Raw genomic sequence first — 72,089 nt, 5'->3', positions numbered from 1 at the left:
ATATTAAAAGTAGTTTAATGGTTAAATGCCTAAAAGGTGATATTTAGGGGACATCTTTGCACAATATCCTTGCAAGCCTACTCCATCGAATGGCTCGTTCCGTTTTTTAAATAAAATCAAATAAATCCTCCATTTTTCAATTGATGGAGTCCACATAATGCAATTTATATTTCTGTGGTCAGACTGAGGCGCATGAGAGGATATTCATTTTAACCATTAAACAGAAGATGCATTGCAGGAACGATTAGGGAGAGAATGTTTTCACTTCAACATTTGAAGACAAATTCAGCATGAAACCATAACCACGCTGCCAACACGGAAAGTCCGGGTACTTCAGCTTATTCTTCTCAGAGATAATAAGGAGGCACATTCAGTAACGAACGAACTGTGAGCACGAACCAGATCTGTCCGTGGTTTTCTGCAGAATGAAACTAATAAACAGAAACACAAGAGGGATAAACGCCACCAGCTCCGGGACTGATCCGCAGACGGCCGAGGTCCCAGTAGGAGCAACAACACTGACACTTGGCCGTCCTGGCTCCTGTGCGCGCAGGGACCGTCGGGGCGAGCCTGAAATGTAGCTGTGTACATTCTCTGCTTCCTCACATTAATGTTTTGTAAACAATACGGAGATAAGGGCACGTTTGAAAGGCAAGTGTATTCTAAACACGCTTCTAAAAATAATAAATACAAGTGTTTTACAAGGAATCGTGTGTAACCAACCTTTACATAAATGACGGGCAGGGACGGATCTAATGCATTTAAAGACCTTACTTTTAATTTAAAAGTGGTCATAGATTTTTTTTTGACGGAGAAAAAAACACAAAAAACTTTTGATTACGATCTATTAATTATTAAAATTTACCAGAATAACACAGCTGTTATCCTAGGTTGTATCTTGATCGTGGCATTTTTAATTCAACTTACTTTGACGCCTCAGTGTTTGGAGAGTGCGCCGATAGACCATTTATCAACCAACATATTACCTGTGCAGCACAAACAACTCTCTCTCTCTCTCTCTCTCTCTCTCTCTCTCTCTCTCTCTCTCTCACTCAGACGCACGCACGCACACACACACACACACACGCACACACACACGCACACGCACACGCACACACGCACACACACACACTTTTCTGTCAAATTGGTGAACGTATCTGTGCGTCGTGGCAGGTGCGCATTCAGCGCACTGAGGTTGTCAGTTCAGCCGGGAACAATGGGCCTGCATACAGGATGTGACCGGTGTGACAGGGGCTGAGAGAGATAAGGCCAGCCGAGGTTCATGACTCCAACAGGCCCGCCTCACTATATTGCGTGTTTTCTTTTTTTACACTGATTATAATGTCTGCTGATCTGCCTCAGCCTGGATACGCACTTTGTTTTGTTCATGAAACAAATAGGTTTTAGAATATTTACAACTGACAAAATGAATTTACTGATTAGTCGCTTATTATTATTTTTTGCGTAGATATTTAAAAAAGTACTGTAATTAATCTTACCTCTGCCAGGTCGTTTCACTATTATATTATAATATTATATTAAAGTTTCATGGCTGCATGACTCAGCTGGCGCCAATAGGCATTAGTGAGAGTAAGGCTATTCCTCAACAAAAATGAACGCGTAACCACCGAGACTCATTGTGGGCATTTTTTACAATAACAATAATGAATCACATGAAAAATAACTGTAAACACACAAATAGAAAGCCTTTATTACCATTGTATTGTACAACACAGGCACTGTTGGTGCGTAAAAGTTAATTACAAGTTTAAAAAGTGTGACTTTGCTTAAGGATGGATCTGAATGGCCCATGTTCTTACAGCTGCAGGTGATGAATAGATGTTTCTACTAATCCTCTATTATTTCTGCGCGAGGTGATAAGGGTTTGGCGCAATGCGCGCTTTTGTTTCCGTGCGTCTTTTCCGCCCAGCGCGCACTGAATAACTATACGATTGTGCCCCGGCTGTGCTCTCAGAGATGACAGATTATAATCATCAAGACAAACGAGGTCAACTCACTCACTGTAGGAGCAACGCGTTTGACCCTCACACGCACAGAGAAGCGTATATACCTGCAGTGGTTCCGGTGGATGACAGCTTGCACGCTCTACGGGGCACCGGCGTTGCGACCCTGCCGGTCAAGTCACACACAGGTTGCCGGTTTCCCAAATGCCTGCACACAATTGAATTCCTGGCATTCTCGCTCGTGTTTGAGACTTAGCAGCAACAGTTTCCACCAAGAAGCGGCGCACATCACCCCGAGCCCATTGAAAAGGAGAGTGCGGGGTCACCACTGTTTGGTATACATCTGGTCCAAACAGGAAAATATGCAAAGATTTGATTCGCAGAAAATCCGGCAATTGTTCAAATCAGTAGGAGTTTTTTTTTCGTTCTCTCGTTGGAGCAGAACTAGAAGTTGCATTCTGTCCCTCAACATGTATCTGTGTTATTTCTCAATCCAGAGCTGTTTATTTTCTCTGCGCGTCCTCTGGTGAATCTCCAATGTAAGCATCGTGTCACGGTGATCTACGTGATGTTCTCTGCGGCTGCTGATTTCTATCTTAATGACGACCCCGCGAAACAATACATCACATGCAATAATTCCTTAATAAGCCAAAATAATTACAATGGAGTGTGTTGATACGCTGCCACCGTTTATAGATGGGGTTTGTTAACTGGAGCTCCAGGTTCAACAAATGTCTAGAAATACCGCATCTATAAATACAGCCGAATGTCATCATCTATTCAAGGAAAAGACGGACTGTCATCTATTCACAGAGAAAAACCATCAGCCACTGACCTCCTGTTCCCCCCCACACACACCAGAGGGCCACTCAAATGTCACATCACTAACCATCCTGTCCGAATGAGGGGGGTCCACGATCAGAGAAGAGGACGTGGCACTCAGTTGTGTTTGTGGATTGGACATTTTCTAAAATGAAACTATTGATTTAGTTTCTTGCATTTGAATGAAATAATAAATGCCCTATATGACCCTCATCATGTGAAACTGTCCAATAATTACTTTTAATAGTTTTGCTTCGCATCCTATAGGTATGTCAACTCATAACTATCTGAATATTTAAGAGTTGATTTGTAAAGTTTGTATATCGTGGATAGATGACAGTGTTAAGCTGAAGATGGAAAATCATATTGTTGCTTAAACTAGTTTACAGGAAACTGCAGCCTACCTACACTTATATCTTAACTTACACTAGCATGGTGAGTGGGGGGTGACCTTTTTTCAGGTTAGAGCAATGGCCTCTCAAGTGCTTGTCCCTGGATCAGGTTTAAAGCAAATCCAGAAACTCATTCCGAGACATCACTTCCAGTAATATAGCTGGTTATGTTCCAGCTGCCCTGTTTGACTCTGCAGAGAAAAAGAAACACAATTAACCAGCATTTGTCTGATGTGAATTATTTCTGGTGGAACTGGTCGACTCACACTGTATAAGGGAAGTGCGATAAAGTGTTTCCGTCCTCTTAATTATCAGCTGCAAATGGCTTTGTTGGGATTTAAATGGCAACTCTTTTCCCATCGTGCCCTGATGGAGTCTATTTTTAAACCCCTTTCCTCTCTTTGCCCCCTCCCCACCCACCCACCCCTAAACACTTCCGCAGGGTTGGCAACAAGAAGCTATTAGGATAACTCTTCTTCTGTTAACATTCCAATTAATCAAAGACGAAACCAAACTCCCACAGGGATCATTAAGGGCCAGCACCTGTTCTCCTGATACTGTAAGGCTGTGGAATAACCGGTACCGCTCCATGTATGGTTGGACCTCTGGGAGACATATAATCACTGCAAATCACATATACACCAGCCAACTATCAGATAATATAGAAATACAAGCTCATTTGGATGTGCATGCCAAAAACCGAGCTTATTTCACAGGCAAAACAATTGAAAAATACCTTTTCATTTGCACTAGCAGGAGTTCTTTACATTTCATAACATGTGCAGTGCAGCCATATTAAAATACGTGTTAAATGAGAGGTTATTCATAAACATATACTTCTTATATTAAGTGATGAGGCAGACATTTATTAAGCTGTTGTTAAATATGACTTAAAATGATATCATTGTCTTTAAAAGACAAAGCTTTTAAAGTTATTCTCTGCACATTGGCTATAATATACACATCAAAACAGGAAGTTGGCCTTAGGCCTGACCGTCGCCCCGCCTCCTTGTCCACGCCAAACCCAATGCCAGGTCACATTTCACACACTGGGATCCAATTTCAGACATATTTCTTTTCAAGTAATTACATAGCTCTTGGCAAGGCCTCACAATTAAGCAAATGATTATATTTTGATATCCATAATTATACGCATTCACATAAGGTACCCTTTCAAGTGAAATGTGCTTTTTATTACACGGCTATCACCCGTGATGAGATTATGCACAGTGTGGGTTTGGATCAAGTTAGAGTACATTTAATCGAATAAGAGCAGCAGTAATGGAAGCATGCTGGACCCAGGATTACACTGCATGGCCTGCTTCCCTTTGAGCTCAGCTTATGTTTAGCAAATTTCAGACAATGAGAATGTTATGAGGGGGGAAACTCTGCGGCCCTTGACCCCTGCCCACCAGCAGGTCAAGCTTATGACACATTAGATTGCTTCCATATCATGAGGTGCACGGCACATACTTATAGCCTGAGGAGACTGTTTAAATGTACGTATCTCTGACAAAACTGGTTATAATTGATCGTGATCACGGTGTGATTTTGGTCGTCCTGTAGAACTTCTACGGGGCCGGCTGCAAACATGGCAGTGTAACAAGGAAATGTGCAGAGATGACACCGAATACCGTCACTCAGCTTTTATTGAAAACAGTCACATTGGGAATATTGTCTGCAGAAGTCACTTAATGTGTTCAGCCTGACGGAGGAAATGTTGGTTCTGCCTTGAAACATGCTCACAGTTAATAAAGCCTGTGCTGTGTGGGTCTTGGCTGCTCCCATGTGGCATGACAAAGACTAGCAGTTGCAAGTATGTCCTTACTGTCAAAGATAGCCTACCATTAAAACTATTCTACATCACATTAGACTCCAACTTCAAAATAAAATGGGTTCCTTTTTTCATTTTCAAATTATATCTTTTGTGCTGGAAATGATGTGGTATTTTCTAAAAGAAACAGATGAGTTGTGTGTATGTCGTGATAACTACTAACCCTAACCCTAATGTACCAACAATAGATATAGATGCATAACAATAACCAGAATCATTTGTTTCTATGAAGGTTAGAAGGACCATAAACAGTTTATTTTATCATGTGTAGATTTTAATAATAATGAATTCATATTATTATAGAGAAATGACATTGTATCTTGTGTGTCAGGGTGAGTGACTGACATAAAACCGCTCATTTCCAACAACCATACAACCACAAGCTGACTCATAACTTGAAGATATATCTCTTGGTGTATTAATAACCTGCACGGTTTCATCCTAACCATGGCCAAAACAAATACTACAGCAAAAACATAGTGTGTGAATTGGTGTCATTGAAAGAAAAGAGGCCCTTATCAAGGGAAATGCTATGGCACGTCACATTAATAACTTAATTTTATTATAATAATAACTTTATTTATATAGCACTTATCTAAACAAGGTAACGAAGTGCTTCACAAAATCCATGGCAACATTTTTTATTCAATTCAGTTTAATTTTAAGCTCATAATCATAACAAGACTTTAAAATGTATAGAGAAACCCAACAGTTCCCACAATGAGTAAGCACTTTGGCAACTTTGGCTACAATAGGTAAAGCACAGGTGGAAATCATAGTAAAATTAAAATGACTGAATTCCATGTTTCAGGGCTGTTGTTTTGATGACACCTGAATACAACTGAGCCATTGTCATAACACAATGCATTCACTGTGACTGTCATGTACTTTTGTCGATTTTGGTCTCAATACTCTGGGAGAAATGTAGATAATCTTTGTATGGTTATACAAATAAAAAAAATACAAAATACAAAATGTTCCAACCCAGGTCGTCTCACAGGGAACAAGATTTGTGAATTACCTACAATACTATATCAAATAGAAATGCATTTTTAAAGTATTTATTAATTTATTTAGAATGTTACTATTATTATTATTATTATTATTATTATTATTATTATTATTATTATTATTATTATTATTATTAGTAGTAGTAGTAGTAGTAGTAGTAGTAGTAGCAGTTCCTACCACAGCTACGCTGATGACACCCAACTAATCCTCTCTTTTCCCCAATCTGAAACACAGGTAGCAGCACGAATCTCGGCCTGTCTGACTGACATCTCTCAGTGGATGTCCTGAAAATCAACCTTGACAAGACTGATTTACTTTTCCTTCCAGGGAAAGGCTCTCCCACCCATGACCTGACGGTTGCCTTTGAAAACTCTGTGTTAACCCTCACCCAGACTGCTAGGAACCTGGGTGTGACACTCGACAGTCAACTCTCCCTGACTGCCAACATTACTGCAACAACCCGTTCCTGTAGATACATGCTGCACAACATCAGGAGAATACGTCCCCTTCTCACTCAGAAGGCAGCACAGGTTCTGGTCCAGGCTCTGGTCATCTCTCACCTAGACTACTGCAACTCCCTCCTGGCTGGTCTACCTGCTAGTGCCATCCGACCTCTGCAGCTCATCCAGAATGCAGCAGCTCGACTGGTCTTTAACCTAAATTCACTCACACTACTCCCCTCCTCCACTCCCTTCACTGGTTACCAGTGGCTGCCCTCATCCGTTTCAAAACATTAGTACTTGCGTACCGTGCTGTGAACAGATCAGGTCCAGTCTACATCCAGGACATGGTCAAACCTTACACCCCAGCCCGTTCACTCCGCTCTGCATCTGCCAATCAGCTTGTTGCTCCCTCACTGCGAGCTAACCCCTCAACAAAATCACGACTGTTTGCTGTGCTGGCTCCTAAATGGTGGAACGAGCTCCCCATGGACATCAGGACAGCAGAAAGTCTACACATCTTCCACCGCAGACTAAAGACACATCTCTTCTGACTTCACCTTGGATTAAAAAAGATTAAAACATTTAAATTTAAATTAAAAAAACGATATATATTTAGTAGCACTTATATGGCACTTACATATAGCACTTTGTAGTTTGGCTTTCTTGAAGCAAATTTTACTTTCTTGATTCTTGTTGTTCTGGGTTTGTACCCTCATGGTTGATTGCACTTATTGTAAGTCACTTTGGACAAAAGTGTCAGCCAAATGATATGTGGTGTAATGTAATGGTATAGTAGGAGTAGCAGTAGTAGAAGTAGTAGTTGTAGTAGTAGTAGTAGTAGTAGTAGTAGTAGTTGTAGTATTCTTGTATTCATTTAATATAATACAATAATAATAAAATGATTGGACATAGTTTTTAACGGATGTACCAGTGTGTAGTCTACTAGGTGCATAGTGTGATTCCTACACATCGGTATGAGTCAGGAAACGGGCAGGAAACATCAGTGCAGACCCATCACACCCTGGACACAACCAGTTCCAACTCCTCCCCTCTGGTAGGCGCTACAGAGCACTGAAGGCCAAAACTACCAGACACCAGAACAGCTTCTTTCCTCTGGCCGTCACTCTGATGAACACTTAATCAGTCATACAGTGACAGGAACAATCCGTGTGCAATAGTACCTTTATATTCTAAATTAAACAATTTCGTGTTTTCCATGAAAACTCACACTTTTATTTATCAAATGAGTTGCAAAATGAATAGAAAATATAGTCAAGACATTGGCAAGGTTAGAAATAATGATTTTTTTTATTTGAAATATTAATTTTGTTCTTCAAACTTTGCTTTCGTCAAAGAATGCTCCATTTGCAGCAATTACAGCATTGCAGACCTTTGGCATTCTAGCTGTTAATTTGTTGAGGTAATCTGTAGAGATTTCACCCCACGCTTCCTGAAGCACCTCCCACAAGTTGGATTGGCTTGATGGGCACTTCTTGCGTACCCTACGGTCAAGCTGCTCCCACAACAGCTCAATGGGGTTGAGATCTGGTGACTGCGCTGGCCACTCCATTACAGACAGCATACCAGCTGCCTGCTTCTTCCCTAAATAGTTCTTGCATAATTTGGAGGTGTGCTTTGGGTCATTGTCCTGTTGTAGGAGGAAATTGGCTCCAATCAAGCGCTGTCCACAGGGTATGGCATGGCGTTGCAAAATGGAGTGATAGCCTTCCTTATTTAAAATCCCTTTTACCTTGTACAAATCTCCCACTTTACCAGCACCAAAGCAGCCCCAGACCATCACATTACCTCCACCATGCTTGACAGATGGCGTCAGGCACTCTTCCAGCATCTTTTCACCTGTTCTGCGTCTCACAAATGTTCTTCTGTGTGATCCAAACACCTCAAACTTTGATTCGTCTGTCCATAACACTTTTTTCCAATCTTCCTCTGTCCAATGTCTGTGTTCTTTTGCCCATATCAATCTTTTCTTTTTATTGGCCAGTCTCAGATATGGCTTTTTCTTTGCCACTCTGCCTAGAAGGCCAGCATCCCAGAGTCGCCTCTTCACTGTAGACGTTGACACTGGCGTTTTGCGGGTACCATTTAAAGAAGCTGCCAGTTGAGGACCTGTGAGGCGTCTATTTCTCAAACTAGAGACTCTAATATACTTGTCTTCTTGCTGAGTTGTGCACCGGGGCCTCCCACTTCTCTTTCTACTCTGGTTAGAGCCCGTTTGTGCTGTTCTCTGAAGGGAGTAGTATACACCGTTGTAGGAAATTTTCAGTTTCTTCGCAATTTCTCGCATGGAATAGCCTTCATTTCTAAGAACAAGAATAGACTGGCGAGTTTCACATGAAAGTTCTCTTTTTCTGGCCATTTTGAGAGTATAATCGAACCCACAAATGTGATGCTCCAGATACTCAACTAGCTCAAAGGAAGGCCAGTTTTATAGCTTCTCTCACCAGCAAAACAGTTTTCAGCTGTGCTAACATAATTGCACAAGGGTTTTCAAGGGTTTTCTAATCATCCATTAGTCTTCTAAGGCAATTAGCAAACACAATGTACCATTAGCACACTGGAGTGATAGTTGCTGGAAATGGGCCTTTATACACCTACGTAGATATTTCATTAAAAACCAGACGTTTCCACCTAGAATAGTCATTTACCACATTAACAATGTATAGAGTGTATTTCTGATTAATTTAATGTTATCTTCATTGAAAAAAACAGTGCTTTTCTTTGAAAAATAAGGAAATTTCTAAGTGACCCCAAACTTTTGAACGGTAGTGTACACTACCGTTCAAAGGTTTGGGGTCACCCAGACAATTTCGTGTTTTCCATGAAAACTCACACTTTTATTTATCAAATGAGTTGCAAAATGAATAGAAAATATAGTCAAGACATTGGCAAGGTTAGAAATAATGATTTTTATTTGAAATATTAATTTTGTTCTTCAAACTTTGCTTTTGTCAAAGAATGCTCCATTTGCAGCAATTACAGCATTGCAGACCTTTGGCATTCTAGCTGTTAATTTGTTGAGGTAATCTGTAGAAATTTCACCCCACGCTTCCTGAAGCCCCTCCCACAAGTTGGATTGGCTTGATGGGCACTTCTTGCGTACCATACGGTCAAGCTGCTCCCACAACAGCTCAATGAGGTTGAGATCTGGTGACTGCGCTGGCCACTCCATTACAGACAGCATACCAGCTGCCTGCTTCTTCCCTAAATAGTTCTTGCATAATTTGGAGGTGTGCTTTGGGTCATTGTCCTGTTGTAGGAGGAAATTGGCTCCAATCAAGCGCTGTCCACAGGGTATGGCATGGCGTTGCAAAATGGAGTGATAGCCTTCCTCATTTAAAATCCCTTTTACCTTGTACAAATCTCCCACTTTACCAGCACCAAAGCAGCCCCAGACCATCACATTACCTCCACCATGCTTGACAGATGGCGTCAGGCACTCTTCCAGCATCTTTTCACCTGTTCTGCGTCTCACAAATGTTCTTCTGTGTGATCCAAACACCTCAAACTTTGATTCGTCTGTCCATAACACTTTTTTCCAATCTTCCTCTGTCCAATGTCTGTGTTCTTTTGCCCATATCAATCTTTTCTTTTTATTGGCCAGTCTCAGATATGGCTTTTTCTTTGCCACTCTGCCTAGAAGGCCAGCATCCCGGAGTCGCCTCTTCACTGTAGACGTTGACACTGGCGTTTTGCGGGTACCATTTAAAGAAGCTGCCAGTTGAGGACCTGTGAGGCGTCTATTTCTCAAACTAGAGACTCTAATATACTTGTCTTCTTGCTGAGTTGTGCACCGGGGCCTCCCACTTCTCTGTCTACTCTGGTTAGAGCCCGTTTGTGCTGTTCTCTGAAGGGAGTAGTACACACCGTTGTAGGAAATTTTCAGTTTCTCGCATGGAATAGCCTTCATTTCTAAGAACAAGAATAGACTGGCGAGTTTCACATGAAAGTTCTCTTTTTCTGGCCATTTTGAGAGTATAATCGAACCCACAAATGTGATGCTCCAGATACTCAACTAGCTCAAAGGAAGGCCAGTTTTATAGCTTCTCTCACCAGCAAAACAGTTTTCAGCTGTGCTAACATAATTGCACAAGGGTCTTCAAGGGTTTTCTAATCATCCATTAGTCTTCTAAGGCGATTAGCAAACACAATGTACCATTAGGACACTGGAGTGATAGTTGCTGGAAATGGGCCTTTATACACCTATGTAGATATTTCATTAAAAAACAGACGTTTCCACCTAGTAGTTAAATGTTTGCTTAACCTTGTTCTGCTTTGGTGTCCTTGTTTTTTGTTTATTTGTCTATTTATTTACGTTGAGAGCAACGGAAAAACCGGAGTCACATTCCTTGTATGTGTGCGCATACATGGCCAATAAAGCTGATTCTGAAGAATGCATTTGTTTTAGATGAATAAGTAGTAACACTATTTGATCACCAGGGGTCAGCAAAGCTTATCATTTAAAACTAGAGGCCTATTACACAACACTACATTTCATAAAGATAAGACAATCAAAGATGGCTCTGCTTCATAAGGACATCTCATCCTGGTGATTACAGGCTACATAAAGGATTAAAACGGGCTAATGAGACGTATCTATATATATATTCATGTATAAGTCGTCGGTAATTTTAACATGATACTGCAGTATTTCCTTGAGAGGAGGTAGAATAGAATAGAATAGTTTTTGTTCCGGGTGAAGTCATTTCCCAGAGGTTCTGTGATGTTGTTTGAAAACTCGCCTTTAACAACCCGTCAGCTGCAAATTAGCTTCAGAAGAACACCACAGGAAAGGACGTGTAGCCTTCACAATAAAAGCTTCACTCGTTTTCAGTCAAGTGTGGTTACGCAAAATGTTATATATCAGGAGTGATTTGTTTAAACAGCTAAAACGCTCATAAAAGACACAAGAGGCAACACAATACATCATTCAATGCATTCAACATGTTCCTCAAAAATAATTAACCATAGATAACCACCACCCATATACTTTCTGTGAAGTAGGTTATGTATTTATCTTGTACAATCATATACAGTAGGGTTTATGTGGATTGCAGCAGGCATCACTCTTTAGAAATACTCTCAGAAAAAATAAAATATATTGCAGCACGGATGTGTAAAGGCCTTCAACCATGCTATACTGTATTTGTACATAATATTTTGAGATGCTGGTGTCTAGATTATTATTTTGGACCTCAGGACTGCATTTGTTACGACCGCCAAGGAAGTGTTGTTTTTGTTTGTTTGTCTGATTGCATGGATTACACATAAACTACTCCACCAGCTTGTTTGTAGAGGGGGGATCCAAGGAAGAACCATGACATTTTGGTGCAGATCCAGATCAAGGGGCGAATCTAGGATATTTTTTTTCACTTTCTTGATTATTATGTATCACATTTTTCAACATTTCCCTGTCATTTGTCATAGAATATTTCATAGATCTTGATGAAATAACTCAGACATGTTTAGGGAACTGCTATTTATGAGTTTGTGCAAGTTGGTGCAGATTCATTGGAGGTAAATTGTTGGAGCTTGGTGGAGATATGCAACATGCCCATTTTAGCTTCTATGCTTGTTTGTATTTTCTGAACAGCAATGCAATTGGACAATGAGACAGTTACTGAATTTCAAAAAAGTGTGGTGATGACATTATCAATCTAAATCTGTTTGTTCTGACCCCCTAACAGTGTTATCTTGATTGCGTTAATGATTGGACTGGGTCTAAAAGGAGGGAACACATTACAGCCATTCTCGCCTCTCTACACTGGTTGCCTGTCAGCTACAGGATTGATTTTATGTTTGTGCACAAGGCACTAAATGGTCTCACCCCATCCTATATCTCAGAGCTCCTGTACAACACTGTAAGAAGATTGAGATCATCTGACCAGAGACTGCTGTCTGTCCAAAGATCAATGACTATGTGTTTTGGGGACAGGACCTTCTCCATCGCTGCTCTATATGTCTCAAACTCTCTCCCTCCCATCCGATTCCCCCCCTTGATAGAGTTTCTCAAAATACATCTGAAAACACATTTTCATTCATTAGCCTTTCATTTTGCTTAAATTGCTCTATTGTTGTTATTAGTGTTATTGCTGTTATTGATGATGGTAGTAAATATAATAATAATGACTATCTTTGAATCAACAATAAAGTGCTATGTGAATAAAGTTGATTATGCAAGATTAAAAAAAAAGACATATATTTATATGTCAATTCAATGTCATTTAAAATGTTGTCTTTAAACAAAAAAGCTGCAGATTGAATCTCACACAGGCTCGTATGTGATTCTCAGGGGGCTTTTATTTTGGGGAGGCGGATGTTCTGTGGCAGACTTGTCGGTGGTGGCGGAGGGAGAAGCCTGCGGAGGAGCAGCGGCAGCAGCAGCAGCAGCAGCGGTGTCATCGGCGGCGGAGGAGGAGGAGGAGGCTCAGCTCCTGAAACAAACAGGAAGCAGCACCGCTCCTCTCCACCTGTGAGCTGTGTCCTCAGCACACACACCGAGGCAGAGCCCAGCTGAGGCTCCTCACACACACGGGCACACACACGGGCACACACACACACGCACACACCAGAAGACCTGTGACTGTAACTTCCAGCTGCCTCTTCTCCTGGCGCCTCCTTCACCGACCTCCCACCGGAGAGAGACTCAAGGTAAGTCCGCAGTCTTTCAACCTTTCACCTGTCCGGTCCCGCATCAAACTGCGTTTAAAAACATCTTCTTATTTAATGTCGCATCGCTTCGGATGTCCATTAAAAAACACGTAACCTTTCTCCTGAGAAAACATCTTAAAAACTTCAGGGAATCCAAAGCATCCGCGTGTCATTCAACCAGTAAAGTAGTTCCCCAGCCAGCCTCGATTCCGATAAGAAGAAACATGGCTGGATTGTTTTACGGTTTATTGGGTTTAAGCTAAAACAAAGGTTACCTTTGGTGGGTGGCGACAGTGACCGCAGTTGTTACATTTTAATGGCAATTTTCTGAACATCAAGTGTTTGTCCTGGGTTCAAACGTAACCTGAACACACCATGAGGTTCTGTAGTTGTGTTAAAGAGTCAGTGTTTGTTGGATTCAGCCACAAAGCGAGACAACAACAAAGTAATTAGTTTTCTCAACAGAATGTAGCATTCCTCTCTGATTACAGCTCAGCTCCGTTGGGTTTTTTTCTTACGTTTTCTTATCCTGACAACAGGGAGAGAAGCTGATTTAACCCTTTCAACTTGCACTTATTTGTGGTTTTTATTACACAACAATGCAAGATTTTGTAATTTTACATTGTGTGTCTTGTAAAAAGTTGACGCCACATACTCTCTCATGTTGGTATAGAGATCCTCTTGATCTTTTTCACTGACCGTTGATCCCTGGTTCCCACTGGTACACACACACACACACAATCTGTGTCTCTTTTATTGTTGAGAAATAGACAGACAACGGTGCCAGAGAAAAAAAGAGGATGTGAAACTTTGGAGGTGATTCATGTTTTCAGCTTTTCTGTCCTAATCATGGAGAAATGTCAGAGGCTCAGTAGACTGGAGCTGTTTGGTTATATGCTCTCCCTGATGCCGTGGGACCCAACTATATATTGATGAAATCTATATAAATCAACAACTAATCCTAATTTGTTTGGGCACAATATCTGTCAGGATCCATCATGCTGACTGTTAATGTGCTAAGTGAGCTTCAAACCATACATACCTGTATGATGCAGCTTTGAGTACAGGTGTGTATGCAACATTTGGTATCTCATTTCTCCAGAGGACAGTACGTAATCACAGGTTGTATAGCAATGCGCAGCACTGCTTTATGGTCATATTGACAATATTGAAATTATTTTTCATTTATAGAATTTACAAAAAATAGAAATTCCTTCTGGCATTTCAACTATGAGCAGACTCTCAGTTTTATGCGTAGAAGATTTAATCACAGTATCAGATTACATAAGCGGCAGCATTACAGAGGATTTCATCGCATCGCCCACTCCTGTCTTATAGCCCTGGGCACATGTTCCAAATGGTCAAAGGAGTATTTTCTGTCATGTGAGACTCAAGCTGACATTTCTTTTTTTTTTCTATTAAACATTAGATAATTGTTCCGTTTTTGTAATTTCCCAGAGGTTTGTCATTAAAAGAATCTCAATGACGGTGCACACACATTTCTACTGTGCTTCCCCTCACAGTTAATGATTACTTGAATCTTTGCAGTGAATCTTAGAGCCACACATTACTCATGTTACAGAGCCACATGTTACAAATGAGAATAATCATCATCAAGAGAATAAACCAATATTTGCTACTATTTTAGTTTTGCAACGGTCCTGGAAGCCCTGCGTTGGGTGGGGTGTGCTGTCAGCCCTCCTCTGAGGTAAAGTTAGAAAACACTGATAAGGCTGACTGACGTCACTCTGCAGACATCAGCCAACAATACAGCTATTTATTCCAAGCCAGATTTTGTCCCAAAGCCCTGGTCTCTACTGAGAAGCTGAGCACAAATGAAAGCAAGTTCTGACTAAGTGCTGCCCCTAAAACAAAAGGGGAAAAAAAGGTTTTGCAACATTGGTGACGTCCATGTCCTACATCACGAACATGTTGTTTGGTGATGTAATTTTCTGCGCGGGGCTTCCTAGAAGGGTTGTGGTTTAGGATTCAGTTACTCGAATGTTGCAGGGTGTTTGGGGCTGAGGAGGGGGCAGAGAAAGGTGGTCGTCTTCAGCCGGAGTAAAGTATTGCGTGGTGAAACTCTGAGGTTAGGATAAGAGCAAGGAGCCATGTGGCTAACACAGCCAGCTTTACTTTACACGCTGGCAGCATGTTTGGTGTCACATATGAAAAGAATAACACAATTTATTGGTGTAGTATTTTGCAGTGTGCTCAATCATATCAAGTCTTGGAGTAAAACATATCAAAACATCAAGGTGTAACGGCATATTGCAGCGTGGTTAAACCAAACATACAGCACTGTCATTGAGTATTTGGACAATGGTATTTTTTCATTGTTTTGGCTTCGTTCCACCATGTTGGAGTTCAAATCACCAGGAGCAGAAAATGCTGACTTTCAACATAGACAGTGTTTCCATCCATACTGGGTGAAGGGTGTGGGAAAAGCTCTTAGACACGTCCGTTTGCATGTTAACGTTAAATTGAAGTCTGATTATGACATATGTCAACATTTTGTCCTACTACTTATTTAGACTCGAACCCATGTGTGGTCAAGCAGTTGGTAACTGCTGTATGTCAATGTCAGAAAAAGCTGCTAAAACTCCCATTTAAGACGCATAAATACTCCTCATCTCTTAATTTGATTATTGCTTTTTAACTTGCACCCAGTCCGGCTCTCCAATCAGGACCATCAATCGGGACTGCATTCACTGTGTTAAAAGCAGATCAGCACATCACTCAGGGCAGCTGACCTCACCAGCATCCTTGGTGTGTTGATTCAGTGAACCGATTGTTAATCCTTTTGTGATAACTACGTTGAGTGAGCTTTGAAATTGTAGAGAACTTTGAAAAACTACTGGGACAAGTTTAGTTTTAGCAAGTGATTCCACTCTCACACCTTTTAGATCCATTTCTGTATAGACGGCAATGTACGTGTAAAGATTTAAAGAAAAGCAAATGTGCCAAAAGATGAAAAAAAAAAATGAGATGAGATTCATTTTGAAGCTTTACAATGGATAACACTTATTAATCCCCTGTGTTATTGTTTGCCTGACATGTATGTTCTTGCCTCAGAGCTTCTGTCTCACTGATTTCCTGCTGTGCTTGAATACTGGGACTGATACAACTCAAGCGTGGGATAAAAAGCTGTGTTTTTCTAACGTTTTTTTCTCAGAACAACACATTCAAATAAATTTTTTCAAGAGAGCCCCTCTCCTACCAAGATTTTTATTGTCTGAGTACCTGTTTGGACTGAAATACCTGGAGTGTGCTGCTGCTGTCACCATCCCAATTATCTTCCTCCTCTCACTCTCTCTCCCCCCTGTATCTCCCTCCACTCTCACTCATTTCACGCCTCTGCACCGCTCCTCATTATAGGGAAAGGCTTGTGTAACATCCTCTCAAATTGTCTTTTTCTTTCTTTTTCATTTGTGTGTAAGTACAAGCTGGCGTTCACAATGTCTGCTAGCTTGCACAATCATGCTCATCTTTTCCAAGCCCCAGTCTCATCCTCTATGACTGACCAAGCAAAATGGTGTGTTCAGTATTCACTTAAACTAGGTGCAAATTGCACCTTACTACCTTTTGTAACACCAGCATGAAATGCAATTTGCTATGGCAAGAAATGTCTGTGCCTGTGGAAGCAGAGCAGCCTTTTGGAATTCTCCACTTTGCTGCTCAGCATGCCGGGACCTGCCAAGGAATGCAGGGAAGACACAGTGGGGGATACATGAGAGATGGATCTAAAATGACATGTGCTTTACAGAGAGTGATTTAAAGAAGTCTACAAAAGAACATCATGAAATTAAAAAGCTCCCTAAATTCATTTGCGGCACACAATTGGAGCAGGAACACAATGAAATATGTCAAATAGACCCAATACAGATTAGAAAACCTATTTAATCATATTTACTCTAAAGTTTAAATGCCGCAACAAACCTGGGGCTTGACAGCTTCCCTCAGATCACCTTCCATTCCCATGAGTGAATCTTCTTCTTGTACCTGCAAACACACCCTCACCTTCTTAAGTCAGACAAATTGTGTAAACAGAACTGAGAGTTCCCACTGAAACACTATTGATCTGGTTAATGACATCTTTGATGAAACATGTTAGTTACTGGGACTATATTGACATGCAATATTGCTGACAGAAAAGTGAGACTAAAAGAGTAAATGTCCTTTTTTGAATGGCTTCGCTGCACATTTCTTTTCCTGTACTTGAATCGTCTTTCTGGGTGTTCTGCAGACCAGCAGTGCATGAAAAGACTGAAAATGAGTTTGTATATCACTCTGCCTGAGAACACACCTACTGTCATAGCCCTGCTGAGTCAAAAACTATAATAATGTGGGTGGATGGATCACCTGCACCTCACATATCAAACTGTCTTCGGTCGAAATACTGAACCCTGAATTGACCTTGATGGTTGTAACATCAGTCTTAGGGAATGGGTGAATGGCATCTAGTGTAAAGCAGTCAGAGGGGTCTATTGGACTAGAAAAGCACAACATAAACACAGTCCATGTTTACTATCCACTTTCCATTTTTGTGTTGGACACCCTCACCTCGAATGAAAATGAATAACTACAGTATGTTTACCATAGCTGCACATATTTTAACCTAAAGCCGTAGATGATCATTTAAAATTGATGAAGCAGGCCAATTAGTTTCATTCAGCAGACCCACCTGCTGCTCGCTGCAGCTCTCTGTCATCTGGCTGTTCAGGGGGCTTTGTGCAGCTTCTCTTTTACTCCCTGAGCTGGTCTGAATCCTTCTCCATTTACTAAACATTTCATATCTTTGTCAATGAAATTCACCAGCAGATTTGTGATGCGCAGCCATCTTTTTGTTAGGGCAGAGCATTTGGTGAAGTCATGAGCTGACTGCTACAGGATTTGGATCTTTCCTCAGCTACTGAATGCTTCTTCTGAGTGTGTATGGCCTTTGTAATTATGTTTTATTCCAGGATGGAGTTGCACATTTTACAATGGTTTCATGTTTAGTGGAGCCATTATAACTCGCTAGATTCAATAAGCGCTAACAATAATTATTGCTATGTAATTGTATTCAGTAGCGCCATCACAAAAGTTCAGTACATATTGATATAATGCTTGTGTATTTTGTCATGGGCCTGAGTGAAGGTTGTTTATCTTTATGGGCAGAGAATGACAAACACTTGATTAGTGGCAAGAAAAAACTTTAGAATATAATCATCGTTAAAAGCCTCTTCCCGGATACTTCCGTGTTGTCAGTGTCACAATCCTGTGACCGGGGACTTGTCAACATCAAGCTTAAAAGGATAGTTCACCCAAAAATTAAAATTGACTCATCTACTCACCACTATGCCGATGGAGGGGTAGGTGAAGTGTGTCCACAAAACACTTTTGGAGTTTCAGAGGTAAACAGCGTTACAGCCAAATACAATTCAATACAATTAAAGTAAATTGTGAGCATTTCTTCAAATGTCTGAAATGTCCGCTGTGAGTCACGCGCGAACGCGGCTCCGGAGGAGGATAACAGAGGGCATTTAGGCTAATTGGAGTCGAATTTGAATGTCTGGCTTAGGGACACTTGGGCGACGCCACATGAGCAGTATGGAGACATTTTATGTTTTTCCTAGGTTATTTTTCACATTTGAAGAATTGGTCACCATTTACTTCAATTGTATTGGATTTAGCTAGATAATAAGGGAATATTCATTTTTAGGTGAACTATCCCTTTAAAGCGCCATCGCAGGCCAATAAAGTTAGCAAAGTTCAGACTTGTTTGTGCAACCGCCTCTGGCTAATAAATAAACAAAGTTGTAATGACTCATTAATTTAGATTTGTAAAATATCAAATAAATAACAAACATTACATCAAACCAAAGCCTCTGTGGTACGTCACCTGTGGCTGCCATGGTGGTTCAGCGTCTCCTGGCTGGGACAACACTTTGATATGGTAACTGCGGCAGCCTCAGATGCATAGATAGTGTTGGGTTATGCTACATACCCTTGAGGCTCCGGCCTCCACTCTGAAACCTGAGAGGACAAAACCTCAGCTTCATGTCTCTAAGGCAACACTTCCTCCATGTACAGGTCCCTGTCTGCTACTGCTGATGACACACGGACATGTCATGTCACACACATGTCTCTTTATTACTCTCTCTCACCTCTGTTTGCCCTTGCTCATGTGTGCGACATATGACTGATCTCAGCCAGCTTAATCTTTGTGACTGTCTGTGCTGTAATTACTGTGTGACAGTTTAGTCTCGTGGTTGTCCTGGCGCGTATGTGTGTGTGTTTGTCTTCTGAGTGATCAGTGCTATTCCCCGGTCTGAGATGGACCTTTGCTCAGTCAGGCAGCTGGAAGGTAACTCATTTACAGTGTCTGAGGGGAACTTTTGAGAATACACCCACAAACACACTCACACTCCATCCACCCACCTAAGTGCAGCCTCACACTTGTGTCTATAAATAGAGATAGAAACAAGTAGTGAAAGAGAGGGGGAACAAGATGAAGGAGTGTGTAAAGGTCATGGGTTGACACGTACACTACAAACACATACAGTGGTTGAAAGACTTGATATTCTTCATCCACCTCTAAATTTTACAATTTAATGACGGTAGGCACATCTGTGGGTGTGTTTCTCAAGCTCCTCTGTGATGGAGGGTCATAAACATCACACTGTGTTAATGAGCGGGTGTGTATTGTTTTTAGAAGTGGAGGGACAGCGCTCTTTTGTTTACGGTGAGGCACCGATGACGCATGGTCAAATGTAATGGCCCTTCAGACCGCTCTAGGTTTGGGAGTGCGTGGAACGTGTGTTCTGGTGCATTCCTCCCGCATTCCTTTTGCATGGTTTGAGGGCATTAACTAAATCGCCTTTACTGGATGTGATTTTTTTTTTTCCCGACATTTTTCCAGTGCATAGCATAAGGTTTTAAGTTGATTTCTCACTTTTCTTGGCAGCCTATACTTTATACTACTTATTTATGCCAAAATGGTATAAGAATCAATCAGGACATAGTTGAGATAAGTTATTTATCACAGTGAAAGTGTTTCTCATTTGTTTTCAGTGACTTAACTCCAGGGTTTAGTCATTACAGGCCCAGAAAGGAAAAATTGTATTGTTAGTACAGGGAGTGCCCTCCAGGAGATTTGGTTTATTATGCAACGCTCCAGGGCCTGAAAAACTACCTGTTTACAAAAGGAACTTTCACTGGACTTTGAGGCCTGAAGGTCAGAATGAACTTTAGGATATTTGTATTAAGATATTTGAGAACAGTAAGGAAATTAAAGTATATTCTTCCCAGTGACTGACCCATGCAATAAAAACTGTGTGTGTGTGTGTGTGTGTGTGTGTGTGTGTGTGTGTGTGTGTGTGTGTGTGTGTGTGTGTGTGTGTGTGTGTGTGTGTGTGTGTGTGTGTGTGTGTGTGTGTGTGTGTGTGTGTGTGTGTGTGTGTGTGTGTGTGTGTGTGTATTTGCCCCAAGGTAGACGAGAGTGAGAGACTTCGCTGCTGATGAAGCCCACAGTTTTAGGATTGTGCATTCCTCTCATTCTTGTAACGGAGGATGGGTGGAGGAGAGGAAGGGTGTGTGAATGTGTAGAGACAGATATGAAAGTCGAAATATACAATTATAAGATTGTCAGCTATTTTAGCGGAGGATCTGAAGTCGAGAAAATCCCATAACCTGAGTTGTTATGTTTGTTTTTAGGTCTACATACATACTTATAGTGAACACAATACCTCAGGTACAGTTTCTTCAAATTTAACACAAACCTTCACTTTGGGTCAAGGACAAACTGGTTTAAATTTGGTGGTCAAACGTCACTGACCTTTCTGAACATGCTTTTTGCCATAATTTAAAACTTCTAAATAATAAAATCCTACCTTCATACCTGTTCATTAAAATTCTTCAGAGTCATTACTACATAATATTACATTAGTCGGGACAGACATGGATGTAAACTGCAACTTGACTGGTGGCAGAGGCGTATAACCACATGTGTTTGTGTGGTTAGTCCTTTCAGAACAGAACAGCATGTATGTGCAGGTGCCTGATCCCTTTTGTGTCAGAACAATAGAAACACATAACTCTTGAAGCCAACGTCACTAACCACTACTGTGTGCATTATGCTGGAAACTGTTATCCCTCAGAAATGACTTCACTTTAGTGAATGGCTGAAGTTGCTTTAACAACAACTTATGGCAAAGTAACTAAATTCATTAAACTCACAAATGTGGTTTTGTCACAAAATGATTCAAACAGTAGGAGTCATTAACGCCTCCGAACTGTCACTTAATGCCGTGTCAGTAAATTATATTTCATTGTAGATTTACATTTTCATAGTTTTAAAGGTTTTAAAATGCGACTCAGTAAGATCTCTTTCGAATTGTAGCTTTAACTTTTTACTGCTATACTTTTTTTCATTTGTAAACCTACCATATTTATGTCAAAAATAATGGAGCATAACAAACAAGAATCGCACTCAGTAGAGCGCATATACCGCCAAGGCCCAACAGTCCTCTTAAATTCAATCAAGCTGCAGCAAATATCACTCAGATATCAGTCCTCTGAACATGCAAATCTGTGAAACACACCTCTAATTTCTCAATGTTAAAGAAAGTTTAACAATTTTTGGATCAGCCCCTTTGTCCAGATGCACAAAAACAGTTAATGGGTTCTGTTTTTGCCCAGAGGGTATCCTTTCCAAAGTTTCAAGGAAATCTGCCCAGTAGTTTTTGCGTAATCCTGTTTACAGAATAACGGCAGTGAAAACCTTATTGGCCAAGGCAATAAACTGATGATTTAAATTGGTGTCAGCTGGTCAATGCTGAAATGCTTAAGTGTCACGTCTAAAGGCCCGTAGGAATGTTTTTGTATTATACATATTGAAGTCAGCAGTGTCCCCACCAACTTCAGAGGTTTTTGTCATATTGTTTTTGGCATATTTGTCATATTGTCTTTCTTTTCAGTGTTTCTTCTGGGATTTAGAAAAAAAAAAGTATTAATAGTTAAATTAAGTCTGAAAGGGAAGAATTCTTTGAAATGTGGAGAGTCCTGTTCTTGAAAGGCACAAAAGTGATGTTGAGCAATAAGCCTGATTGTCAGGCTTCAGAATCACTAGCAGATCTGTAAAATGTTACTGACTCTGTGGCCATGTTTTTTACGATCTGTGATTAAACAGATTATTTTCAGCATCAACCCAAAAACAAACTGAAAAAGCCATTGACGTTACTCTGGAGTTTTTTTTTCTTTCCAGAGAACTGAGGCAAAGCTAATTTTGGGGTTGGCCCTCGAGCAAAAACGTCATCACTTAACCACTCTATACTGAACCCTCTGTCTGTCTTCCTCTCTCATTTTCTCCTAAAATCACTGTTACACCCACACAAACACACTCTGGTGTGGATCATGTGACGCTTTAAGCTAAATTCAGTCAGGGAGTTTAAACATTGACTGTCTCTGGCCTGTGAGTTTATCATTGTTATCAACAGCTCACTTCCTAGAGCGAGTGTGTGGAGACAACCATAAAATATTTTTCTTTGGAAGCCCAGAGTCTCACCTGTTCCTATGAATGAACCCATGACCCTGCTGAAAATGTAATGTAATGATTGCTTCTGTGCTTTAAGCGTCTCTGACTCAAACCACAGTTGTTTTTTGTGTGTCACACCCTGGTAAACAAGATAGACAATCTTAACCACTGAGGGCAAAAACAGGAAGTGCACTGGCCTCAATCAGAGTTTGTGCGGTGTCATCAGTGTGCATGGTGGCACTGTGTGTTTTTGCCAACAGTATGCTGTATTTTTTTCTGCATAACGCAAAGTCCCCTCGTTGGGTTCCAAAGTTTCAGTTCTTTGAACTGTAGGCAGATGGTCATGGCAGGGAAGCTGCCTTGGGCAATTGATCTGCACATACAGATATGATGCGCTTCCTGTTTATTCTTGATGTTTCGAGCTAGCACACAGTGTTTCTCTTTTATACACTTTCATTGACTCAGGCAGTCACACTTACACTTTGTAATTAATGCCTGCTTTTGATTTTTTTTCTTGGCTTCTTAACACTGACGCTCGAATTTAATTGTACAGACAATAATTTTGATTAAGTATCTATCAGAAAACTTAAGTGATCCCCACAGGCAAATTAGTTATTTAGAATTGCGTAACATACAAAAGAAATACAAATTCAAATTTGTGAAAGGCCTCTTTAAAGTTAGCATACAGCAGGTCCAGGGTCCAGTCCTCTCGGTTGCAGTCCACAAACTCAGCGTGGAGATAGATGGAGATGATACTACCAGAAATGCCGGGTCGGGCATCAGCTAGCATCTGAATCTATGTACCAATCCAATACCACAACTTCAAAGTAGATTAGTTTCACCCAGATAAAAATAACAGTGACAAACATGGCAGATGCACACATACAGTGAGCACAAAGTTCAGTCACTTAGTAAACAACTGTTTAAGACATTTGCCCCTCTGATAATGGTGTTGTACTCTACAGTCCAGTCTATGGGACATCTTTATCATCAGTATCTGCATTGGTAAGATGACTAAAAATGGAAAGGCTGAATCACACACTGAATCAATTGTTTGTTAATCATAGTGTTGTTTTCTGCAGTTTTTTTTTGTTTCCAAAAGTGATTTACAGTTTATTCTTGTTCGGGCAAACTGCCTTGTCAGTGATTTCTAATATTGTCTCTGCTGTGACCTTGAGTGAAAGGGAAGTGATTAGGTATCATAGAAAGGAGAAGTAAGGACAGTCAGAGGGGTCACAGGGGGCACTTGGAACGCTCTGTACTTTCTGTTGTCTTATCTCAAATGCCGGTGAAGCCAGGGCCCCTTTGAGTGTGTGTGTGAGGTTACGTCAGGTGACACAGTATTGCAGAGAAAGGCTCACTTGCAGAGCAAATCACATTTTGTGAATCAATTCACTTTTGCCACATTTTACATGTTTACTTTCTCCCAGACTTAATGTGTAACTTTCTAATCTACTTCTTACATACACTACGAACACTCACACACTTATTTAAACAGCTCCCAGACATCTACTGCTGTGGTTTTTCCCTCCTCCCCTTAACTGTCAGTTTGTTTTGTCCTTTTGTCCATCAGATGCAGTGTCCCAGAAGCAATCCATACACCCCCAGTGAGGAGCAGAGGCACAGGAAATAAGAGACTTTAGGAAAGAGCAGGTAAAACCTCTATGCTTCTGTCTGTGTGCATGCGTATGTGAGTACTTGTTTTTGTATCCTCATTAGGACATTTTCCAGGTGTAAGGTGTAAATTGTGCTTAGGTTAAGGTTAGAGTTGGTATGAATTGGTCATAGTTAAGGTTAGAGATGAGATATTAGTTTGGCTGTTCACAATGAATGGAAGTCAATGCAAAGTCCTAACAAGTATACTGTAGCTGTGCAATGGCGTGTGCGTGTCAACTGTTTTTGTGTTATGTGTGTATGTCCGTCTGTGTATATGCTGGATTTAATTATCGTCATAGTTATCTTGACATACTTTTACCTGTGATGCCGCAGTGCATGTGTGTGTTGCTCTGTGATCGTGGGAGTGGGAGGAATGGATCACTGACTTCACTGGAATCTGAGTAGGCCTCGTCCTGACAGGCGGGGAATGTGTTGAAGTCAGCCAACATGCTTCATTTTCACGTCAGAGCTCATTTGTTGGGTTTGCTTTTTGTGTCAATAGTACAACAGCTCTGTGTTGAAGGGAAAAGCTGCTTCCTTATGTTTCACTTGTAGTTCTATTGGTTCAAGTCTACACTTGTCAGTTGTGCACCCTGTGCCACCTTCAGCTAACTTTGGACTCTTAAGGCAAGAGTTATTGGAGGAAATAATAATATATATTTATCAGCTATATGCACTTATTGGCATGTCACTTCTGTTCATTGTTTTTATCTAATGATATCCAATAGCAAAGCTCATAATCAAGTGGCCACTGAGTATCTGTACAGATGTCTTTTTCCCTCGCTGTGTGATCGCTGATCAGCAACCCCCCTTTTTTTAAGAACAGATAAGCCAAGCACTGAACCGTGGCACTCTCAGTACTACTGACCCAATTTTTCAAAGTGCAGTAAATTAGTCTACAGCTTGTTAAGTGAAGAGAAGCTTGTTCGTTACAGTTTGTCTTTTTTTCCTCTGTCCTGAGTCCTTGTGTTAAACTGAAATAAGCCATTTTTTTTTTAAATAAACTGAATACAATAATAATACTGTTGGACAAAAAAGTTTAATCCTAAATTAATGTGGGTGTTAGGAAACTGATGACAATTTTCCATTATTTTTTGACAGTTTGTTAATCAGTTATGAAGAAAATAATTAAATGATTAATCAATACTGGAAAATAGTGGAGGTGTAATGATTTTCCAATCCATGGTTCGGTTCAGGTCTTAATTTTTGACTCACAGTACAGTTCATACCTTGCTTCTTTTTGTTTTTGTGGCGTTGACAGAGAATAATGAAAATACTCCCACGCTGCTGGTTTGCATGTGCCCAGTGGAGTCTGCAATTTTATAGGTTTATTATACATGCGGAGGTAGTTAAACTTACCAAACTTTTACTGTAGGGGTGATCACTCATCATTGTTGGACCAAAATTATCACATGACACACATGCAGTTGGAAGACAATGCCAATGCTAAACTACCAGAGATAACTACTTCTTTGCATTTCAAAAAACAGTTCTCGCCAGTGGCAGTACGGCACCACTGCTGCTTTGGAACAGCGAAGAAGAAGTGATTTGCAGGAAAAGAAAATTGCAGTTTTCTCTGGGTGAAGTGGTAATCAGATATTGGTGTTGTTAAATCTCGAGCTCACCTTATACTTTGGATCATATATAATGTGGTTCAGGTGGTAGAGCAGGTTGGCTTAAAGGGTTCAGGCTCTGCTTTGCCGCTCCTTTTCACCGTGATGGCATGTACGCCAGCTGCAAAAGCTGGCGGAGTAAACACTGTCTTAACATCCTTCCTCCTCCTCACACTTTCTAAATGTGGTAGAACGAGTGCAGCTTTGACATCCATCAGCATAATAACCATGTTTCCTGCCATCAGTCAGTGCCGGTGGCCAATAAATACCCACCAATAATCAGTGCAGATGCCTTTTCACCTGTGTATACCCTCCTCCGCCCGCCACTCAAACGTGGAAAAATGGAAATGGAAAAATGATCCAATTACTCATGCTACGTTCTGTCTCGATCACGATCTTCCCACAGTCACAGCCGTGATGTTTTCATCATTGGCAAAGTCATCACATAGCTGCTTGTCATAGTCATAGGACAAATGAGTAATGTCTACTTTGTTTTTTTGTTTTCCTCCAGAAATGACCTCCTGATATTTTCTTTCTTGCGTTAACTATCAACACCAAGCACTTTTCTGAAACCCTTTCACTCAAACAATCCTAGGAAGCCCTGCCCTTCAATTCTCAGGAGTAGGTTTGCTTGGGTGGCATTATCCTTATGGCAGTGACCCTGCCACCCAAGGGATCACAGAGGTTGTATATAATTAGACTAGCCAAGCTGGACAATAGCACATGCACTGTTAAAGCTGACTAATTATAGATGGAGGATAATGAAAGGCAGTTTACATGCATGTATTATATTTCCTGCCTGCAAAAACAACAGATGTATTAGTCTGTCTGTATGTGTGGTTTTGATTCTTACAACACTGGCTTGTGTGTGTTTGTGTGTGTGCTATATTAACAGGAAGGGATGTTGTGGCAAGGCAGTGTGCGTAGTCAAGACAGACAGACGGATAGATAGAGGGACATTAGAACCGCAGCTAAGTGTTCCAAGCAACCAAGTCACCTCTATAGCGAGATTACAGCCGGAGCCAAGAAATAACTAATTTCGAGGCTTGTGCGAGTGTTAGTACGTGTCATTCGGTGCCAATGTGTGGCGCCTTTGTTTTTGAGAGAGATAAATGGTGGTGTGGCAAGATACTGGGAGGCAAAAGACAGAAAAATCAGCAGTGTGTGTGGGAGCTGTCCCGGCTATATTCACGACAGCTCTGTGTTATTTCTGTCTGTTTCTTTCCAGTTTTGCAATACTATCAGTGGCTGCACTCCTCTGGATGCCGTGTGTCTGTTTGTATCAGGCTGGGATTATCTATCTATCTAAATCGATTTTCATACTTCCCTCTTATGAAGAATCTCATTGCAGAAAAGAACCGTGCATCTGACAGTGACCTCAAACAACCTCTCAGCTCTGTTCTTGGCTGTAATTGGTTTTTCTATGCACGAGTATTCATAATGGACTCTGTGGTTAAAATAAAGCCAAAGTTGCCATGGTACATCTATTTGTGATGAAAAGAGCAGAAACAATTTGTTGAGGGTTTTTCAAAATGTGAAATATAATTTGAAAGGGGTGTGGGGAGGGAGAGAAGTGAGATTTAAGAAAAGAGCCCGACCTATTTATCACTTGCATATAAAAATCTGCCGATACATATCGGGATCTGTGTCTTTGTATGCCAATATGAATACTGTTATTAACAGAATAAACAACGCAGGAGACATGTTTATGTATTTTAAATGTATAATTAAGTTTAAGTTATAATGATTGTTGTTCTGCCCGTTGATGTACTTTACTCTAAATATCATTGCGGGTTGACCCTCATTTACAAAGGTATCGAGTTGAATTACAGAGACAGAAAAAGATGAGAAAAGAGCAACAACAACATAGGGGCAAACTAATAAACAATTACAACTAAGCTAAATAAATGCCATTAAAAAATATTTGGATTAGAGGAATCAAGATGATCACAATGTAAAGTACATGACTTTTAAAAGTGCCAAATAAAATGCTTGTGAGTCTTCTTCAGAATCAGTAGAGTCCAGTGATGGGTCTCTGCAGTGCTTATCCACAGTACATAGCAATAGCTAATTTAGTTAATGTTAATAGCTAGAGCTTCTAATTGTGCTGCTTTGCTAAACCATGAATAAGTCATACAGCCTACATCAGAGTAAGTCACTGAATCCATAGCAACATCCTCCTAATCATCCTGGTAGCCTACACCCAAATACACACAGAAAAATAAAAGGAATAAAGAATACAATCAATTGATATTAATTTAACACAGAAATGTTTCTTATGCTGTTATTGTTTTTATTTGTGTTACGGCAAATGTTTGATATAGAGAAAATAAAGTGAACGGTTATAAGTAGTCATTAAAAAAGTCAATGTTGTGTTCGGTAGAAAAACATTCACCTTAAGAAAAAAAGAAAGTTGACTGTCTAATGATAGCCGTTTATTGTTTCCTCATAGTCAGAGTTTCCAAGGAGAGCTCCCCCTGTCCTTTTTTTTTTTTTCTTTAAAGAAGCTTTGTCAAATGGAACAAAGGCTAATCCTTATGTCATCCTCATAAAGCAGCTGCTAGTGCGCCATCCTACTATACGTCAAAACAGGAAGAACCATACCGGCCACTTCCACTACTCAGCCTGCGTATCATCTGCTGTCACTGGATGCTGAGGCAAAGGAGGAGGTCGGAAGGAAACAGTCCTTTCAGTATTCAAATTACATCCGATGCATTGTTGTGTTTTTATAGAGGAGAAGAAGGAGATAGAAGAAATTGTCTTGGATTCATTGTCTAGAGTCAGTGAGACAAAGAAGAAGAGTAGTCTGTGGGTGGATATGGAATTTTTTTATTTCCTGTTTCACAGAATCAGATTGGCAATGCAAACTTTGCACATGCGTAGGCTTCCTTGTGTTTGTGGTGTGGGTGTATCGGAGCTTGCTTTGAATAATGATATGTGGTTGTGGTTAGAGTTTGCATATAGCCTCAAGCTTTTCTGCAAAGGTATGTTCAGCTATGTTTGGGTATTGAGGATGTGTCACTGCTCGCATGTGTAGCTGTCGTATATTTGACTATAGTATTGATTTAATGCTGTGGTGCTCAGACTAATGAAAGCAGTGTATTTACATGCTCTTAGCTCCTGAACCTTGTGACCTGTGTGTTGGTGTTTATTTAAATACAGTAAAACATGTGAGTGTTGTTTATGTGGAGGGGGGGTGCTCTGTGTGACTAGCCATGTGACCCTGTTGCCCCCCTCCATCCTCTGTGTTTTTACTGATGCTCGTGTGCTGATTGGGCTGTGTGTGTGTATTAGAGAGAGATGTTTCAGGGAGGGAGGGGCGGGTTTGGTTGTGAGGGTTGATGGGGGCAAGGGCAGCACAAGGGCAGTGTTTGTGCAGGGCACGGGACTGTCCTCACTGGCACGCACACACACACATGCAAGCATAGACGGGCTGGCAAAAACAGAGGCTTATTGTGGCCACTCGGCCCAGTTGTGCCCTCCCACTACAGTCACACATTGTATCACACGTTGCCTTTCCAACTCTGTCTTCCTCTTACCTCTCTCTTTGGCTCTTTGTTTATCACTCGTTACTCTGTTTTCCCTCCTCTTCTGATGTGACCTGACACTCATACCTCACCTGTAGTATTAGCTCATCTGTGTCCCATTTTCTTCCCTTGTTCTCTTTTCTTGAATGCTGTCAACATCTTCCTATCTGTCCTCCACCCCTTCTTCATGACTGATTCCCTCTCCAGTCATTTAACCCCTCCTCCCTTCATCCCCCGCTTTCCTTCTCATCTCTGAGGGAGGTGTGAAAGGTCTGAGAGTTGAGTCATGCATAGAGAACCCCACTACACCAACCCATGTTCTTTTGTTTCTGGCTGTAGCAGCCCCTATGCACAATGTATTTGTTTAGATTGTGTGTTTTATTCACTTTAGTTTAATTCTTTTTTGATTCAACAATTGACAATTTCTTGACTTTTTAGACAGCCTCATTAAAAAAAAACTTTTACCTATGCATAATGTTATTTGGTTTTAGTTTCCATCGTCCTCGCTTAAATTTACGATTTTTGTATATATTGCTGATAATTTGTAAAATATTTGCACAGCCTTTTACTTTAACTTTTACTTATCTTCCATAAATCTTAAGTGCTCTTCTTGCCCTTTATGTGCGTTTTAAACTACTTGATGCCTAAATTTCCTTTGGGATCAATAAAATATCCATTTATCATCTATATCTATCATCTCTATCGGTGCTGCTAATGTTTGTCTCTGTGTGCAGCCTGTGTGCTTTGCCTGACTCGTTCTGTGTCTGTGGTGAATCAGACTCTGTGGAAAAATCACACTTGCACATCTGATTTCCCCCACCACCAACACCACATCCTCCTCCTCACACACAGACAGAGATGAAAGCTAATAAGATGAACTGATAATACATTTCTATAATGCAGACTATCTGCATCACAATTGACAAACATAAATTATATTCCTCTCTCAACAGGGTGCTTATACTTTCCTAATGCGACTCATTTTACCTGCCCGTTGTATCTTACTGTAATTTTTTCATCACTTTACGTCTTCCTCAAGGAAAAGCACATACTTTGTCTCTGATGAATTACTATCCCAGTATGATCTCTTGCAACATTGAGGCACACTTGTTTGCCTGATAACAGTTAAATAATGGCTCACAGGTACATGTTCTTGGATTTGTTTGTGAGTGCTGATGTATAAAGATATAGTTCTGTTATTTCACTTCTCTTCATTGTTGGAATTGAAGTTGACAAAATAACAAAAACATCCGTTAGTTTAGCTCAAACTTCTTTAACGTATCAAAAAGCACTGACTGAATATTATAACAATCATGAAGGGAGGGTTTGTTGTGGGACTGTTTTATTAGACTACATTAGTTTAGCTAGTTGTAATAAATAAATAAACTGACTGTGTATACCATGATTGCAGATTTTATCGATATGACCTGCCTCTAGTGGAGACGATTGTGACACTTCTCTCTTATTACCACCCACACTTGCTCGAGCCGCCATGTGCTCATGCATGACACAGCTCAGTGTGGACAGTGTGTTCTAGGCACGTTCAAACTGATACTGCCTGAAAGTGGAACTTGTGAGATCATGTTTTCGACATGGGAAGATGAGTATGTAATATCCTTGGGTTCAATTGGTTTAACCCCAGAGAAGGGAGTTGCAAGGCAACTGATTTAGTAAAATGAATGCTGTCTTGTTGTCCTTGAAAGTGGTGAATGATGGTGCTTTCTGTATTTCAATGGGCTTTTGAAAGGACTTCTGCAAACATGTTCTGCCCGCACCCCAGTATGTGATTTGACGTTAGTGCAGGTTTTTTCCATTGGCTATTAGAGGCACAAATACCACTGAGACATAACCAGACAGGGTTTCAAGCCATTGAGGTTTGGGAAGATCAACAAATATATGTATTTGTTATTTGTTATATGTATTATATAGGAAGTTACTCAAGCAAATACTATAGAGAACAATTATGTTATACAGTAATTTGTACAAAAAAACCCTTGTGATATATGTAAAACTGTTATTTCTTTAGTGGATTCCCCATCAGGTACCTACAGTAGCACAGTTTTAGGCACCAAAAGTAAAGTGAGGATGGTTTGAAAATAATTTCGTTACTCTGTTTTAAACTAACTTGAAAGCAAATATCATTAAAGAGAAAAAAGAAAACGATCCTGTGAGCATCCTTTTCCCCATCAAATGAATTGTCCTGTGTAATCTTGAACACATACGTTTTTCATGTGGCAGGAAGGTTGTTCCAAGCATCTTGGGGAACATGCTGTAGTTCCTTTGTGGAATTAGTCTGTCTTCTCATTTAATCCTAGACTGATTCTATGATGTTGAGATCAGATCTTCATGGGGACCACACTATATTTTGTCGGACTCTGGGTTAGTAGACTGGAGATAGGCTGGGGACTGAAGTGTTTAAAATGACCAATCGAAGGATGGGAGCATCAGCCACTGTCCCCGCCTCCAAAGCGACCTTTGAGATTGAGAAGTTTCCAGCTTTTCAAACTCAATTTTGTATCTGTTATTAGTACACAATCCAAATACTTGTAGTGCACTGCATGTTTGCCTTGATTTTCATCTTGAACAGACTCATTCACTCAAATCAGCAAGTGTCAGTAGGGAAGGATGTGTATTGAGACACAGTCTGTGTAACATAAGTGAGTATCTTTGGAGGGATTATTCATTTCTCCAATCTAACGTTCTTTTCAATTTCACGTTCTTCTTACTCTCCTTACCCGCTGTGTTGTATTTTCCAGCTCATGATGTAACGATAGGTAATGGATTGGATATGATTAGTGTCACGCTGGATTAATAACCATGAGACATGTTGCTGTGATTGGAGGTGAATTATAGCCTTCACAGTAATGCAGGAAGATGTTTATTCCTGCTCAGCAAAACAAAACACCTCAGCGAAAACACCATTATGTCATAATCCATTACAGAGTATTTCCTGCTGTGACAAGTCAAAATGTCTGTTGGGCAAAATGTTTGTCCACCATGAAGTCTTTATTGTGATGTCACAGCAATGCCGTGGGAACTGACCTCATCTGACATCTACCTAATAAGAGTGAGGTTGATGGAAAGGATGGCTGATTGAGTCATACCTCTGCTGGGACTGGACGTGACTGACATACTAGAGAGATGTGAAGCAGGAGCGACTTGAGCTCAGTCAGGAGAACAAAAAATATTCCTGGAGGAAAAGGACAGGTAGTTCTGAACGTTTATGAAAAGGCACATCGCGCATTTGAAGGTGAAGTGAGCCTCTTGCTCCCCCATTCTTATTGCAAACGCTCACCTTGTGTTATTCATTAAAATGTTTAATGTATTTTAATATTTCCTGTTTATTCATCCAAAACAGATCAGGCCTGTTAACTGACTCTACAGTCATTAGATTAGCAGCCTGCCCATGGACTGTGCTCGGTATAGTACGACTGTTTCTGTGTTTGTGTCTGAGACAGCTAGTACTGACAGGAACAGGAACTGCAGATATCTGTTTTTACCTCTGCTAAGGACGTTATGTTTTTATCTTCATCTACAGACTGCACTGCTGTGTGGCCTCAGCTGTAAGGCTTGTTTTAATTTAAGGGGTCTGTTGGTCCTTGATGAACATATGCATTTTACTGAGTGCAGTTCTAGGTTATCCTACAGTTTATCTGATTTTACTGTTGTCTCTATATTTAATGAAGATGTTTTTAACCTTTTTCTGTTAAATAATCAAAATATGTTACAAAAATCTTTACCACCAGAGATAGTCATGCGCAATGGATTCTGTTTGCTGTCTATAATGTACATAAGCAAAAATTGTCGCATATACGATCCACGCAAAGACATTTTATCTTCCTCTGCTCCAGCTAAGCTGATGTTGATTTGACAAAAGCACAGTAAACCGTTGAATCTCTTCAAGAATAAAAATAGCAGCTCAGCCTCTGATTGGGCGTTCATCAGCTTTTTTTATGAATGACTGGTCAGGACTTTTGCTCCGGTTGTTGTTAGTCACTCACTTCCTGGCTGCTGTCATTGCTTCCTGCCTGAGAAGTGGGTGTTTGCCACCGTGTCAATCGAGGTGGTTTGTGTGATGTAGCACTGTTAGCTGTGCTACGGATGTGGTTGGTTCACGCTTGCTAACCTTACACACACACACACACACACACACACACACACACACACACACACACACACACACACACACACACAGAGGCTCCCACTCAATCGCATTATTCACGTTTCCTCTCAGATGCTGCACGTATGCAGATAATTTTATCTTCAGCGCCTGTGAGAATTTACGGTGAGATTTAACACGGAAATTTGTTTCAAGGCACTTCCTCATTTCTATTTCCAAGAATGATGCTTCAATTTTCTGAAGGATACAGCTTGAAGAGGATGATTACATTCATAACACCCGATGAAACTGATAGCTGTTGAGGAATGGAGTCACTGAAGTAATAAATAGCTGTATGATGCTGGAAAAGATCGAAAACTCCTTGGGAGGACAAACATTCATACAGCTCTTCTACACGGGGTGCTTTCCCCATCACACATTACTTTTACACTGTCAGCACAGTCATCAGGCACAATTTGGGGTTCAGTAACTTGACCACGGGCATTTCAGAAAGTAGACAGGAGGTGCTGGGAATCAAACCACTGAAACTCTTTTTGGTGGATGACCCTCTGTATCTCCTGAGTCACAACCACTGTCACACCTGAATGTGTCTGTCTACATCCACACCTAAATATAGTAAGTGTTAGTCCTGCTCAATTTGTGACTCACACACAGCTGACTGTTTATCCACACACTGGCCAGAAAAACACAAACAGCTTTTCTGTGAACCCACAGGCCAGTACACTGTAATATTTTAACACATGAAGTGTATTGTGCACTAAGCTACAAGAACGTTTCAATATTTACAACATACAGTTTACACTGCTCTGTGGGAGTTACTCGTGCTCATCTACAATACGTGTTTGTTTTTTTTATTTAGTCATCACTGGTTTCAGAGCATGTCGTTTATGAATGGACTGTCTTCTGTTTCTGGGTTCAAGTTCATGGTGTGTTCAGCTTTGGTGTATTATGGCTTGGTAAGCTCTGTGTTTCCGTCTGTGCCCTTTGTGGTTAGAGGCTGAAAGTGAACCAACACTCAAAGATGTTCAATTTCCTCAGTCAGGCAGACTAAGCATCTGCTGTATGTACTTCTACATACTCATTTACAGGAGTACTGTGGTTGTAGTGGAGAGGTAAAGAGGTCTTAGATCCTCTTTGTAAACTTTATTTGTAGAGCAGTGGGGGCGGGAAATGTGTCACAGGACTCTTAATCACCAGACATGGCGATTTACACACACACACACACACACACACACACACACACACACACACACACACACACACACACACACACACACACACACACACACACACACCATTTATGTTAACTGTTCTTTTTCAATCAGTCACACACAGACACGTGGACACACACTCCATTGTGGGGAGCCTCACAGGCTCTTACTGTCAGACAGAGGGAGCTTTAGAAAGAGAGTGCTGAGTAACACTAGTGTTTAAATAACCATCAATGCATCTGGGCATGAAAGCCCTCACAACATGTCACTGTCATCGTTTCAGAGGAACTTCTCCCATTACAAGCAGCTATTTGCTTCATACTGTATTATCTGAGCTAAGATTTGTCATGGCTGGTTTGATTACAGTGGAACTCTAAGTTGGAGGTTGTTATTATTTTCAGTTTCTGACAGTCAATGGCAGTCTCATAAAATCAACCCAGCTTGTCTGTGCGTCCCTCTGATCAGCTCTCCTTTTGATCCAGACACGCCCCTTTTCTGCTACATTTGCACACATTTGATCAGACATCCAGATTAAAAGATTGTAAATAAAGATAGTTCCTCTTTTGATCACAGGCAGCTGTATTTGAGTTTGTGAAAGGAAACAAGCACAAGCACGTTTTAAATAGTGGTGAATCTCCTGCACTGAAATAAGTTGTGTTTGTAACTGTTACATAAATGCAAGATCTGCCTTCGTCAAGGACATTTAAGTTGGATCATAGCTTTGCACCTTAAGCTGTGGGACGGAGGCTGCATAGCTACACATTATTTACTAACTCGACAGATCCCTTCAGGCTCTTCTGTTTGTTGTCACATGAAACTCTCTCTTTCTCCCTGATCTGGCAAACCCTCTCGCTCTCCTCTGATCCTTCCGCTGAAACTCGACCTCACAGCAGACCTCTGGCTGTCTGCCACCACATCCTCAATAACCTTGCTCACCTGTGTGTGTGTGTGTGTGTGTGTGTGTGTGTGTGTGTGTGTGTGTGTGTGTGTGTGTGTGTGTGTGTGTGTGTGTGTGTGTGTGTGTGTGTGTGTGTGTGTGTGTGTGTGTGTGTGTGTGTGTGTGTGTGTGTGTGTGTGTGTGTAAGTGAGACAAAGAGGTAGAGAGGCCCAGTGTGTCGGCATCACAGCAGGGTGAGACCATAGGGGTGAGACACTATCCAACCTTTCCTGTGTGAAAACACGTTCTTGAAGCCTATAATTATTGAGACTAGGGTTTAAATGCATACTTGTGCATACACATGCACTTGTTCATTCATCCCTGACCACCCAGGGTTGTCAGTGCATCAGACAGACATGCCGGGTGTCATGTTACCTTTTCATGTGTGTAACTGTGCACCTTTTGTGATTTTGTGAAAACTCATCGTTGTCTGCACTTTTAACTGTTGATCTGAATGGCTTCTTCTGTGTACTTTCCTGATTCCGCCCAGACATGTGTGTGTCAGTGTCAGTGTTTAAAGCATTGTCCTGTATCTTTTATTGTTTACTTGTTTGTGTATCTGTCAGCAGGATCACACAAAAACTACTGAACTGATTTGCAGTACACTTGTGGGAGGGAAGGAGGGGACTTGTGGGCCAGGGAAGAGCACCTAGATTTTTGTGTGGATCCAGTTACAGGGACAGACCCAGGAATCTTTCAATCATTTCCTGAAACGTTTTTAAACACCAGCATCTTTATCATTAATGCACACATCTCTGACCAAAACAAAGCAACTCTGGCCTCCCTTCTTCTTATCAAGGTGTTGTCTATAGATTGTAGCCCAGTGGCAATGGCCCCTAAAACAACCAGAAGCACATCTAAATAAGTATCATAGCCTCTGTGTGAGATGCTTCACTTTAATTGATCAACTTCTCTTTTGGGGCTGTGCACTGCATATTGAAGCGCTGTAGATTTGTGCGTGATTGGCCTAATGAGACCTACACTCTAAAGCGCTCTGAGTGCTATATAAATACAGTCCATTTACCATTCATTCTCTTGGTGGGCCTGCATGGCAGCTAGTTATCATTGCTAGCATTGTTAGCACAGGTTTAACAGCACGGTCATGGGCAGGTGTCTACAGTGTTTATGGGCTCTGACAGAAAGCGTGTCCATCCAGGTGTTGTATTTACATCCCTGCCAATCAGAGCTGGAGCCATCATAAATTTATGAAGCGCCAAGTGTTTCAAAGGGAGGCATACATTTATGGTTTTGTGATCTGAGTTTGAACAGTCTGGTTCAATGTATCAGATTACTTCCTTTTCCCTTTATTTTTTTCAATTATAAAAGATAGACAGACATGTCTAAGATTTTTTGGGCTCGGTGAAGGTACGTGTGCTGTTTTAGTTTCATATATAAACATTCCTATATAGTATCATATGCGTTTAACTGAGATTTTCACTTTCAGTAACTTCACAGTCCCCTTTAAGAGACGTTCAGACTGTAATCTACAGTTTGAACAACACACGGAAACGCACAGCATTGTTTTCCATTTGCATGGCTGATAATGTTAAGTGACTAAGATTGTGGCTCCAAATGCACCGCAGATGTGCGTCCATCCTCAGGCACGTGGCATAACAGAGGCTCATCTGCTGGTAGCTCGAGCACTTAACTTGGAGAGGAAAGACCATTAGAGGCAATCAGGCCGTCTTTTTTAATGGGCGGATCGGGATGAAATGGAGATGGACATTTGGCCTGGTGGAAGAGTTAATGGTCTAGTCCACTTGAGGACAAGGTAATGAGAAAAAGGCAGGTGGAAGTGGTGTGACTGTGCATCTGTGGTTGAGGAACGGGTCCTAATGGAAACCAGGCTGTGGGCTGTTTTACACCAACCACCACCAGCTGATAAGCCACTTACTGCAGCTCTGTGGAATTCCCTGCACTCAACATGCAGCCTGTATGTGTTTACGTGTGTTTTCTTGTTGTCTGCCTTATATCTTATGTAGTTTGGAATGCATGTTTGCAGTGTGACATTGCAATGTGCTGATATGTATTGATTTGGGGCTTCTGCATTTCTCATTGGCCTTTTCCAGCCTGTGTTTTTGAACACACACAGAGAAACTGCGTGAGTCAGGCAGGTGGCTTGCTTCCCTGGTAGTTTTTTAATCAATGATTTTGGTAGTGCTCTGTGTTTTTGTGTGTGTGTTTTGGGACGACATGGATGGATCATATGTATTTATGTAAACGTTCTTGCATACATATTCATCAAGTGTGATATATATATATATATATATATATATATATATATTTTTTTTTTTCCTTCTCTGTGTGTGTTTTGTGCCAGGGAGGAGCAGATTGTCAGATGAGGGGAGGGCAGGCTGACCTTTTGTTCTGTTTGCTTAGTGGGCATTCTTCTTAGCACTGGCCCTCATCCAAGTAAAAGCCAGTGGCCTTCCACAGTACAGCGCTGCCCCCACAGGGACACAGTGACACTGAATCATCCACGCCTGTCAGCTTGTTCTTAATGAAAAGGATTAGAGAAAAATAGTTTTAAATATAAAATAAGAATTGCTCGTTCATACTACTGGATCATTGGGTGATGTCTGTTGAATTGTCATATGACGATGTGTACAGTGAAACATATAATTTACAAGTTTACTAAGCTCTCATAATAATAAGCGTTAGCAAACATCATTATTCTTAGTAATGCAGTGTAGAGGCCATAGAGCTGTAACTTCAAATTTTTACACAGGGCGGAGAGTTGCTGTGGCCGGTCAGAAAACGTTTAAACGACTTGTTGGTTCGTCACATCATCTAAAGCGAATTAACTTGATAACAGGCCTAAATTAAATTTGTCTGCTGTCAGTTTGTGTCGGTACTCGTCAACGATAGTTTGTGGGAGAAGAACCGCCAATCTGTGCAACCATAAGTGTTTCTTCAGCTCCAACAAATGAGCGTTTTGACACCTTTTGACATATCGTATTGTTAAATTAAGCTCAGGCTTCATATTTCTTTAACCATGACCTTCAGGGTTTAGAACAAGAAACTCATAAATGACAATAATAATAATAATAATTTTATTATATAGTACCTTTCAAAGCAGATTTTACAAAGTGCTTCACAAAGAGGACAAATATAAGCAAGAATACAAAACATAAAAGTCAAGGAATTAACACGTTTAAAATCAGAAACAGCTGATAAATAATACATGGCCTATCAAGAGAGCCCTCTACTAGTAGGGGCTGAGCGAAGAAGAAGAACACAGTAGATGGCGGTAATGCTACTTGACGTTGGTTGCCACCCGCCAATAAACCGAACGAAGAAGAAGAAAATAATACATCATCATTAAAAAGTAATGGCAAAAGAAAAGGATGAAAGAAATTAGTAATAGCAAACAACAATCAAGTTAAAGCCATTAAATAAAAGTGCCTTTTAAAGAGTGCCTTAAAGGGATAGTTCACTGAAAAATGAAAATTCACTCATTATCTATTCACCACTATGCTGATGGAGGGGTGGGGGGAGTGTTCGAGTTCACCAAAAACTTCTGGAGTCTCTGAAGTAGATAATGATTGAATTTTCATTTTTCAGTGAACTATCCCTTTAATCAATGAAATAAATCAATCAAATTTGATTTTATTAACCCATATTCACAAATGTTCTCATACGTCTTAGAAGGGTGCAACATCCGTCCCTTAACCCTCAACAAGAGTAAAGAAAAACTACCCAAAAAAACACTACTGAATAAAGAAGGAGATCAGATTTAGTATCCGCAGATGCACTGTGGTGGTGTGGGAATCACCATCCACAAAGCCAAAGTTTCACATTTCTGTATTTCTTGGAAAGAAGCCATTAAATGCTTTTCAAACTTCTTTCTTCAAGCTACGCATCTCTTCCTCTATGATTTGATCTGGTCTTATGTTTGAAGTCTTGAACTTGTGCATGTGCAGTTGTCTGCCTTGTTTAAACCAGTCTCAAATTATCCTCATGATAGCTGAACGGTGTCTGGAATCCAACACTAAGTTGCAAGGTTTCCAGTAAAGTGATGTCAACATGGGATTGTAACATGCTCACATGAGATGTGTTTGTTTTTATGTTCAGTGAGTTCACTGAATGTGAAGAAGGTGGATGACTCAAAATATAATGTGCTTTCTGTTAGTTCTGTAGTTGTTTGGCCAGCTCTCTAACCTCAGTGATCCTTTCCTGTATCTAAAAATAAAGGATAAAGTTTACTAATACAATCGAGCCTGAAGTTAGTTTGTTGTCTCTCTCTTCTGTCCATCCAGGTCCTTATGGTTGAGGTGGTGTGCTGTGCCCCTTGCCATGCCTCCTGCCATGACAGACCTCCTGGACATATGGGCGGCCCACTCGCCCCTGGCCGGACACCCTCCGGCCCATATCACTGTGGACTTTCTGCTGCCCACTGGTATCTACATCCAAATGGATGTTCCACATGAGGCCACTATTCAGCACATCAAACTGGTGAGTGACATTGGATGTGTTTTAGAGCATGATGGCATTCCTACAATGAGATTTCCAACTACTTAAAGAGATGTGTGTCTGCTGAGAGGTCGACCCAACACATTAATTTAATTTATTTACGCACTGTCCTGAAGCTCCATTATTGTCCTTGCATGCCTCTAGGCCTGTATAGTCGCAGTCTGCAGCCTATACAAATATAAATGATAAGTACACACACACACACACACACACACACACACACACACACACACACACACACAGTCACACAGTTAACCACTTAGACATTATCTAATGCCTGTTTTGACAGAGGTGGCTTTTGAGGTAAGTTAGGTGTTTTTTGTTTGTCAGCATGCAAATACCGTGTGACATCATGCATGACTTCAGCCAATAATGTGAAGTGGATGGCTTTGAGAAGTTATTAAGAGAATAACACTAAAGTGTGTGTTGGTCTGCAGGGATTTTTAAATGATCATATTACCATTGATATGTGTGAATGAGAACCCGGAAAAATGGAGACACCTGTATGATGCCAGGAGATGAAATACAATATCACTGCAGTTACCGTCACCTTACTTGAGGCTGACCTTCATGCTGGTGCTTTTATGCCTCCGTGGCAGAGGCATTATGTTACCGAGTACCCTTCTGTACGTCCCATTATTGTGAACACGATATTTAAAAAATGCCTTTTGGGAATTCCTACACATTTTTTACAAATATTTATTTGGACTCAAGGATGAACTGATTAGGGTTTGGGTCATTGTGACCTCACAAAACACGAGAAGGTGGGCATTGGCACAAATGTTCACTTTCAGCTTTCAACGGTTAGGGTGACCTCATGAGTTTTGAAAAAATGTATGTTGACTGAAACTGTACTGGTTGGCGGAGGCATACAAGCGCAGGGCGGTAATTCTATGTTTTAGACTACACTGTACTGGTGGCTGTTCAGGATATTCATATAGGCAAACCAACACTATACTGCATCATGTCCCAAACAGCCTCACAAATCCTGGATTCTTTCTGAATCTACTCCACCAAGGTAATATTTGTTAGTGTTGTTATTATTATTCTTGTTGCATTGGATTGTACTTTTTTTCTGGTGACTCAGTGTTTGATATTCTTTAATTGTATTTAAAAACGTTGTGTATTTACATGGTGGCTCAAACATGTTCTCCTCAGGCAAACACTGTAAAATAAAGCCAGAGGGGCCTGTTCTGAATGGCTCTGGTGAAAGGTCTGGCATTTCATCAAAATCACTTCTGGCCTGTTCCGCCCTGTAATGTGACCAGAGACACAGACAGATTTCACTTTGTCAGACATGCACAAATATTTGCTATCAACAATAATGTTACTGTTGACTTTTCGTGGAATGATACGATGATGAGTGAGGTTTTCCCAAGTTCACTGGACTATATGTTAACGTGGTCATTCATGCATAGAAGTTGTTGGCATGGACACGTGAGCGATATTCATTGATTCCCTGAGGGAAGCACAAACAGAAGTGAGCAAGCGGGAGGGAAACAGACTCCTTTTGAGCCTTTTCTGTGAAATGAAAGTGAAGACAAATAGGAAGAGTGTTAGTTGAGCCAAAGACTCTTTATCTGTGATCTAACAGTAAAGAAAAAAAAAAGCTGGCTTATGAATGACTCAGATTTCTAAGAAAGCAAACAGTTTAGAAATGTTTTGTGAAAATGACGAGTGAAAACATTTATTTTCCCTTTGTATCTTTTTGGCTTGTAAACCTGTAAAAAAAAATGGAAATTGAATATGTATAAAAATTACACCATGGTAATTAATTTCCGAGAAGATTATGCAGTGAAATTATTAAATCTTCTATGCATTTCTCATGTGGTTTGTGGGGGGATGTTTTCAACATAACATGAAATCACGAGTGCTCCTGGAGAAGAAGGTATTCGTTGTGAGGGTAACTGCATCCTGTTCCAGTATATGCTACAGCACAGCGTCATAGCCTCAGACAACAACACGTACAACTTGACACCCGACCCAGTGATCACGCTGTGGAGGCACAGACGCATGAATCATGCCAGGATTGGCTGCTGGACATATTATTCACATCCTGATCGGCTAACCCAGAAGCTGCGTCATGTTGCTATGAGTCATGTTTGACTGTGACCATTAAGCACACAGTTTTGTTAATATATTGCATTATATGACGTGTTATTCTTGTTTGTTTTAAGTAGGGCTGGGAGATAAAACAATAACAATAAATATTGCAATATAACTTTCATCAAAAGCAAAATAACAAAGTTTAAATATGTACCGATAACTTCCCTCATGAGATCACTCATGTGTCTTAAAACTTAAAATGAATAATAATGTGACATTTATAGAGATAAATATCAATATCAACTCATTTGAAAACTTTTATTTTAGTATAGTTTTTGGTCATATCTCCCAGCCTGGGCATCTACCTTATTCGACATACGTCTGTCTGTGGAACGCATATCTCTAAGTGCTTTACATACAATATAGACAAACATGTAAACATGTTGATAAAGATAAAAAAAATTATAAAAATAAAAACATGTTAAAATATTTCATATAAGAGAACAGATTTTAGGTAACATAAGAACATGTTAAAATGACATTTAAAAGGAAATAAAAAATAAATTGTGGGCCAGTGCAAGATCTAGTTCAAGGCTGAAGTAAAGAGAAATGTTTTAAGTTTTCTTTTAAAGATGTTAACTGAACTAGCTTCTCTGATTTTCTTTTGGTTGTTGTTGGGAACCTCTAATAGACTTGCTGCAGATGATCTCAGTGTTCTAGAGGGGACATAGTTAACGTACATAAGACCGAACCTTTGTTATGTTTCTAAGGTGGAAAAATGTGGTGTTGGTCACCTTTAATATGTGGGCCTTGAAACTCAGATCAGAGTCTAAGATAACTCCTAGACTTTTCACTTTGTATTTAATCCAAGGAGTAAACTGACCGAGATTATTTCCCAGCATTTCCTTTTTTGATTTTGGGCCATCTAAAAGAATTTCTGTTTTATACTCATTAAGCTTTAGAAAACTACAGAGCTTTTATTTGACAACATGGTTCTGAGGATTGTTGAAGATAGCTGTCATAGCATAGCTGACATGCAATGTATGAAGTTTTTTGAACTTCACTTAACAGACTGTTTATAAGAAGCTCTGCACACAACATCTAGCAAACAAACAATAAAAAGTCACAGTATAATGTAGAACTTTTTGAGGAGGACTCACTAGTGACTAGTGACAGAGCATCAACACAGTTCAAACAGGCAGGGTTACAACAGGCACTGCACTAGTCATGATAATTATCAATATTTACAGATTCAAGAATTTTTTTATTTTGCAATAAGAATTTGCTGTTCGCTTTGTTTTATTGAAGCCTGTTAAAAATCATCATATGACTTCATACAGTATGACCATCAAGCCAAAATATGGAGTTATTCCTGGTTGCACATATTATAAGTAGGATTCATTTGATTCGGTCTAATGGAGACCTGAGGTTTTGTGGTACTGCAGTACTTAAGTTCTTCTTTTGACTCTCCAGCTATTATGGAAACAGGCTCAGACGTTGCCGCTCTTCGCCGCCCTGGGCGAGATGGAGAGCCACATGTTCGAGTGCGTCAACCAGGCAGCTGTGCACGAAGAACTGGAGGATGAAACTCGCCGGCTATGCGACGTCCGCCCCTTCCTGCCGGTGCTCAAGCTGGTGACACGCAACTGCGGCCGAGCAGAGCGTCTGCTGGACTCCAAAATCGGCGTGCTCATTAGCAAAGGTGTGGCACCGTACTTTTAAGCTTTTTTCCTCAATTTATAGGTTTCAGATCATCATGCAAGCTCGCACATACATTACTCCCTCTATGACTCATTCATTTACCGTCCCTCTTTGATATTCCTAATAAAGAAAAGCACTCAAGAGTAGGTAAGTGGGAATGTAACTCCTTCCTGCGCACAACGATCCTTAAGCACCTCCTCCAGGACACTAAGTAACTCTCCTACTCAGCATATTCACCCGAGCCATCAGACCTGAGGCCCGTCTGCAGCTGGCTTCAATCAGATGTCCTGCTGTCTGATGAACGAGCAGACATGTTTCTGACATGTCTTCCATCACTTGTCACCTTGAATTATCTCTGGTGAAGATTCTGCCTTTTAGAGGAGCAGAGAAGATCGATCATGACTCTGATTTGAATAAACGTGTTGAAGCTCAGACCCACTGATATTTATTCATGCATAAGAGGAAAGAAAGAGTAACACACTCAAGCTTTTTAGTTAGACTCTAGTAGCTAATAGAGCTGCAACAAGTTCATTAATTGAGTAGTCGATGGATAGATTGATCAGCCATTTTCCCTGCTCTATTAAATATATAATTTTAGTCGTTCATTGAACATTTGCTGACCTCAGCTTCTCAAATGTTTAAGATTTTAATGTTAATATGTATGCTTTTGAACTCCAATCAAATAAATATATTAATTTAAATGATGTTGAACTTTCTACAGACAAAATGATTGGTTAATGGATCAAAAATGATCATTCTGCTGAGTAATCAATAATGGAAATAATGGTTTGTTCTAGTCCTACCAGCTTATGTATATTTGAATGAAGTGTGGTCCATGCGCACTTTATACATTTTTATTGTTTGTAGACAAGCAGATACAAAAACAATTGTAAAGCACTATTTCCTCTTGCTCACTGACACCATGTCTACACAGAAGCAAAATAATTCACTTGTCATTGCAATTATGTGATTGGCTTCTTGTGTTTCTGATTTATAAAGCAGACAATTTGCTTATTGTAGGCGGTGGTGGAATATGTGTGATGCAACCGCCATGTTTGGAGTTACAAACTTTTCTTTTCAAGATTCACAAAGTGGCTTGTGTGTCTTGCAGCACATTAACAGAGCAGCAGCATCACTCTGCAATGGAGGTGTTCACAATATTGAGCTATGGGTCACGCGCATTTTGGAAACATTCAGGGCACATTACACAATCTGTGCCGTTATGCACGTAAAGTACAGGAAATAGAGATGGGGCGGTGGTGGAAACCTCCTCTGACAGACATGCAGAATTCTGGAGGGCCTTTGGTCACAACAGACGTCTTCAGAGGGAGGGAAGGGTCTCTGAGTTTAATTGAAAGCGACTCAGACGATATTGATATGCTCCCCTCCTGGCTCCACTTTGGTCTGACATGATCTTTAAAAAAGCTTTTGTCAGAGGAGAGTGGTGTTTCCAAAGGAACTCCACAAGCACGTCTGAATAGTCCCACACATACACACACATGCACCAACCTTGTGCAGTGCACAGTAACAAACTATTGCACACTCACAAGGCCAATTGGGCCCCCTTCAGAAACAGTTACAAAAACCAACTCACACAATGCTGCTAATGTTGTCCAGAGCATGTGCAGACTATACAGTATCTTCCTACTTGCAGTGCGTTTTGAGCTTTACAAGCTTCATGCTTCATGAGTTCATATAAAAAAACACTGATTAATTAATTGTTTCCTAAGGCACTATTACTGTCATTTTATATTCTCATAGAACATTATTAAAAAGCAAAGATATTGCTGTATTCTCATCTGTCCTCTTTAATTAAATAATGATATATTTTATGAAAGTTATGTAACGATGCCCTTAACTAACCTCTACTAGGTCTCCATGAGCTCGACGCTATCAACGACCAGGAGGTGAAGGACTTTCGCAGTAAGATGTTCCGCATGAGCGAGGAGAGGATGCAGCGAGTCCAGACCATGACGAGCACAGAGTGGCTGCAGGCCTGCTTCTCCCCACAGCTGGAGCCCGCGGCCGGGACGCCCGTCACCGATGGACTCTGTGACCGGTCAGCCGACCTGAAAGTCACTATCCACTTCTCTCAGTCTCAGGTGAGAGTCTGCGACACAAGTCTGAAAGATGATGACAACAGTTGCAGAGCATCTGTGTTAAGTGAAATACAAATACCCAAAACAAAGTCATTAATGTAACAGACCAATGTGTTGTGTCTGCAGCATTAGGTCGAGTAATTGAGTGGTCACCATTTGACAACAGACAAGAAAGATTTGTTATTTTTGATTAAATAACTGCTTTTATTTTTAATTTGTTCTTTGCTGTTATCAAAGGAAGTTACAATAATAATATCACAACAATGTTGTCTTTGTCCTGACTCTTCACAACCAAACCAGTTAGCAATCCTGTACGCATGAAGCTTTATTAGTGAGTTTTATTTCGTACCATGTAATGTATTGAGAAGGTCATCTATAAATACCTGTCTACTGCCAGGTTTGGAGAACTATGACCAAACAAGTCCTTTGGGACGCAGGAGTACATATATTTCATACAGTTACATTTTGTATTAAAGCTTGTTGGTAGTTTGGGGTAGGCTCATTTTTAGAGATGCTGCGATACTGAAACCAGTATTGGAAATGCCTCTGACACTTGTGAAAATGCTGGAACTGAAAATGTCTTTGAACAGATCTGATACCACGTCTTAAAAGTATATTAGTTTCACCCAGATAAAGAAATACTATCTACTTTCCCCAGAAAACACTTCTTCTTTGCAGCTCCAAAACAGTACAGTCCCTGACAAAAGTCTTGTCACTTATCCATTTTGTAGAAACAACAGCTTATAACCTGACTTTTAATTTATCCATTGGTTTTAGAAATGGCTCATATGAAAGCTAAAACCCTCCCAAATTATGTTTAATATACTAAAATAAATTTGCTTCACTGAAGAAAGATTGATCATTTAATGAACACAGAAAGGTCAGATTTTGGCAAGACAAAGGTTTTGTCGCCTACAGAGAGTAATGTGAAAATTGAACAAATAATTTACTTCAAATACAAAAATATGTTGCATAACATCAGTGAATTAAGTAGTGGTGCTGTGAGATCCATATTTAATATCTTGTATGACTTCCATGAGCTTGAAGGACTGCATCCATGCGGTTCGACAATGATTCATACAATTTATTGATGAAGTCATCAGGAATAGCAAAGAAAGCAGTCTTACATGCCTCCCAGAGTTCATCAAGATTCTTTGGTTTCGTCTTCCATGCTTCCTCTTTCATTCTACCCCAGACATGCTCAATGATGTTCATGTCTGGTGACTGGGCTGGCCAGTCCTGGAGTCCTTGATCTTCTTCGCCTTGAGGAACTTTGATCTAGAGATGGAAGTATGCGATGGAGCACCATCCTGCTGCAAAATTTGACCCCTTGTATGGTTGGGAATGTAAGAGGTAGCTAATACTTCTTGATATTTTAGGCTATTGATATTGCCTTCCACCCTGCAAATCTCTCGCACACCCCCATACTGGATGTAACCCCAGACCATGATTTTTCCGCCACCAAACTTAACTGTTTTCTGGGTGAATCTCGGATCCATGCGGGCTCCAGTAGGTCTCCTGCAATATTTGCGGCGGCTGTGATGTAATTCAACCGAAGATTCATCTGAGAAATCCACCTTCTGCCACTTTTCCAGCGTCCATCCTTTTAGCAGGCTATGGGCCTTGGCAAATGCCAAACGTTTTTTTAATTGCCTTTTGTTTAGTGTTGGTTTCTGGGCACTGATTCGACCATGGAGGCCATTTCGAGACAGAATTCTACAAACTGTCCTGGTTGACACGGGGCCTTGAGGTGACCAGGCCTGGTGGAGCTCTGCTGCAGTGGAAAAGGGGCTGGCCTTGGATTTTCGAGCCAACAAACGGTCCTCCCGAGCAGTTGTCTTGCGGGGTCTGCCGGACCTGGGCTTGTCAAAAACATCTCCAGTCTCTTCAAATCTTTTTCTTATTCTTTGTACTTGACGCTGAGACACATTGAAGGTGTCAGCCACCTCAGCAGTAGATCTGGTCTTCAGCCTCTTGATAATCAACGCTTTGGTCTCAGGGTGAATCTTAGGCATGTTGTCAGAGGTCAAGTTGCAGTTGATGTGAAGGTCTGGTGTGCTGGGGTTCTTTTTATACGCACCCACTAATTGATTGATCAATTATTGATCATAGGTGAGGCTGTAATCTAGGATTGGGTGCATCATATGACAAGGCAACAAGACTTTTGTCTTTGCAAAAACTGACTCAGTGGGCTTTACCAAGCTGTGAACGTTAGAATGCTTTTCAGCAGTTTCGTTTGGCACCAAAACATTATTTCAAAAGCTGTTGGGATTGAAATTAGCCATTTCTTGTACAAAAAAATTGATTACAAATATATTTGAGGGGCACTTAAGGTCAACTTGTACCCAAGCAACAAGACTTTTGTCAGGGACTGTAGATGGTCTTGTATTGCCATTGGTAAGTACTGTTTTAGAGCAGTGAAGAAGAAGCGATGTCTGGTAGTGTAGTGTTAGCTAGAGCTAGATAGAATGTCAACAATTTGGCAGTATTTCACACTGGAAAATCCCACAAGTATAACAACTATTGCAACCAGTGTTGCCAGTTGCAACATCATAAGGCTTTTGAAGAAGCATCACATGAAAGAGCATGACGAGTTCATCAAGGCAAGGGGAAGAGAGGATTTGTTTCTGTTCAGAGGTTCTATGGCATTCATTCTCTGTATGTATTTGTTTTTCAAATGCTTTAACCTTAGACAACAATTATAGCAGTCATTACTTCCATGCAGGGCTAGAAGATATAGCTGTTACAATACATGATTTTTAAGTTTTTTAAATGCACTGGAATCAATGGGTACTTGTTATCCACCAATATGCAAAGTCCAGTTATCAGGAAGGGAACATGTTAGATGAACCTCTCTTGGATGAGCTGTGCATTTTGTTAATTGTAAATAATTCACATTCTTTCAACTGCTTATACAAATATATTTGTTTATACATTTAAATGTTACGTACAAACCAATTAATTAAATATAGGCCTTTATTATGTTTGTTATGTTAAATCATCATTATAATTACTCTCTTATTATTAGGTATAACTGTTTAAAGTGCTATGCAGCCATGCTGGTAAGATAACAAACCCATAGATACTGTCTGTACAACATCTGTGCATACGTGATGAGCTCTGTCTAACCATGTGACTGACTGCATCACTGTAGCAAACAAAAGCATCTTGTTAGAGTAACGGACGGTGACCAGGTGACTCCATCAGCGCAGCACTTACACTTCCGTAGCTCATCAGCTTGGGCTGTACTGCTGCTCACAGTTGGCAGCTTCAAAGTTACATGACTGAGCCCGGACAGCTCATCATGTGACTAAAGCAAGTGGGTCAAAACCATCAGTGAAATTATGCCATTCTCCCTGACAAACACACACCCACACACACCCACACACACACACACACACACACACACACACACACAAACACATTAGCATGAGAGCTCAAGGGACCAAAGCACTGATTAAAATGAACCTTTCTTCCTCTTGTCCTCTGGACTCTCTGTCATCTTCTATTTGTTTCTTTGCTTTGTTTGAGAGATAATATTATTTCATCATAAAACAGATGGTCATGTCCCTCCAGACTCTTGTATATCAGTTTTGATGAACATCATGGACACACAAACGCACACAGACAAGAGCGGGCCATCTGTGCCAGTGTGCTCAGGTGGACGTTGCCAGGAAGTCTTGTTTGGGAGGTCAGACACAATGAGGCTCATTACAGACAGGAAGTGTGGTGCTTTGGTTTATTGTTGTAAAGTGAATATGACAGTGTTTCAGTGTGAACCTTCTCACTGACATCATCAGGCCTAATCGGTGGTTTAACTCACTGCATTAGAATCTGAAAATAATTTCCCCCTCAGATCAGAAACATGTTGTAAAATGCTGGGTCTCTGTGTGGATAGCACACAGTTATTGGTTCTGTAGTTCCACCATAACGTAGTCATGGCCTTTTAGATGTTAATTATTAATGGATGACATTTTTATTAGACCTGCAGGAAATTAAAATTCCCCCTCAGGTATCAGGTCAGTGCTGTGCTATAAATATCATAAAGCTGTTAGTATGAGTGTGGCATTCAGAACATTCTGCCTGGTTGTGGTTGTGCGTGAGGGACTCATATTTTACACATTTTGTTCACGCTGAACTTCATTCAGCCAAGAATGTACACATATCCAAATGATTATATTTTTTACTCAGCCCTGTACATTCTCACATTTCTTCCCCGTCTGCTTTTGTGACATATTTTAGTCATGATTTGACTAAACCACATATCTGTTAGCTATTATTTCAAAGGTTACAGTCACATTGTAAACACAAAAATAGAAAAAAAACTCAATCTCTCTCTGTCTCTCTGTTTTTCTTTCTTGTCTTGCAGGACTCAGCCAGTCTGAAGGTGCCATCATCCTGCACCACTACAGAGCTGATGGAGCTCGCAGTGAAGAAGTGGCTGACCACCCATGGCCCTGAGGAGGAGGCATGGAGGAGTCAGTATGTACTGAGGCTCAGCCAGTGTCAGGAGTTCCTCTGTGGAAACCACCCGCTGATTCAGTACAAGGTCAGTGGCTACACAGAAGACTAGTGTCTATATATATATATATGTATGACTATATGTGTGTGTAGTGTTACTTGTTAGATTTCAGTGTCACTTGTGTGTGGCCTAAGAATAATCACACATGGAAAAGCTGATAATCTAAATATATGGACAATTTAATGTTAGCATACAAAAATGTCTTTGTAACAAATGAGAGTTGTAACACCACCAAGGAGGTCATAGTTTCATCTGGATTTGTTTGTTTGTCTTTTATTTAGCAGCATTAAACAAAAACTACTAGATGGATAACCACGAAACTTGGGATGATGTGGTGTGGGTCAGGGAAAATCCAGGACTTGTTTTCATTGTCTTTAACATAGCAAGATTGGTCATAGTTGACATTTAAATCAGGCATAATTCGGGGGCAGATATGTGTGAGAGATTCATTATTTTTTTTGCAGATTGATATGTGCTCTTCTAGTTATTCTGAGGAGAGAAATAATGATAAGGCAGTCAAGTCGTTAACTACACAGTGCATTCTTCTTTAATATGCTCTCACGGTTTGCTTCACTAATACATACTCCTCAAAGTACTTAAGCGGATTCTTCCTCAGAGCACCTCTACTTTTAGTCGTAATACAACAATGCATTTGCACTGTGAATGCTTGTTCTTCACATTTCAGAATCCAACTTTAACATACAGCACGAGTATGAACAACATCCAGCTTTTTGCATTAGCAAAGGCTAAAAGATGCACTTGGCTAAAAAGCACGTCTGTCCTGTCTTGTTCTCAGTATATCCGCACGTGCATGCAGGCCAAGGAGTCTCCCCACCTCACCCTGGTCCACACCAGCACCATCAAAGCCATGTTTGACAAGGAAATCTCCACCATCGGAGCTGTGGTTAGCCGCAAGTCCTCCAACCCACCTTTACCACTACCTCCCAAGAGAAGGGCTCCCACGGTGAGTTCAGAAACGTAAATGAGTGAACTTCTTAATTTTGTCTGTGTAACATTTGATGTTGTTTTGAGAGGATTTACAAGTATGCAGGTCAACTGATGTGACATGTAACTGATTTGTGTCTCATTGGGCTAAATTGGTAATTCTCCTCACATACTATTTTTAGCCTGGTCTAATTATTGTAGGTCACTCTATTGTAGGTCTATTCTTGTGTAACCAAAATAGTAAAAGCTTCACAGTTTGATGCACCTGCCCTGAATGAGGCAGGTGTTGAGGTTTACCAAGTAAACATGTACATGGGCACCTGCCACCTGTCGTTTTATGAGGCAGTGTTCCGAAACCATCTCCTCACTGCTGCTGCCAGGTGCACGGTGACAACACCCCTCGATGTGTGCGTCCACATTTTACATGTCAGGTTGACTTTGTTTGGCCTTCGTTAGCGACTCTCTTGGGGTTTTAATTGGCCGATGCAACGTACCATGGTGATGTGGGGTTTGGCTAGTCTGAAAATATTACAGGTGGGAGCCATCATATGAAACCTAACCTGATGTATAGATTAACTAAGTGTTAATTGTGTTTCATAATCTATTAGGAATTCAGGATTCTTTAAAATGAAAAACAGAGATAAAAAAACATAAATGTAATTTTACAAATCCACACTTTTTAATTTTATATTAGATGGTAACCTACCATCCAAAAGTAGTACCAATGATGTCCTGAATAAATTTAAATATTTTCTAGGTTGATACTGATGATTTTTTATTATTAAGTAATCAGCTAATCATTTTCTTGATTAATCTTTCAGTTTGTCTTTAAAATTGCCCATGGTTATGTCTTAATGTGTCATGATTTGTTAGACCAACAGTCCAAAACTTCTCTATACCAGAAGACTAAGAATCATCAAAAACTGCTGTTCATAGTCCAAATATAAAGATGAACAACGCTTCTGCACTTCCTCCTTCTATCCCGGAATTAAGTCAAAATATCCTTGATATGAACGTTGCCAAGGTTACAAGGTCCCACCGATATAAGTGCTTGACCAATCGTAAGTCAGTCTCAGCTGTCAATCATGACGCTTCACCACGTTTTTAGTAACTAATTAAAACTACACTTACAGAAAAAAATGACCACGAAACCGGTAAAATTTAAGTGTTTGGTTACCGATCGGATCATTTTTAGGATCATAGTTTCACAATGAACCAGAACATTTTACACTTCTCCAAATAACAATATATCTTAAAATTAGTTCTTTAAGCATTTTGCTAGCACTTGTGTTATTGTCCATAAAGTTACCATCCACATAGCGACAGTAAAACTGTATTTTACACTAATATGTAAACTGCAATAAAACCCACGATTCACTTGCATTCAGAACCAAAGGGGTTGATCTGTAGAGATCATGGCTCAACCGGGGTCCATTACACCACTAAGAGCTTTCTAAGATGACAGAAAGACGGATTTGACATGTACATAAACATGTTTAGTTTGGTCCATGTCCCATCAACTAACATGGAGGAGGAAGGGTTTATGAACTATAATTCAGCCAGCCACCAGGGGCGATTGAGATGTTTTGGCTTCACTTTAGGGGAACAGTTCATCTCGTCCATCTATACATTCTCTGCTTACATTTAAGAGGATGGATTCTTGAATTAATATTTGGTACTTTTTATGAAGCAAAATTTTGTTTGGTGTTTTTGCCTTTTATATAAACGTCAGTGTAGAGGGAAGAAGTAAATGTGGGGAGAGAGGGGGAAGTGAGAGGCTACGTGTCTCTGCAGATTGAACCATGGATGTCGTGATCATGTGGTATATGTTGTACCCTGTAGGCAATAACAACATGCCTAACAGTTTTAGTCTTTTCGACTGGAACCATTATCCAAACCATGTGCCCTGCAAACTCAAAGAGTCGTGTTTTCATCAACACAGAAATATCTCATTGCATGTTTTTCCTGTTTTCAGCCTTCGTCTCCTCCTGGCGAGACAAATGTGACACTGTTTTTGCTCTGGTGAATATCGCTCATGTTTACAGCTCGCTCAAAATCAAATCATCAGGGTGTCAAACTGTAAATATGGAACAAGATCATGTTTCACCAATTATAGCATAATTTCAGTGACTTTTCTGGTCTGACTTTTCTAATGGACCTGATTAGAAGAATTTAAAGCCAGGACAGGGCCTCACTGACAACCTCTGTTGGTTTTGTTCCAAGTTTAGTGTTTAGACACGGAGATGAAAGAGCCTCTGTTGTTAGATTCACTCCTTTATAAATAGCACGAGGAGAGCAGGACAACTAATTTGTTTTCCTTTTTTCAAGAAGCTCTTGAAAAAATCTTGTAGTGTATTTTCTTTTTCTTTGCAATTGAAATTTTATTGAATTTTAGGAGAACATAAATACACAAATACACTACAAAACAAGGAAGAAATGACAATACATGTACATACAACTTGAAATAGAGGACTAACACATAAACTAGAAAAGGAAAAAAGAAATAAGAGTACAAAGAGGGTTTTGTGTATTTTGTTTTGCTTTATTGTTTAGACATTTTTTTATGTAACTGAAAAGTGAATCAACTTTTCCAGTTGAGGAAGTGGAAAGAAGCAGACTCTGGTCAGACAGTAAGAAGATTACAGTGTGGTTGACTGTGACAGGAAGAAAGGTTTATTTTCAAGAAAGGAACCTGTTACTGGATGCTGTGTTGGAGGAATGCTGACTGATAGTTGGTCTAAACAAAGCAAGAGAAGGAAAAAGAGGGAAGCAAGTGTTATTGTGATGATGCAGTACATGAAGCTGTTGTGTCTGCGGACACAAATATAGCATTATATCGAGAGGCAAATTACCCACACTCACATGAGGGTTTAAACGCATCAGCGCACACGCACACATCCACCAATAGAGAGAAGTGGGAGAAGTGTGTTAGTTAGTCATGTTCATAGCCTCTAGATGTCATGTGATGCTGTTTGTCCTGCTGACTGCTGACCCTTGCAAATCCACTTGGCTTGACATCAGAATGACCCGCCTGACCTCCCCCACATTGGTGTGTGTGTGTGTGTGTGTGTGTGTGTGTGTGTGTGTGTGTGTGTGTGTGTGTGTGTGTGTGTGTGTGTGTGTGTGTGTGTGTGTGTGTGTGTGTGTGTGTGTGTGTGTGTGTGTGTGTGTGTGTGTGTGTGTGTGTGTGTGTGTGTGTGTGTGTGTGTGTGTCTTTGTGAGGACTATTTGGAGCCGACAACCTACAGAGTGAGAACATTTTGGTCGGTCCTCACTTTCTGGCCCACGTTTAATGGGCTGTTTGAGGGTTAAGACTTGGTGTTAGGGTTAGAATTAGGTTTGGGTTAGGCATTTAGTTTTGATGGTTAAGGTTACAATTAGGGGCTAGGGAATGCATTATGTCAAGGAGTGTCCTCACTAAGATAGATGTACAAACGTGTGTGTGTGTATAGAAGCAGCGTGTTTTTACATGGTGGTTACACTGCATTATGCTCGTACTGCTCACTCACTGCAAGTCTCTCTTTCTCCTCTCACTTTCTCTCTTCAGCAAGTACAGACGTGTGTGTGGGACGTGTCGAGCCCGTTTAAGATAGTCCTTGTGAATGCCTGTAAGGTGAACGCAGAGGAGACGGCCAAGGTAAACCCGCTCTGTCCACCTCCATGAAAGAGTCATTTATGTTCCTGTTAATGGCACTGCACAGTGCAAGCACAGTTCCCACTGACAGTAGTAACCCATGATGTACAGTGAGTTAGGTAGTGTAAAAACTGTCATGAAAGATTTATAATTTTGCAAATTATAGCTGTTTTCAGACATGAACTCTGGAAACTGTCTGGAGAATTTGGTCAAGAAATTTTCCTGTATTTTGCCTTGCAACCTGCAGGAGATAGTCAGCGTCTTCTACATGTAAGACACCTAATCCTGAGATATTTACATCATCAATGCGCCCCTTCACTCACTGTGAATTTTCCTGCTGTATTCTCACATGAGCTCACTCTGACTTTTTCTGGACATTTTACCAGGGGCTTGGCAGGAAAAGATCCAGAGCAACTGACTCGGACATTTACTTTCAGACATACAGCCCCTCTGGAAAATTTGAGGAAATGTACAGACCTAAGTCTGAAAGACTTTTATTACATGCTGCTGTGACTCAAAAATAATTGCTTTAAGGCAAATTCCGAAATGTATGTGTGTGTGTAAATGACTGGTTTCTTGAATTGGTGCAGTAGTGCCTCTGCTGGCTACAATGTAATCCTATGGTGCAACTGACACCCAAATGTATTTCTCAATAAACGCTTCTGTCTGAAAAAGCTGAAACAGGATAGTTGTAAAAGAATATTCACTTTAATACAAGATTTTTAAAAACAATGATGCTATACCCTTGCTGCCCTTCCACACACACACACACACCTACCCCTCCTCTTCACTCAGGTCCAGGTGAGGGCAGGGCTTTTCCACGGCACAGAGCTCCTGTGCAAGCCGGCGGTGAGTGGTGAGAGCAGCGGGCGCTCGGACCACATGTGGAAAGAAAGCACCCTGGAGTTTGAAATCTCCGTCTGCGATCTGCCCCGCATGACCCGCCTCTGCTTCGCCATCTATGCCGTCATGGACAAGGTCAAGAAGCAGAAGTCCACCAAAAACCCTCACATAAACAAGTACCAGACCATCCGCAAGGCAGGGAAAGTGGTAAGAGACAGGCTCACACTCCGACCGACAGTGTGTCATATAGTTTCCACAAATACACCATCTTCACAGGATTATTGATTCATGATATATATATATATATATATATATATAATATCACTGTGTTCTCTCTCTCTGGCATCCAGCACTACCCTATAGCTTGGGTCAATACCATGGTGTTTGACTACAAAGGCCAACTGAAGACTGGAGATATCAACCTGCACTGCTGGTCTTCCTTTCCTGGTATAAACACACACACACACACTTTATGTCATTTTATGTCCACAAATATTATAAAATCTAAATTAGTTTATCCAGTGATTTGCACCCTGCTGTAAAACCGCAACAAACAAGTGTGTGTCTGTTTTGTCTTTGCCTTGCCCAGATGAACTTGAAGAAATGCTGAACCCCATAGGAACCATTCAGACCAACCCGTACGCTGAGAACGCCACAGCCCTGTTCATCCACTTCCCAGACTACTCGTCGCACCCTGTTATCTTCCCTCCCTTCGACAAGGTCAGACAGCCGTTGGTCACAGAGCTTGGTTGAGCTCGTTCTCATAGAGACATTTTTCCAAGTGTTTGGACCAATGAAAAATCCCAGTAAGCTTGAATATTAAGACGCGTGACCAAGTTACTGCTATGTGATTGTACCATACTGACCATAAACAAGTGGATGGGATGTTTGGGACTTGACTGCAGTTGAAATTGCCATCATGGTGGTGTAGTGCTCCTCGTAACGGTACTTAGTGATTATGATAAAGTGGTGGCTGTTTGCATGAGAGGATCAGGACCTCCTCTGCCTACTTAATGCACTCAAGCTTTCAGTGTTGTATCTGTGTGTGTGTGTTTGTACTGATACGGTGTCCCCTTGCTTTATTTTTTTATTTTTTTTACAGATACTGGAAAAAGCTGCAGAGATAGCCCGAGCAAGTGACTGTGCACCCATGGTGAGTGTAAGGGGATAAGCATGTGGGCGTGCCTGAACGTCTTCATGCATTGAGAGCACATACAAGTGCAAACAGGGTGAAAACATAGTGGCATATTTGTCCTGGGACAAATAAGCCTGCACCATCATCAAACCTCCACTGCTCACACTGTGACACACTCATGCAAGTATAGCCTCTCAAACAGACAAACACTGCTAGTTTCTTAAGAAACCCCGTTGTTGTGATTTTTGGCAGGGTGTAGCAGAAAAAACAAGTTCAGTACAAATCAAAACTGGAGGCTCTAATCAGGTTACTTGTATGTTTTCCTGTCTAACCGCCCCTCAACCTTTTAAAAAAACATACTCCTGGGTGTGTTGCAGCCTGTTATGTAATCCTGTTATGTAGAGGGCATGCCTGAACGCAGCACTTTTAATGTGAGGTGTATGTGAGAAACTAGGATTATCAATGACTTCCAGTTAGTGTAAGTGTTTTCTTACTGTATGAACAGATTCACACAGCTCTGCTAATGTTTTTCCTCTCTAAAGAAAGTTTGCATTTAAGGACATGTGAGTTTGTATTCATATTATGTTTACTTCTAATCGATAAACATGAGACTTGTTTTAAACAGAGACATGTCAGTGTCAGTCCTGTTGGTTAAAGATGTGTAGAATTTTATTCAAGATTCATTTGATTAGAAATGTCAGGACACTTTGATACACTCCTGCCATCTTGTGGTTCCTCTCAGTCACTGCTGCTACTCATCTTTGTCCTACCCACCTTTCACGTTCTGTTTCCTCTTCCAATTTATCTTCATCCACCCTCTGTTCACGTCTTCTCTCCTCCACATCTTCATAATCCTCTCCTTCTCAAACCCCACAACCAACCACTCCTCCTCCTCCTCATCCCTCTGCCTCAGGGTCGTGGGGGCAAGAAGTTCCACATAGAACTGAAGGAGATCATGGAGCGTGACCCGCTCTCCCAGCTGTGTGAGAACGAGAAGGATTTAATCTGGACACTACGCCATGACTGCCGAGAGAATTTCCCTCAGTCGCTGCCCAAGCTGCTGCTCTCTGTCAAGTGGAGCAAACACGAGGACATGGCCCAGGTTAGCCAGTGTGTTCACTGTTTGTCCACTTAAGTGAAGCAAATTCAGCTCTTTCCCATCCACACTACGGTGACACCAAGTTTCATAGTTCTTAATATTACTAATTAAAAAGATGAAGTTTATTTCATATATTTTTCCTTAAGATGTGTTGTTATCCTAATGTGAGGCCATAAGAGTTCTTCTTCCTCCATGCAATTATATACACTCTTCAAGTTAAAAGGAAAAGATTACAGGAAAAGAACTCAGAATACAACAGAGTTCAAATTTGATCTTTTATTTCTTTATTTTTAATAATAAAACTACTCCCACTCAAAGTAACTAATATTTTAAAAATGTACATTTAAATTGTCTCCTGGACACAGCCTGGACAGAATATTGCCTGTACCAGTTTCAGTTCTACAAATTATATATTGTGTTGTTTGTCAAACGTTTGTCAAAATTGTTATTTTGTGCCAAATTAACATGAGGATTTTGTCTCCACTGTTGCGAACAGGATGTTTATATTGCATTTAAACTTTTTATATTGATAGAAATTATTATGTAAATCCAACACCATCAATTTTTTATTATCGGCTTTAAAATGAAGAATATCAAATCTGTGTTTCAGCTGCAGGCACTTCTTCAGATTTGGCCCAAACTGAGTCCCAGGGACGCTCTGGAGCTTCTGGACTTTAACTACCCTGACCAGTATGTCAGAGAATATGCTGTTGGCTGTCTGAGTGATATGAGGTAAACATGTGCATCCTCCCGCACACAGATTTTATACAATAGTGTTTTTTTTCTTCCTCTCATAATCAAGCTCCTGCATTCAAATCGTGTGCTGCATATATCCATGAATGACTGTCAGTAGAGTGCTGTGTGTTGTCTCTTCCTGAAGAGCACACAGGCACTTGAAATAGAATAGAAGGTTAAAGCTAGAGAGCTACCTTACACAATCAAACAGCTTCTCTGACCCCTGCTCTCTGTGCCCTCAGTGACGATGAGCTGTCACAGTACCTCCTGCAGTTGGTGCAGGTGTTGCGTTATGAGCCTTACTATGACTGCGCCCTCACCCATTTCCTGCTGCAGCGTGCACAGGGCAACCGCAAGATCGGACACTTCCTCTTCTGGCATCTGCGGTGTGTACAGTCTGCCTGCCTGTCTGTCTGTCTGTCTGTGAGTGAGTGAGTGAGTGACCTTCATGAACAGCAACAGTTGAGTCTTGAGAGGTTTAATTTCTGAGACTGTTGTCTCTCTGCTGCCCTCTACAGGTCAGAGATCCACATGCCAGCTGTTTCAGTCCAGTTTGCCCTCATGCTGGAAGCCTACTGCCGAGGCAGCATCCCTCACATTGAGGTTCTAAAGAAACAGGTACATCTCACACACACATTCTCTTTTAAAGTCCTTCACACATGATCTCACACATTGTTTCTGTATCATATCTCATTCTTTATTTCAATATCTCTGCCTCAGACTTTGACGAAACTTGTAGCCCTTACTGTGAGGTCAGAATAACTGAGGTCTATTGTTATCTGTGGCAGGGCTTTATGTATGGTATTTTTAGCCTGTCACAAGGACACCAACGCCACCCCTCTGACCTCTAACCTTTTAGTTTTGACGGTCACTCCTCTGGACACTTCCTCCTATTTCCTCATCATTTATCTCTCCATTTCCTGTTTTGAAGAGCTTGCACAGGGGGTTGGGATTGCAATGCTAACATAGCTCGTTTAAGGAGAATGAACTCAATAATATGGTATAAACAGGGACAATTAATTACAAAAGTGAACTAGAAGGGCGCTCAGTAGAGTGCAAACCTCCACCAAAGCCCAGCAGTCCCCTTATGGAAAGCACATTTAAATTCACTAGATTGAAGCCAAACAAATTTCACACTCATAAATATGAGTCCCCTAAACATGTCAGAATTTTTAATCAAGATCCATGAATCATTTTCTGAGAAATTAAACAAAATGTAAAAGCAACTGTCTTCCCTGACCCATACCATCTTTCCAACAAGTTTCGTGGTAATCTGTCCAGTAGTTTTTGCATAATCTTGCTAACCAACAGACAAACAAAATGAAAACTTAAAGGGATAGTTTACCCAGAAAGGAAAATTCACTCATTATCTTCTCACCACTATGCCGATGGAGGGGCGGGTGAAGTGTTTGAGTCCACAAAACACTTCTGGAGTTTCAGGGATAAACAGTGTTGCAGCCAAATCCAATACAATTGAAGAAATTAGTGAGCTATCTTCAGACGTGAATAAAACAGAAAAAAAACATAACATGCCTCCATACTGCTTGTGTTGCTGCATTCAAAATCGACTCTAAACGGCGTCATTTACACGTGTTTTAAGCCCAAATGTCGGCTGATATCTTCCGACGAGGTGCATTCAGGGGCCGCCAAAAATGCTAACGTCTGCTAACGTCCGCTAGCTTAGCCACTTCTGGAGGACTTTTAGGCTTAAAACACGGTGGAAATTACCTCGTTTCGAATCGAATTTGAATGTCTGGGCTTGCTGACACTTTGATGACACCACACGAGCAGTATGGAGGCATGTTGTGTTTTTTCTGTGGTTTTATTCCGTCTAAAGATGGGTCACTATGTCTTATGTCTTCAATTGTATTGGATTCGGCTGCTACACTCCAGAAGTGTTTTGTGGACTCAAACACTTCACCCACCCCTCCATCGACATAGGGGTGAGTAGATAATGAGTGAATTTCCATTTCTGGGTGAACTATCCCTTTAACCTCCTTGGTGGAGGAAAATATTGTTCCAACCTTAACATGCTGCATCTTTTGACTCCACCAGGTGGAAGCCCTGAGTAAGCTAAAGTCGGTCAATGAGCTGATAAAGCTGGGAACCACCAAAAATGCCCGGAGTAAGACCAAGGAGGCCATGTTGACCAAGGAGGCCATGATGACTTGTCTAAGGCAGAGTGGCTACTCGGAGACTCTGTCCGACCTGCACTCGCCTCTAAACCCCAGTGTCCTGCTGTCTGGCATCAAGTAAGACAACTCTAATGTTGCAGAGTATGAGAGTTACATGCCCTGACAACAGTAATGCAGATATTTATCTGAACTTTGTCCATTTTGGCCATCATCATTTTAAGTCTCTGAAACTTTTTTACAAACACCTTCCAAATTGCAGATTTTCAAAAGCAGTTTCTGTGTTTACATGTTAAACAGAGCCTTTTGGAAATAATGACATCACAGATTACCTATAAGCAAAGACATTAGTAAAGCCAACTATTGCTTTTGTTTTGAAGTTACTACTGTCGAAGGAAAACTGCTCACAGTTCTTCTCTGGTGTACTAGTGACCCCACATGATTGTTTGAGCGTTTGTAGTCATTATTTTGTTCCTGTCTGGATGGAGCTATTTTGTTAAACGGAGAGGAAAACATCCATTTTAAGAATATCAGCGGTAGTGTGGACAAGGCCTTGTTCTCCTGTACTTGGCCTCATTCCCTGTCTCTCTTTGACTCTTTCATCAGCGTGGAGAGGTGTCGGTACATGGACTCTAAGATGAAGCCGCTCTGGCTTGTTTACAACAACAAGCTGATGGGGGGAGACACCCTGGGAATCATCTTCAAGAACGGAGACGGTAGGGGGATCATAGAGGGGGGGGGACGGGGGACGGAGGAAGCTTTGGGAAGGAAGATACAAAGAAGAAGTGGGAGGAGGAGGGCAAACTATACTGTGGGGTCATGATCTGAAATCACTTTCCATCTTCTGAGTAAATAAATGTTTCCCTTTTAAAATTAACAACTTTTATTCCACACTCACTTTCCTTTCGTAGATCTAAGGCAGGACATGTTGACTCTTCAGATTCTTAGGCTGATGGATTTGCTGTGGAAGGAGGCAAATCTGGACCTCAGGTGAGTTTCTGTGCTTGTGTGTGTGTTTAACGGACAGACCTTGTCGAGCTGTTTGTTCCTGCTCTCTGTAGGGAAGGGGAAGCTCTGGTGGGGTGCAGCAGAGGAGGGGGAGATACTAAATTACCCCATGCTAGTTTGACCTCTAACCCTTTTTACACCCTAGACGTCCACACACACACACACACACGCACACAATATCTGCATTATATCCTAATCAAATCCACACGTTTGGAAACACTTTTTCTCTCTTCGTCATACACTGACACATCTGGAGCTGAGCACTTGAGGGTCTGTTTTGACAGTTGAGCTCCAGAACTGTGTTTCAGGTTACAGGGACATGGGTTCAGAGTTTGAACGCAGTGAGGGGACATTAAGATTAAGACAAAATCACTACGGTGCGGTGGATGCAGGTTTGTTCGGTGATGTCTTGCTGATGTATTTTACCTCCCGAATCTAAGCTTTGTTGTCCACCTGCAGTCGTTTTAGTTGTTTAGTTCGTTTGAAATCAGCACATCATCACATCACATCAAGCTGAGTAAAAAAATGGCTTAAAGGCATTTGGTCTCCATTAAACCTGTGTCAGACTGCAAATGAAATCTAGAAATTACTTTGAACTGTTCTGAGGAAATTTAATCCAGGTCACGCAATCTCGCAGCCTGCTGAATGAACAGCTGGTGCCATCTTGTGGAGACAAAAGTGAAAGCAAGTCAGTTGAAGTGAGCAAAGCAGAAAATGTTATATGTTCTGTAGATCATGTGTTTCTCCAGTATGAAATTGTGTGTCTGACAGTGGAATGCACCCAGAGGACTCCTGTATGAATGAACCTCCAAATGGACCACAGGATAATATCTTCATCTTTAAAATACATTTTAAACACACACAAAGTTACATTTACACTGCCTGGTCGAATTACCAAAATCAGATTTTTGTTTTCACTTCCATTAGGGATGCACGATATGGATTTTTTTCAACCCATACCGATAATTACATCCTTCTCATGGCCGATAGTGATAACAGATGATCTTAAGTTTTTGTATTCAGGAAAGAACCCAGGAATCCAGCTCAGTATTGTGCATTGCTGCCACCCGCTGGCATAGCAACATCATTGCAATTATCGGCTCTATCTGCTTAAAGGTTCAGTGTGTAGAATTTAGTGACATCTAGTGGTGTAGTTGCATGTTGCAGCCGAATACCCCTCACCCTCCCCTTCCAAACATTAAAGAGAACCTGTGGTAGCCTTCAGTTGTCATAAAAACTCAAAAGGTGTTTAGTTTGTCCAGTTTGGACTGCAGTAAAAAAACATGGTGGCCTCCATAGAGAGGACCAACTCCTGATGTTAATATAAAGCATTTAAATATAAAAGGCCCATTCTAGGCTAAAGAAAATGTCAATTTGTACAATTTAGATGTTCACACAAAATTTCTGTCAATAGATCCCTTTCAGCTAAATCTTACACACTGAACCTTTACATTTTCATTATCGGAATAATGAAAAAGAACATATTTCCCTTTATCGGCTGATAATTTATTGTCCCTGATAATTATCGTTCATCCCTAACTTCAATGACTTTGGGAACAGTTTTCATTCAAATGCTATTTGTCACCACTACATTTGATAGTTATTACCATACATACAGTTTATGCAGTATTTCAGGTGTAAACAAAATTGCATTTGTGATAAATTTGTGATTTAATTTGTCTTTATTGACCGTGCTATATACATATTTTCCATATTTTCCTCAGGAAATGTCAGCAGTAGAAACTGCGGCAATAATTGTGAAACATGACTTGACGAGGTAATGATGTCTTTGTGTGCTCTTTGCTTCTTTTCCCTGTACATATGTAGAATTGTACCGTACGGTTGCCTAGCGACAGGTGATCGGGCAGGGCTGATCGAGGTTGTTTCCTCAGCGGACACGATCGCCAACATCCAGCTGACCAGCAGCAATGTCGCAGCGGCTGCCGCCTTCAACAAGGACGCTCTGCTCAACTGGCTCAAGGAGAGAAACTCTGGGTAAGATGGTGATGACTGAAGCTCTTAGGACTGAAGCACTGACTGAAATCTGTGAAAATCTGCTCATGTGTGTCCAACATGTATGTTGTGTATCAACAGTGATGCTCTGGAACGGGCCATTGAGGAGTTCACTCTGTCCTGTGCAGGCTACTGTGTAGCCACCTATGTTCTGGGCATCGGAGACCGTCACAGTGACAACATCATGGTCCGCAGCACTGGACAGGTCAGACATTTATCTGTGTAAACGATACAGGTTCTGTTGGTTTTCCTGCTTCCACAATGTTCACTGACGGGCTCTCTTGTCTGTCAGCTCTTCCACATAGACTTCGGTCACATCCTGGGCAACTTCAAGTCCAAGTTTGGCATCAAGAGGGAGCGAGTACCATTCATCCTCACACACGACTTCATCCACGTCATACAGCAGGGGAAGACGGGATACACAGAAAAGTTTGGCAGGTTGGTTTCACTGTGTCTGTCTTTTTATTTTCAGCCTCTGCCTCAGACTAATGCAGTAAATCCTACTTTCAGTGTAGGTTTCAGTGTTTGTTGAAACTGTGTTAAAGAGGTGTTCATTCAACTGTATGATCATTGGTGGTGGAGCTGCTGAACTGCTTTGCATTATTTTGACAGCTGTTGATATTATTGTGTAATATTTTGTCTACTATTTTCAAATCAATGAGGGAGGTCTTGCGCTGTCGAGAACACGGTAACCAGGACAAGAACCTAGCTCATGTTGTATGAGTGGAGCTCATTTATCTGTGCGAGCATATTGTGATGTTTATTTCCACTTCAGGTTTAATGTAAAAAGCATAGATGGAACTTGATGTGGTGCATGAATAGGTCAAAGACATGACTTCCATCCAGGAGACCAGGTTTCAACTCCTGTAACTTCTTCACCTTTCACTCATTTTGGTGGGGTTTAATCACCGAAACTATTTCATATCATACGATTGTCGAATTGATCACTAATTAGGTTGATTTAACAAGTTGTCGTCCTGGAAGGAGGCACACCCAGTTCCACAGCACCAGAAAGTGCAGCCCCCAAAATGATCATACAGTTTCAGCACAAACTGAACATCTTTATTTATTGTAAGAGTGTTGTATTCAAACAGGATGAGTGTGCTACTAGAACTCACCTTTGTTTGAAGTGTGGCAATATAAACCTCTACCTGTTACAACACAGTTCATTTAGGTTGTTTTGGGGGGGGGGTACAAACAGTCACAGGAGTCACAGGTGCCGATCTCTCCATCATGGCAACAACATTTACAGAATCCCTTTCTGTTTGTCAATATGTTTTCAAAGTAAAAGCACAACGTTCCCTTTGTTGCCGCAATGCTTTTACTGAGCGGCATTACAGAGCTTTTAGTTTTTGTCTTAAACTTAGGTGAAAAAATTGTGCCGATTGCTTAACAGACCTGAAATAGTCGACATCCAATGTATGAAAAAAATAACACTAGTTTAGTGAATCATTTATATTTCTATATAAACGACAATATAATAAAGCAAATTCAGTTTCATTTTCAGCAAAGCATTGACTATGAAATCTTCAGTGCAGATAAACCAGGATGAATGTAGCTCTGCATCATAGACTGTTTGTCCATTAACACTCTCAACACAGGAGAAGAGAACAGCCCATTCCAACCTGATAAGGTTTCGAATGGGCACTGCTCCATTGACATAAAAAAAGGCTAAATTGATCTCAGTGCAGCACCCTCTTTCACCAGAAGGTGGCAGAGGAAGCTCAGGCGCTGATGAACATTGTATTTAAGAAAATAAATAAGCTGCAGAGGGAATGCTTCACACACGGGTCAGTTGTTTTAGCATTTAAAGTTTAGAGTTTAGAGTTAGTAGTTTAGAGTTTGGAAACATTTTGTATCTTTTCTGTAATTTCCTTTTAATAGATCATTTAATCCCCCAGGGCTTCAAATACATTGAGTGTGTTGAGAATTTTTTGTTCTACGCAAACGTAAAAAACTACAAAACTCAAACATTTAACCTGTTGTCACTGACCTCATGTATTGTCATACATTATTGACACTATTAAACCTAGATGGTTTATCTACTTCTGTGTTGTTCTACACTTTTTTATACAATAGGTGGATGCTTTAAAAAACGAACCCTGGGCTCTCTGTCCAATCCTGAGCGAGAATGTAAATGTAAATCTCAAAACCTTTTTTTTTGGGCTGATAAATCACACAAGTTCAACCCTCAACATGTGTGTCTGCTGCTGAGGTCTCATAAAGCAGCACCGCTGGAGCGCACACTGTTTACCAAGAGGGCAAATCATTTGGGGAAAGTTGAGATACCTGTGTGGTGCAATAATGTGTGTTGTAATGACCTACATTCATAAAGGTATCACAGGAGCGTAAACATGTGGAGGCAGCTCCTGCACAGCATCAGCACTTTCTGGAGTTAATCTAAATAATCTCACTGATGTGTTGTAGAGAAGTTCAGATCCACTGTAAACATTACCCAGGCTGTGTCACACTGAACTGGAGGAGATCCGGTGATGGCTTAAGAACTTCTTTAAGTCATTACCTTTGTAATCGCACTGACTTAATGGATTATGTATAATCATCACGCTGCTCCTTTGACATTTAAACTGCCAAGTTGTCCAGCACCTCACAGCATGGTTTCTGGAGGCTTTCTGTCTTACTGGTATCCTGTGAGTGAGAGCGAGAAAATAATCTGTACTCAAAATTGTTTGTGTAAGAGTGAATGTGGTATATGTGGGTTCAGTAAATGGTACATCATGCACCAGGCAGGAAACACATACACAAAGGGTTTTGATGGAAGTGGAAATACTCTGGTGTAAACGTAACTTCTGACTTGATGATCTGCAGCACATTCAAAACAGCCTTTGTAGCTGAAGATACCATTTTAGATCATTTGGTTTTCAGTGTCTCGTATATCCCTGACATCCTAAATAATAGGTTATAGAAGAAGTGATCAAAAAGGACTTTATTAATGCCAGAAGAAAAACAATAGGCAACCCTTTGAAGAAAACGATCAGAACTTAAAGGCCCGAGCCTGTAAACAGGATCTGAACACACCATCTCACTGACGCAGAGACAGGGTGCAGTGAGTCAGGGGAAATTTGGAAACAAGGAAGTCTTTGTCTTCTTGATCAGCTGATTTGTTGAAACAACAGTGTCACCTCCGACCTCAGCCCCCTGGTGTACGGTCACAGTCAACACAGGTGGTTAGGAACTAATCTGTTACACCTCAGATGTGTATGCATGTGTATTATCTGTGAATGTCGAAACTAACTTATAGTGTGTGTGTTTCTGTTTCTGTTCTGCAGTTTCCGTCAGTACTGTGAGGAGGCCTATCTAATCTTGAGGAAGAACGGGAACCTCTTCATCACTCTGTTTGCACTCATGTTGACTGCTGGACTGCCTGAGCTCACCTCAGTCAAAGACATCCAGTACTTAAAGGTACAGCGCGCACACACACACACACACACACACACACCAGTGTCATACTTGTAAAACTTGCTGGTCAGTCAGACTGAGAGAAACTGCCTCTTATAGATGTTTTCACAAGAGTTAGACTTCACCTAAGACCTTTTAAAACCACCCGGAGCAACAACAACATTTTGCTATGTGTGTTTTGTGTTTCTCTTTTGGTTAAATAGTAAATGCTCTGTATTTATATAGCAGCTTTTCTAGTGTTGATGAGCGTTCAAAGCAGTTTACAGAAAGGTTTTGCCACTCACACATTCATACAGTGCGTCTGGGGCAATTCATGTTTCCCAAGCACACTTGGAGGAGCCAGGATCGAACCACCACCCTTCTGGCTAGTGGACAACCGCCTCTACCTCCTGAGACACAGCCATAGATTGTATCATAGTTTATGGTTAAACTCTAAAATATCAAGCATCAATTACATTTCTTTGTCACAAGGGTTTGATAAATGCATCTTAGGAATTTTTGGTAATATATATCAGCTGATTTATTAGTATTGGAAATTGTTTACTCCCTAATATCAGCATCAGCCCCCAAAACTCTATATTGGTCCGACTCTTTAATAGATGTATGTATATATAAGATATTATATAACTCGTTGCCACAATTATCACCATGTTGTTTGAGAGTTGCTATATAAACATCCATATGAAATAATTTTATTTTACAGTTATCTGCTGTTTAACACAGTCTGTGTCCATTTCATCAACTTCCTCATGACTTCTCCATCCTCCTGACTAATCCTCCCTCTCTCCTACAATTCCTCCCTCCTCAGGATTCACTGGCTCTGGGTAAAACAGACGATGAGGCACTGAAGCAGTTTCGCCAGAAGTTTGATGAGGCCCTGAGAGAGAGCTGGACAACCAAAGTCAACTGGATGGCCCACAACGTGGCCAAAGACAACCGGTCCTAGAGCAGCTATGGCCCCTGAAAGTGCCGGGGCTCTGGGGCCAAGAGGACTCAGTGAAGACACAGTGTGTGAGTGTGGGGGAGAGGAAATGTGACAGAGGAGACAGTGGCACATCCACCTATATTTAAAGAAGGGAATCTAGCAGAGTATTCCAAATGAGCAGATCACCCCCATGTACCGTACATGCAGGGTAAACCTACTCTCCCAGACTGCCATTACCCTCAATCTCTGTATCCCCCTCACCTGGAATCACTCACACCGGCCTGGTGCCCCCTGGAAAAATCCAAATTCATGGTCTCGTGACATTTCTGTGGAATCATGGTGGGTAACGTCGCTGCTCATTTTGCACAGGCACAACAGCTGATGGAGCACACAGCCAAAGGAAGGGAACTGAAGCACCCACTCTGCCCACACTAAACCTGAACCAGTCCCTACGCAGCGGGCTGGGGATAAAAAACACATTTCGGGGAGCGGCCGAATTTTGTTGAAACTTTGGTGGCGGATTTGAGACTCTGCATGCATGGACTCTGAATGGGCCCCTGGACTGTATCAAGTATAGCAGAGATGTCAAAAGTCCAAAAAATTCAACACAACAACCCACATGTCTTAAAAGAATGTGCACAACGCCCACAGGAAGTGCATCTTAACAGTTTCGCTGTCTCAAAGTGTGCCTCAAAACTGCGGGACGATTGTATTTTTTTATGATTTTTCTGTTTCTTTTGCCATTTAAGAATATCACCAGACTTCTATGTGCCAGACTATTTTAGTAGCCCACAAAAATAAAACGTGTGAGGGAAATAATGATTAAAAGAGAAGGATTGATTAGAGAAAAAGTCGCCGTTGAGCCTTTTGGTCCACTGAACACTGGAATGTTTTTACAAAGACGTATATTTCAGTTGTATTTTTTGTTTCTTTTATTTTGAAATGACAATTTGCATTGTTTATTTCAAATGTCTTCATATCAGAGCATTATTGGACAAAGTGTGATCACCTGTAAGTTGTCTCTGCCCCACTCGACATAAAGTGTATAAGTATGTCAGCCTTTTAAAGCGCCCGCCCAAACCATGACGAATAAACTCACTGAGAAATAACTGATGCTTTTAACGTGGTAGGACCAAAACAAAAAAGAAAATGCATTTGTATTGTTTATACTATGTTTTTAATGATCTGCTTCAGAATTGAATGTGCAAACATGTGCCGCTCTCTTTTTAAGTGTATTTGTTTTTATACGAGCAGGTGTAGGCGGGGGGGTTTCTCAGTAGGGACGTTACACTGCAATGCAAAACTACTTCCCCGTTCCGACGTACGGTGTTTGATTTTTGTGCAATATCCGAGTATATGAACCATATCCTATTATATTAAACCTCGGGCGCAGACCTGAGCCTGTACTGGTTTTGTCTGTTGGTTTATGTGTGATGCAGCTGTGTTTCGCACCACTAGCCTTCAAATGTCTCAGACACTGGATATTGTCAAATATACAGGCTTTTATTGTTTTGCTGGTTTTTGTTTTCATAGGAATTTTATTAAAGTTATTTTCCACTTGGCTGCTGTTCCACCTGTGCTCTATTTATTGCCAGAGATGTGGGCTGTGTGACCTTGGCCCACTCGGGGCAGCTTCACAGATTGTGTCTCTGATTTGAGCACTGGGATGAATAGTGATTGGTTCCTGAGCAGAAGTATATTCAGACCTATTTTTGCATGCTTGACGCACAAGTGAGGGTACGAGAAGAAAAAGTAGTTTAACTGGAAAACACAGGAACGTTGTACCTGTTCATATCCTCTTGTTGAGGAAACCAGCTGAGTGTTAAGTTTAGATGCTTTTTTTCTGTGAAGTTGCTTAGAGCATCAAATTGCACATTCACGGCTGTTTTTCCCGACATGGAGGCTCAGAGGATGATACTGCACAAGTGCTAAAGGATGGAATCGTGAGGCAACATAAGGTTACATCTGATTTCAGTGTCACACAACCTTCTGTCCAGTCGTTTCAGGCTGCACAGTGCTAGTTAGTCAGTGGCTCAGTTACAGGACACTCATTTCTACAGAGAAAACTTCATGTGATCATGTTAGATTTGAGCAAGACCATAAGATATAGTTTCTCACCGTGACTGGAGGAGCTCCAGTCTCCAACATCTTTACTATCCAAGAGACCAGAGCAACTGCACAGAGTCATTTTAGGACAGGTTTCTACAGCATCTTCTCCTCCCCATCACACAGTCTTAAATCCTGAGGAATATGGTTTTTGTGCTACATGTATGCATTGTATCCCTCCATCCCTCCATTATCTAGACCACTTATCCGTGAGGGTCATGGGGTCCTGCAGCCAATCCCAGCTGACATTGAGCGTGAGGTAGGATACACATTGAACAGGTTGCAGACAAAACAAGCATTCACTCTTGTATTCACACCTACAGTCAATTTAGAGTCTCTAATGAAGCTAATCCCAGTCTGAGGGAGGAAGACTGAGTACCAGGACTGAGTACCTGGGGAAAACCCACACAGACATGAGGGGAACATGCAAACAGGTAAGTATTGAAAGTAAAAGTATTCATAACATTGGCCACTGTGAATGTCTTAGTACTAGATATCACATTACTTGATTATTATTACTGATGAAATAATGTGTAAGTAGCATTTTACTGTTTATTTTGTCAAGGTGAAGCTAATTTAATCTGTTTTATATCATGTAAGGAAGTATAATCCTTTCCTACCTGTCATATAAATGTATTATGGAGTAAAAAGTTCTGAATTTCTGTCTGAAATGTAGCAAAGCAGAAATGAAAATACTCGAGTTAAGTACCTTAAATTTGTCCCTAAAATCAATATTGGAGTAAATATACTTTCCACCATCTGCCCATCCAGTATCTATACCACTTACAAGCATCGCCAGGTGACTAGTCAATACTCCATCCAGCGAATGCAACCAGCTGACATTGGATAAAAGGTGGAGAAGACCCTGGACAGGTCATCGTTGTATCGCAGGGACAAAATCACAGCTACGGTCAAAAGTCTGCAATTACTCTAATCCCATCCTGCCTGTCTTTGGACACTGAGAGAAAGATCCCTGGATTCAAACCAAGAACTGACCACTGACCACTGCACAAACATGCCACCACTACTTTTTATACTTGTTTTTTTTCATACTTTGACATTTGATAGAACGATGTGGCATTAGGCCATTTTCGATTCATGTTGTGGGGACCTAAATCTGTTTACAAAGTGAAACTACGAGGAATTGACTTACTTCCTCATGTCCCCAAAACATTAATCCTAAAAGATTTTTTTAAGGTTCTAAAGATTTTTTAGGGTTAAGGTTAGAGTAAGGTTTAGTTAAGGTTTACATTATGTTTAGATTGGGGTGAAGGTGAAGATTAAGGTTAGGTTAGTCATCCTTGCCTGTGGTGAGCTTCTATCTCAGGTCCAAATGAAAGGATATTGAGGTGGTCACACACCTTTGTGTGCAGGCTGGTAATCTTCTGAAGTGTGTTTTTTACTGCTGTTTGTATGACGCATGAAATGTGTTTCTTTTCACTCTGCAGGGAAGAAAGCTATCAAAGTCTTTAGGGATCCCCATTTGTTGATTCTCTTTTTACTTGAAGTCACAGTCACTGCTCAGCGTGAATCATTTGCT

General features: G+C 40.8%; 1 protein-coding gene across 1 annotated transcript; it reads left to right on the top strand.

Moving 5' to 3' along the window:
- Positions 1 to 12,790: 12,790 nt before the first annotated feature.
- pik3cb (phosphatidylinositol-4,5-bisphosphate 3-kinase, catalytic subunit beta) lies at positions 12,791 to 70,005 on the top strand. The gene is made up of 24 exons (XM_034604178.1): positions 12,791 to 13,135; positions 24,226 to 24,305; positions 39,976 to 40,171; positions 43,709 to 43,937; positions 45,809 to 46,038; positions 50,405 to 50,584; positions 51,354 to 51,521; positions 55,050 to 55,139; positions 55,932 to 56,186; positions 56,330 to 56,426; positions 56,569 to 56,699; positions 57,082 to 57,132; positions 58,028 to 58,216; positions 58,824 to 58,945; positions 59,191 to 59,334; positions 59,467 to 59,566; positions 61,004 to 61,200; positions 61,687 to 61,796; positions 61,992 to 62,070; positions 63,916 to 64,083; positions 64,183 to 64,306; positions 64,394 to 64,539; positions 67,389 to 67,521; positions 68,327 to 70,005. Exons 3-24 carry the CDS (start codon positions 40,013 to 40,015, stop codon positions 68,462 to 68,464), a joined length of 3,240 nt encoding a protein of 1,079 aa, XP_034460069.1. The 5' UTR covers positions 12,791 to 13,135; positions 24,226 to 24,305; positions 39,976 to 40,012; the 3' UTR covers positions 68,465 to 70,005.
- The last annotated feature ends 2,084 nt before the right edge of the window (positions 70,006 to 72,089 follow it).

The sequence above is a fragment of the Hippoglossus hippoglossus genome, chromosome 13, assembly GCF_009819705.1.
Source record: "Hippoglossus hippoglossus isolate fHipHip1 chromosome 13, fHipHip1.pri, whole genome shotgun sequence".
Taxonomy (NCBI): Eukaryota; Metazoa; Chordata; class Actinopteri; order Pleuronectiformes; family Pleuronectidae; genus Hippoglossus; species Hippoglossus hippoglossus.
The sequence above is the reverse complement of the archived record's forward strand: the minus strand, read 5'-3'. Positions and strand labels throughout refer to the sequence as shown.

Bases quoted from the DNA above. Each gene is read 5' to 3' on its own strand.
- pik3cb (XM_034604178.1), top strand. From the start codon at position 40,013: ATGCCTCCTGCCATGACAGACCTCCTGGACATATGGGCGGCCCACTCG. The intron at 64,084-64,182 runs GTAAGATGGTGA...GTGTATCAACAG, and splicing joins CTCAAGGAGAGAAACTCTGG to TGATGCTCTGGAACGGGCCA. The intron at 64,540-67,388 runs GTTGGTTTCACT...TCTGTTCTGCAG, and splicing joins TACACAGAAAAGTTTGGCAG to TTTCCGTCAGTACTGTGAGG.